At 42.0% G+C, this 62,423-nt stretch overlaps 3 protein-coding genes and 1 non-coding gene across 4 annotated transcripts; 1 reads left to right on the top strand and 3 right to left on the bottom strand.

Annotated features, from left to right (window-relative positions):
- Positions 1-1,773: 1,773 nt before the first annotated feature.
- LOC117305699 (thrombospondin type-1 domain-containing protein 7A-like) lies at positions 1,774-19,537 on the bottom strand. The gene is made up of 10 exons (XM_033790570.1): positions 19,502-19,537; positions 15,909-16,145; positions 14,383-14,630; positions 12,576-12,747; positions 10,636-10,754; positions 9,059-9,201; positions 8,177-8,277; positions 6,815-6,955; positions 4,879-5,121; positions 1,774-2,082 (listed from the first exon to the last, which is right to left on the bottom strand). Exons 2-10 carry the CDS (start codon positions 16,132-16,134, stop codon positions 1,901-1,903), a joined length of 1,575 nt encoding a protein of 524 aa, XP_033646461.1. The 5' UTR covers positions 16,135-16,145; positions 19,502-19,537; the 3' UTR covers positions 1,774-1,900.
- Positions 19,538-27,801: 8,264 nt separating this feature from the next.
- On the bottom strand, positions 27,802-56,811 carry LOC117305698 (thrombospondin type-1 domain-containing protein 7B-like; the record flags this gene model as incomplete). Its single annotated transcript, XM_033790569.1, has 15 exons — positions 56,720-56,811; positions 54,879-55,676; positions 44,273-44,387; positions 41,094-41,362; positions 40,011-40,146; positions 39,352-39,588; positions 38,467-38,727; positions 37,093-37,296; positions 36,233-36,454; positions 35,408-35,575; positions 34,164-34,343; positions 32,570-32,707; positions 29,795-29,995; positions 28,406-28,533; positions 27,802-27,954 (listed from the first exon to the last, which is right to left on the bottom strand). Coding segments are annotated over exons 2-15 (3,030 nt in total), but the record flags the coding sequence as incomplete, so codon positions are not given.
- Trnas-gcu lies at positions 45,833-45,905 on the bottom strand. Its single transcript has one exon. It is a non-coding gene; the product is annotated as a tRNA-Ser (tRNA).
- A 350-nt stretch (positions 56,812-57,161) lies between the features above and the next one.
- On the top strand, positions 57,162-60,659 carry LOC117305689 (BET1-like protein). Its single transcript, XM_033790549.1, has 4 exons — positions 57,162-57,221; positions 58,986-59,080; positions 59,575-59,631; positions 60,143-60,659. Exons 1-4 carry the CDS (start codon positions 57,194-57,196, stop codon positions 60,308-60,310), a joined length of 348 nt encoding a protein of 115 aa, XP_033646440.1. The 5' UTR covers positions 57,162-57,193; the 3' UTR covers positions 60,311-60,659.
- Positions 60,660-62,423: the final 1,764 nt, after the last annotated feature.

The following is a 62,423-nucleotide window of genomic DNA, read 5'->3' as shown; positions in this document are numbered from 1 at the left end:
GAGGTCAGTGGCTCAAACCTCGCTCTAGTAAATTATTCTTTGCTCAGCCCCACAATAAAAAATAATATATACAAATATTTGTAAATTGATTGATTGAGTTGAGAAGGTACACACAAACAAGAGGATAATAAAAGCACTGGGATATTCCAATTACGGGAAAGCTGTATTAAAGAAAACGGCCAGAACAAAGCACCCTTTTCCCTCGAGCAACTCACACCTGTTATCTCTATGTTATTCCTTTTCAAACCAGTTGACTGAGTTGGATCATGTACACCGCATTAGTGCTGCTGACTGCCACAGGCAGATTAACAGCTCATCCATATAGGGTGCGTTCCATTAGTTTACCCGGGTTCACCCCAGTCTGCCCCCGGTATGTTCGAATAGCTTTGACGTCATTCAAGGGGGGCACAACCGGGTCAGCCCCAGTGGCCTGCTTGTGGAGTGGGTCACTTGGGGCTTGCCCCAGGTACATGACGTCACTACGAGATCGGTGAGTGATCGCTCAATTATGTAGCTCTTGTCAGGGGCTCACCCAAGTGAGCACTGCAGGGTCTACCCTTAATGATCAAAGAAAGTCAAAGTAAACACTCCCACTCAGTGAAAAGGATGTATTTATACTGATCAAGTTTTTGTGGCCAAACTCAGACCTTCTAAAAACGGGCTTTCCTTGAATGTTATCCCGAGGTGCAATTTAACATCAACTGAAGTTGCATGATCTATACTTCTGACCTTTGGCCTTGAACTCCTCCAGTTGGGCTACTGACTGCCTCGAGCGTATATACTGCTCATCAAGTAAGTTTAACATGTTTAATGGCACAATTCATTGTAAACACACCAACTCAGTGAAAAGGATGTATACTTTCCAAATGTGGCCAAACTCAGAAATTCTAAATGGGGCTTTCCTGGACTGTTATCCCAGATGCACCAGACCCTTCCAATGAAATAAGCTAAGTACATTCACCATAGAGTTATATATAAGAACTAGAGGGCGCACTGGCCTATATACGCGCTCTGGCATGCGCGCAGGCGGCCATTTTCTAAGTTGACAAAACTGGGATCTCACAGCGTGTGTTTGTGTGGCCATTTTGTAAGTTGAACAAACAGCATCGCGTGAGCATTCAATAAAAAACAACTCAAATGTGTATTTCATATTGAACGCGCGTGCAGAATGACGCGCTTGTCATCTTGCGGTCCCGTGGCGTTTGTGCACGAAGCATCACTTGTGCGCCCTCTAGTTCTTATATATATAACTCGATGACATTCACGCATGTGGACAGACCCTATTAGTTGGCAAACGCCTTAGAGATGTGCACTAAGCAGACATGCAATCGTCTTTGCGTCACACAGCCGTTAGCAGCCTACAAAACAGTGCGAACATTGTTCCTTCATTTTGACAACCAAAATGTTAGTGCACATGCACTGTGGTGTGCAAATACATATTTCATGGGAAGGGTTTAATAAGACATCAACATGGAACACGTTGCCTTGGATCGGTCGAGTTGGTCTTTTAAAAGCGTTTGTAACAGTTTGTTATAAAATGCATATGGTTAGGAAGTTGATTTAAAAGTAAAATACAATGATTCACACAAACTTGCCTCGAAATTGCTTGGTTTTCCTTTTACTTAACGAACTAACACGGTCGGCCATTTATGGGAGTCAAAAATTTGGCTCCCATAAATGGCCGACCGTATTAGTCGATGATGTAAAAGGAAACCCATGCAATTTCGAGTGATACTTGTGTGGATAATTATATTCTACTTTTAAAATACCTTTCTAATCATATGCATTTCAAACACTTTTCAAAGACCAACTAGTCCGATCCAGGGCAACGTGCTCCTTTAAGGTGTTTGATCTACCTCTGATCTTTGACCTCAAGGGTCGAGGTTCAGCTCCTGCAGCATCAGCATTTGGTCACTACATCCTTGACCATCTTGCTAAGAGGGAAGTCCGAATCACTGATGGTTGGGATTGGATTGAAGCCCACTTCGCCCGCTCGACGTCTCCTGATGTAGAAGACACTGACGATGACAACGAGGAGGGCTATAACGACCGCACTGGCTACTACAACCCATTTCCATATATCTGAGAGAGAAAACAAACGAAATGGAAGATGAAATGGAAGTGTCGTGGCCGAGATGCAAGAGCATTGAATTCAAACTCGGGTCTTTCCATAATACTGCAATAACGACCGCACTGGCTACTACAACCCATTTCCATATATCTGAGAGAGAAAACAAACGAAATGGAAGATGAAATGGAAGTGTCGTGGCCGAGATGCAAGAGCATTGAATTCAAACTCGGGTCTTTCCATAATACTGCAATAACGACCGCACTGGCTACTACAACCCATTTCCATATATCTGAGAGAGAAAACAAACGAAATGGAAGATGAAATGGAAGTGTCGTGGCCGAGATGCAAGAGCATTGAATTCAAACTCGGGTCTTTCCATAATACTGCAATAACGACCGCACTGGCTACTACAACCCATTTCCATATATCTGAGAGAGAAAACAAACGAAATGGAAGATGAAATGGAATGTTTTGTGGCCGAGATGCAAGAGCATTGAATTCAAACTCGGTCTTTCCATAATACTGCAATAACGACCGCACTGGCTACTACAACCCATTTCCATATATCTGAGAGAGAAAACAAACGAAATGGAAGATGAAATGGAAGTGTCGTGGCCGAGAGGCAAGAGCATTGAATTCAAACTCGGGTCTTTCCATAATACTGCAATAAGGAGGGCACTGGCTACGTACAACCCATTTCCATATATCTGAGAGAGAAAACAAACGAAATGGAAGATGAAATGGAAGTGTCGTGGCCGAGAGGCAAGAGCATTGAATTCAAACTCGGGTCTTTCCATAATACTGCAATAACGACCGCACTGGCTACTACAACCCATTTCCATATATCTGAGAGAGAAAACAAACAAAATGGAAGATGAAATGGAAGTGTCGTGGCCGAGAGGCAAGAGCATTGAATTCAAACTCGGTCTTTCCATAATACTGCAATAACGACCGCACTGGCTACGTACAACCCATTTCCATATATCTGAGAGAGAAAACAAATGAAATGGAAGATGAAATGGAATGTTTTGTGGCCGAGAGGCAAGAGCATTGAATTCAAACTCGGGTCTTTCCATAATACTGCAATAACGACCGCACTGGCTACTACAACCCATTTCCATATATCTGAGAGAGAAAACAAACAAAATGGAAGATGAAATGGAAGTGTCGTGGCCGAGAGGTAAGAGCATTGAATTCAAACTCGGGTCTTTCCATAATACTGCAATAAGGAGGGCACTGGCTACTACAACCCATTTCCATATATCTGAGAGAGAAAACAAACGAAATGGAAGATGAAATGGAAGTGTCGTGGCCGAGAGGCAAGAGCATTGAATTCAAACTCGGGTCTTTCCATAATACTGCAATAACGACCGCACTGGCTACTACAACCCATTTCCATATATCTGAGAGAGAAAACAAACGAAATGGAAGATGAAATGGAATGTTTTGTGGCCGAGATGCAAGAGCATTGAATTCAAACTCGGGTCTTTCCATAATACTGCAATAACGACCGCACTGGCTACTACAACCCATTTCCATAAATCTGAGAGAGAAAACAAACGAAATGGAAGATGAAATAGAAGTGTCGTGGCCGAGAGGCAAGAGCATTGAATTCAAACTCGGTCTTTCCATAATACTGCAATAAGGAGGGCACTGGCTACGTACAACCCATTTCCATATATCTGAGAGAGAAAACAAACAAAATGGAAGATGAAATGGAATGTTTTGTGGCCGAGAGGCAAGAGCATTGAATTCAAACTCGGGTCTTTCTATAATACTGCAATAACGACCGCACTGGCTACTACAACCCATTTCCATAAATCTGAGAGTAATAAAAAACGCAATGGAAGATGAAATGGATGTACTCCCTAAACAGGCAGCCATTAATAATAATAATAATAATAACCGTATTTATAATGCGCTTTTTCCAAAGGATCCAAAGGATACAAAGTGCAGAGTATTTTTTAATGCAAGGTGCATGGGATGAAGTTTGAATTATGAATGTACAGTATGAGACCTATTTCTTGGCACCATTTAATGGTTTACAAGGTGCTGTGGGGCAATTTGCTGCCGATCCAGCCAGGAACACCGACGCGAACCCCTAATTGCATTAGAGCCAAACAGCAAGACATTAACATAGTGAAACCTGGGCACAACTTCATGGCTCTGTTTACTACCGAATTCTGCCATTCTCCGCTTACAGTGGAAGCTCTGTATTTCTGCACTAGCTGAGGATGTCTAAGCCTAACGCATTTCCCTGCTTACCCAGACAGAAGCAGGACGATTCCTGCCTTAGTAAGTGGCGATTCATTGCCTAGGTAGAGCCATGAAAAAGGGCCCTGCTGAGAATCAGAGCACAGACAACAAGATGACACTTATCCCTGTCAAGAGATTTTAAATTGATTTTTGGGGTTAAACAAAGAATTGACTACAGTGGGATTCGAACCAACGATCTCCGGATTAACCTGCCGGCTCTCTATCAACTGAGCTAGCCCTACATGTATATTGGCGGTGTCCCTATTTTGTCAATATCTTTGTTCGTGGTGCCAGTCAGAAGCCTTATAACCATGAACTGCCGTGTAGTGTAGCCAGGGATCACACCCAAATTACGATACAACCTGGGAAGCGGCAGACAGGGGATCACCTTTTTGTTTCAGATATCAATATAAACCACAAGGGGTTTCCCTTGTGGTTTATGTTGAGTTTTTAAATTGAGATATTACGTGGAAAAAAAATAAAAACTTGATTTTTATTTCTAGTTGTATTGTACAATTATAGAGAAAGAAACAAGAAAACTGCAGACTCACCAGACTTCCCCTCAAACTGTTCCACATCATTGCTGTTGTTCGGAACCAGACTCGTTGGACTGGCACCAGCCTCTTCATTGCCGTCAGGAATGAGGTTAGACTCGATGCAGACATTTGTAGCTTGGTCAAGCATGAAACCAGACTTGCAGCCACACTGACTGTAGCGGTTGCAGAAGGTATTTGGAAGTGGGCAGTGGTCATCTGTATCACATCCGGAGACTGGGAAGCAAGCTTGACCATTACCTGGTGGTTGGAATTATTAAAGGTAGTGGACACAATTGTTAATTGTCAAAGACTAGCCTTCACAGTTGGTATATCTCAACATAAATATGCATAAAATAACAAACCTGTGAAAATTTGAGCTCAATCGCTCATCGAACTTGCGAGATAATAATGAAAGAAAAAAACACCCTTGTCATACGAAGTTGTGTGCGTTTAGATGGTTGATTTCAAGACCTCAAGTTCTAAATCTGTGGTCTCTAAATCAAATTCATGGAAAATTACCTCTTTCTCGAAAACTATGGCACTTCAGAGGGAGCCGTTTCTCACAATGTTTTATACCATTAACCTGTTCCCATTACTCGTCACCAAGAAAGGTTTTATGCGAATAATTATTTTGAGTAATTGCCAATAGTGTCCACTGCCTTTAAGTGATTTATAATTCTGGAAATGAAAAAAATTGAGTAACAGACATCATAAGGACAATAAAACAAGCTAAATGGAGATGGCCTGGACACACTGCCAGAAGAAATGACCATAGATGGACGACAAGAATAATGGATTGGCAACCAAAGACAGGGAAAAGGAAAAGAGGTAGACGGAGAAGAAGATGGAGAGATGACAACATGGACCAGAAATGCAAAAAATAGAAATGAATGGCGTCTATTTTCTGGACTCAATGAGATAAGCCTAAAATGATGATGACGATGAAATAAAAAGTACTAAACTACCGTTTCAGACAGGCCCGCCAGAGCCGTGCCGAACCAAATAGATTAGGAGCAATTCTATCGGTCAACCCAAAAAACTTTTTGTTTCAGACAGGCGAACTTAAAGCCATTGGTAATGGTGAAAGACTTCTCTTGAAATATTATTCCATAAAATACTTTACTTTTTGAGAAAAAAATTAAAACAATATCAATTCTCAATATCGAGAATTACAGATTAATTTTAAACACATGTCATGACACGACGAAACGTGTAGAAACAAGGGTGGGTTTTCCCGTTATTTTCTCCCGACTCCGATGACCGATTGAGCCTAAATTTTCACAGGTTTGTTATTTTATATATAAGTTGTAATACACGAAGTGTGGGCCTTGGACAACACTGTTTACCGAAAGTGTCCAATGGCTTTAACCAAATATATATTGGTTTGGCTCATGATAAGATCCACGTCTGAAACCAAGATACCCCAGAGGTGCTCCGAACAACCGCAACAGTCGACCTTTTCGACTTCTAGCATACCCAGTCGCTCCTAACTGTTTCAGACGTCAAACTTTTCATGAAGTTAATTCAGAATTCGGTTCGGTTCGACTCTGAAGCTCCTGTCGCAAACGGGTGTCAGAAACAAGAAAGTAAGAGTCAATCATAGAGTTATATTAAAGAACTAGAGGGCACACTGGTGAAGCTTCTTGCACAAATGCGACGGGACTGAAGGAGACACACGCGCGTATGCATGTACGCACGTTGAATATGAAGTATACACGTTGGAGTTTGTGTTTATTGAACAGTTACGCGATGCTGTTTTGTCATCTAACAATACATTGCAGTATGGCAGCACAAACACACGCTGTGTGCTGCCTGTTTTGTCAACTTAGAAAATGCGCGTATGCCGGGGCGCGTATATAGGCCAGTGCGCCCTCTTGTTCTTATATATAACTCTATGGAGTTAATAGAGCATTGGTGTAACGGCATCTGGCTGGGTGGTCTAGTATCTCACCTTCATAACCGTCTTTGCAGTGACATTTCCCCTCCTGACAGATGGCTCCTGATGCTGTACATTGTGGCTCACAATCCAGGGACGAAGCTGGTCTTAAAGACTCGATGCATCCACCAGTTACATTCAGGATGCTTCCTTGATCTACAACAAATGAACACAAAATTATTTAATAGTTATATTAAAACTGACTGGGTAAATTATTTATTTTTATTAATTTCTTCTTTACCCTAGGGAAACCTCTCAGTAAAACACTGTTACATTAAAGACAATGGACACTATTGGTAATTGTCAAAGACCAGTTTTCTAACTTGGTGTATCTGAACATATGCATAAAATAGCACACCTGTGAAAATTTGAGCTTGATTGGTCGTCGGAGTTGCGAGATAACTATGAAAGAAAAAACACCCTTGTCACACAAAGCTGTGTGCTTTCAGATGCTTGGTTTCGAGACCTCAAAATTCTAAACTTGAGGTCTTGAAATCAAATTAGTGGAAAATTACTTCTTTCTCGAAAACTATGTCACTGCGGAGGGAGCTGTTTCTCACAACTTTTTATACTATCACCCTCTCCCCGTTACTGGTTAACAAGTAAGGTTTAACGCTAATAATTATTTTAAGTAATTACCAATAGTGTCCACTGCCTTTAAGAGGCATGCACAGCAACTACATACACATTAGAATTTTAAAAATGTACTAATATAAAAATATATTTATAATAACATATTGATTCAAAGCAATATTTTAAAGTTGAAATACTTTTTCTAAATGGCTACACAATTAATGGTTGGAAATTTAACATTGATTAATTTACACAGGGAAGACACATTTCATGTTTTTTGTCGTGACAATAAATATTTTTAATCTTTAATCTGACAAAGGTCATGGGTTTGAATCAGTTTATCTTTCACAACTTAAACAGCTTACCCCAGTAGACACTATTGGTAATTGTCAAAGACTAGCCTACACAGTTGGTGTATCTCAACATATGCATTAAATAACAAACCTGTGAAAATTTGAGCTCAATCGGTCATCAAAGTTGCGAGATAATAATGAAAGAAGAAAACACCTTGTCACACGAAGTTGTGTGCGTTTAGATGGTTGATTTCGAGACCCCAAGTTCTAAACCTGAGGTCTCAAAATCAAATTCGTGGAAACTTACTTCTTTCTCGAAAACTATGTCACTTTAGAGGGAGCCGATTCTCACAATATTTTATACCATCAACCTCTCCCCATTACTCGTTACCAAGTAAGGTTTGGTGCTAATAATTATTTTGAGTAATTACCAATAGTGTCCACTGCCTTTAAACCTGTACAAGTGCCAACCCTAAAAGGAAAGAAGTGGTTTTTCTCCCAACCCACTTACCTTGTATTTCACACCATATCTCCCTTGTTCTTATATTTCCACTGATGGTTCCTGTTCTCCATGTGTAGTTAGGGCATACAGCTTGCTCTTTCAGACACAATCTTAAAGGAACGTTACAGAATTGGTAAGAAACAAAAATTGTGAAGATCACAGATTTACATAAAACTTACATGATGATGATAGTTGAAAACATCCCTTGAAATATTTCGGTCTGAAATGTCATATTTGATGAGAAATAAATAATCTAACTTCGCGTTTGAAGTTTATTGCTCAGTGAGCATTTTATTTCTTTTTTTATTTTGGCTCCGCTGCAATGCAAAATTTGTAAGCGGTTTTCAATTATTCTCTCGTGAGCAAGATGGCCGATTGATCTCAAACTTCTACAGGTTTGTCAGTTTATGTGTATGGTGGATTACATTAAGTGCTTACACTGCTATCAACTGTTTTGTTAGCAAAAACCAATTCTGTAATGTTCCTTTTGCATTAAAAGGAAAGCAAGAGAATACATTTGAGAATTTGTTTAACCACTATCTCCATTTAGCTAAAGCTCCCAAAAATTTGCAAAAGCAATCTTATGAAGTTATCGCAAATAAGGCTGTGTCCAAATTGACAACTACGCCTGTAGCTGGAATGTCACTTAATTTTGTGTTAAAGTAGAATTGTCTGAAGCAACACCCTTACTTGCAAATTACTCCCGGCCCAATTTCATAACACTAGAGAGTTCTGATTGGCAATTACTTGGCTAAGCAAGAAATGACCGGAGTACCAGTCGCAGTCCTGGTCGCAGTCCTGGTAACTATACGGTGTTCTGGCTGTTACCAAGTTTTTGCTAAGCAAAATTTGTATGTGCTAAGCACCTTTTTGTGTTTACATGCTACGTACCTTTCTTGGATGAGATTTACTGGGCAGGGTTTTCCTCCGGGCATGGCTGGACTCGTTACTGATCTTGAGCTTATACTAAATGCAGCATCATCAAGTGAATAACAAGACTTGAAGCAAGAAGTCTCAGGACTCCAAGATGTGACCTGTAGTTTAGGATATGAAAAAAAAGACATAGTACTTAAACCTCCAACTGTTTGACCATTTATCTACATATATTTAACAGTAACAGTCTACCCTTTTAACAGGGAGGTTTAGCGGCACGTTCCATGAGCAACGTTAACGTGAGTCATAAATCGTGTCGTTAAAAGTTCAAAATTTTAGCATTCGTGAAGTTACCAGTTTTCACCTTAGATTTGTATGTGCGGGCAGACGTCATACGTGAGCATGCAACAAGCCCAAAGTGGTGCCGTCACTTGGTGCTTGCCAAATTGCTTGCCAAATTGCATATAGCTGGTTAAGCAGAAAAAACTTCTTACTACATTTGTTTAAAAATTTCTTATATAAGTAGTTTACCCTCCTACTGTATGACCATTGAAAATCATCCATTACAACTCAGTACACAATTAACCCTCCTACTATCTGACCAAAGATCACTTAATTGTTGCAATTTTTGTTAAAGCTAAGCCAAATTTCATATAGCTTGTTGAGCAGAAAATACTGCTTACAAATATGGGGCTCATGATTGGACATGTAGTTCTACTGTCTGAACTGTCTGACCATTATCATCCACATGTCTATATTCATCAGTACACAGTCAATCCTTCTACTGCCTGACCAAAGATAACTTGTTGCCATTTCCACTCAAGCTAAGCCTAATATCATAAAGCTGGTTGAGCAGAAAATACTTCATACTAAATTTGGGCTTGACTGGACAGAAGTAGTTTACCCTCCTACTAATATCCACTATTGCTTTGGATATGCCAGCCATCAGTATGATATCCAGTAGTGAATGTGTCAATCTACTAAGCACACAGTCAACCCTCCTACTGTTTGACCCTTCAACATTATCCAATGCGGAATTGAAAAACAAATGAAATAATGCAAGCCTTTCAATGATTGAGAAGTTACCGCTTTCTTAAAAACTATGTTACTTCAGAGAGAGCCGTTTCTCACGATGTTTTATACTATCAATAGCTTTCCATTGATTGTTAACAAGTAAGTTTAACTCTGCATTAAGCGGGTGAGCCATGGTTAATATTAGGGAGGTTTCGCATGCGAGCAGATATGGTTAGTGCGACGGATACGTCATCATTATGACGTCATACGCTACTCTATATCTTCTGTACGTGCAGACGACACTGATATCCCGTTTGCTATGTCCATGCAAGTAGGATACGGATAACTAAACGTATCCGTATGTATTTTCCTTTCGCATGCCATACCTCCCTATAGGAAGACAAAGGGGGTGGGGTGGGGGAGGGGTTCTTACCAAGCAGTCTCCTGGGCAGGGTTTATCACATCAATGAGATGTGTAGATATCTAGTAGTGTCTCATTAACACTAGATAGGATCTGATTCAATACACCTTGTCTGTTTGCATCAGGATAATCTAAGAACTACATGTAACTAAGAGCTTACCAAGCAGTCTCCTGGGCAGGGTTTATCACAACGATGAGATGTGTAGATATCTAGTAGTGTCTTATTAACACTAGATAGGATCTGATTCAATACACCTTGTCTGTTTGCATCAGGATAATCTAAGAACACAAACAATGATAACATTTAATACGAGAAAGAGAAGCCCCATGAACAGAATTTAAGGGGGGGGGGGGGGGTTGCAAGACTTCTGGGTGTGCAGGTCAAAAGGTCTTCTGGACAATTTTTAAACAAGCACGAAGATCTCAGACGAAAACAAATTATTTTAAAAACTAGCCTAGCCGGTGGTCTTAAAATATTTGTCGGCTGGCCATTTTGTAAAAATATACCCTGCAATAAGTCACACTGGCCTCGATAACGAGAACGAAAACAAGAACGAAAACGAGAATAATAATAATAAGACTTGTAATGCGCACATATCCACCCTGCTGGGTGTTCAAGGCGCAGTAAAACCAAAAACAAAACAAAAACAAAACACAACACAAAGAAAAACAGAAACAACAAAATTAGTCATTGAAAACCTGTGACATAAGATAAGTTTTGAGAAGAGACTTGAATTTTGCGGTACAAACACAAGATCGAAGATTAAGTGGTAGAGAGTTCCAGATGCGTGGCGCGGCTGAAGAAAAAGACCTGTCACCCCATGAGTGTCGAGACTTGGGTTCAATGAGGAGAAGCATGGCACTTGATCGAAGATTCCTTGATGGAGTGTAAACTTGAAGCAGTTCAGAAATATAGTGTGGAGCCTTGCCAATAAGAGCTTTGTGGACAATGAGCATCAGCTTGAAGATGATTCGTTGAGAGATAGGGAGCCAGTGTAGTTGTTTCAGAATGGGGGTGATAGCACAGGATTTTCTAGACAGTGTCACAATGCGGGCAGCAGTATTTTGGAGCCGTTGAAGTCGGGAAATCTGGTTGTTAGGAAGACTGTAGAGAAGAGCATTGACGTGAACAATGCTTGCCCTCGATTGGTGGAATAAGCCTGCGCGTACTCTGCCTGGAGCAATTCAATAGAATGCGTTCTCTTTGCGTCGTGATGGTTTTTGTTATCGCTGCAGTGTGACTGGCCTCTAATGCATGCTCAGAAGACCTTCTATGAGGTCATAGTTGAAATTTGTCGGCTGGCCATTTTGTAAAAATGTACCCTGCAATAAAAAAAAACTCCTTTTTCAAATGAGGCCTAAAGGTTCTGTCACACTGGCCTCTATAACGAGAACGTAAATGAGAATGTGAGCAATGCATGCCCTCGATGCTGGAATAAGCCTGCGCATATTCTGCGCAGAGCAATTCAACCAATAGAACGCATTCTCTTTGCGTCGTGATGGTTTTCATTATCGCTGCAGTTTGACTGGCCCTTGATGCCTGCTAAAGTAGACCTACTATGAGGTCAAAGTTTATACATAAATAAGGAATCACTGTGTGGTGAAGAGGGTTTCAACTAGTGGTTTAATCCTTACGAGGCCTGGTTCTTGATAATTTTACCTCGACTTCGTCTTGGTAAAACTTTCAAGAACCAGGCCTCGGCGGGTTTAAATCACTAGTTGAAAACCTCTTCAACACACTTTGATTCCCATTCGTAAATACTGTTTTGGTTAAAAGGCGTAATAAAGTAGGAAACTCTGTAAAACTTATCCGTTTCCGAGTGCTTGAGCTCTGTATGTTTCCACCTCTATGGTGTTCAGTACATGTACGACGTACACGGGTGTTTTCCGGTTCCGTTCGTGCCAGCGCATGTGCGTATAGTCTTGGTGCATATTCGCTGGTTTCCTTTCACACACAGCACGGCCGACTCACCGACAGCGCCTGCATCGCGCATAACAAGAAACGTCTTGCATCAAGCCTAGCATGGAGTCTCCGCTCACAACCGGTTATAAACAAAGATTTAAACACCCCCACGTGACGCGGTCATGAATGGTCATTACCTTGTAGGATGCAGTATTCATGGTCTACAGTGAGTCCATCATTCCGCTCGCACTCAACGAGGCGTGTCCGTTCTCCGATCCCACACCCTCGCTCCGTCTCAAACCGACACTCACTCCAGAAGCTTCGGTTCCAGGTGTAGGTGTGGCAAGGTACTGCATTGCATGGCTTGGTCTGGAGGTGAAGACAAAATATTATTATTGTTATATAATTTTGGAAATGAATCAAAGTGAACTTAAAGCCATTATACACTTTAGAAAAAAATAAATAAAAGTTCACAGATTTACAAATAACTTACAGGGTTTACAGATGGTGAATGACTTCTCTTGAAATATTATTCCATAAAATGCTTTACTTTTTGAGAAAACATTAAAACAGTTATTTATTCTCGATAGCGAGAATTTTGGATTTATTTCAAACACATGTCTTGACACAGCGAGACGTGCGGAAACAAGGGTGGGTTTTCCCGTTATTTTCTCCCGACTCCGATGACCGATTGAGCCAAAATTTTCACAGGTTGTTTATTTTATATATAAGTTGTGATACACAAAGTTTGGGCCCTTGGACAATACTGTTTTACCGAATGTGTAATGGCTTTAATTACTGTAAAAATAATGATAATATTGATGATCATCAGCATGGCCACGCAGTTAAGAGCACTGGATTCAAGCTGTGGTGTTTGATCAGCAGAGTGTGTGTGCGGATCCCGGTCGTGAAACTTGCTACATAAAATTGGAGAGGTAGTGCTTTCTGCTCTACCGGCCAGGCTTCGGATTGATGATACCCAAGCATACATCCGTATTGACCCCTTGCACGCATGTCACACGCGGCGGCTGATGCCACGCTCACCATGTTGGTGGTCAATAGGCTTACGTGTAAACGCCGTGTCACCTAAAAATGCGCACTTCACTGAATAACACGCGTTGACATTGACCACCAAAATGGCGCATCCAAGATGATGACGTCAGGTGAAATGGGTCAACCGACTGTAAAAGGGGGTTATCCTGTTTCAGCCCTAGGAATAGGTGGCAATGGCCTCTGGAAAAAACTAATTATAGCCCACACCTTGAAGTGGCCTTAAGGCCTTGTGTCTGGCGACTTGCTTGAAAAAAAAAAATCATTTTCGTTGGTCAAAGCGAACCTGTATCCCGTATCCTCCATAAATTGGTCAATAAACATGTAGGTCTCTTCTATAGGTGTCCAATACTTCAGAGGGAGTCATTTCCCACAATGTTTTTTACCAAGTCAGTTTTTAAGTGTTTTTAAGTGTTTTTATTTGTTTTTAGTAATTACCAAACGCGTACATTCCCTTAAAGCCATTATACACTTTCGGTAAACAGTATTGTCCAAGTCCCACACTTCGTGTAACACAACTTCTATATAAAATAACAAACCTGTGAAAATTTAGGCTCAATCGGTCATCGGAGTCGGAATAAAATAATGGGGAAACCCACCCTTGTATCCACGCGTTTCGCCGTGTCATACATGTGTTTAAAATAAATCCGTAATTCTTGCTATTGAGAATTGATATTGTTTTAATGATTTCTCAAAAAGTAAAGCATTTTATGGAATAATATTTCAAGAGAAGTCTTTCACCATTACCTTCTGTAAACCCTGTAAATTATTTGTAAATATGTGAACTTTTTTTTTCTTCTTCTGTACCGAAAGTGTCCAATGGCTTTTACTCCAGGACTTAAACTCGATGCTGTAGTCCGCTTGACCATGACATTGGTGCACGGTAATCAATGCTCTATTTGGCCACAAACTCGAACAAACACAAAAATATCACAAATAAATCTTCATTCCTACCTGCCTCTGGGTCCACTTCTCTGTGCACTCCACCAACTGACCCTCATTGACCCTCGACCTCTCCATGACCCCGTTCAAACCACAGGTCTCATTGCAGGCTGACCAATAAGAGTATCTCGTTGGTTCACAGATTGGTGGGCAGGGAATATTGCATATATCTGTTGTTGTAACATTCTGATTGGAGCAATGATGGGTGGCGACTGGGAAGCCGTTGTTGTTGATGCAGCTGGTTACGCGATGTTTCGTCCCTGCAAATTAATTCACATACCTAGATGTAAAATGTTTTATTTAAAAAGTAAAATTCCTATTAGCCAAAACATTACGGGAACTTTACCTTACCCAAATTCTACTTACATGTACCGGTTTTACTGTGAAACCATTTTTGTTATTAAAAAGTATTTACTAAATCGTTTGCAATACCCGCTGCCAAAACATAGGATTCGAACTGCCTCTAGCCACCGGGCAATCTCGGTGGTCTAGTTGGTATGACACTGCTCTAGAATTGCAAAGGTCGTAGGTTCGACTCCCACCCGAGAAAAATGCCTGTGATTTTTGTTCACAGGACTCGGGGAAGTACTTAGTATACAGTGCTTCATACATCAGTGTATATGGGTAAAAACCAAAAATTAATATTAAAAAGTAGTTGTCATATAACATTCACCCTTGAACCCACTTCCCAAAAGGCCAGTGATCCTGAGCTCACTTAAGCTACTGCTTGAGTCAAACAACCAAAATGCTGAAGAGCAGCGAGAAGAATACTGTTCTGGTTGATTAATGTCATTCAAAGTTGCTTTTATACAATTTCGCCCAATACTTCAATTATAAACGAGAACCTTTGAAATCTTGTTTATATTTGTGTTAGAGAGGTTCACATAGTCACAGCCAGCCATAGTCATACCCCATTCAGCCAATACTGTAACCGCAGCTGGTCACAGCTATAGCCGAAGCCAGTAACAGCTTCAATTGTATGACCGCAATAGACCTTATGCATTGACGTCATCCAGCGGCCATCTTAGTGGAAAAACGGTGACGAAACAATCGAAACACACAGATTTGTACGCGCGGCGCACAGGATTGGCCAATGAACAACCTCCTTTTGACCTCTAGGTGAGGGCGCCCTACTGAAATGACGTCATGTGCATAAGGTCTATTAGTCACAAGCTTAGGCCCTTTCGAGACCACGGCTTCGGCTTTGGATTCGGCTTCAAGCTCCGTTCTTTCGTCTGAACCCCTGACGTGTGGATCCGCGATAATAACAATTACAAAGGTAAACTGACATTGTCCGACTAGAGAAGAGGGATTAGAGAAATCCAAATGTATACCCCCAAAAACCTACCCCCCGAATTTTATAGCAAATTCACATCGAACTCGGAGACCACAATTTTGAAAGGAAAAAAAAACGGAATTCCGGTTTAAACCGGAAGATTCTCATGCCTGAAATAATTGCGGGGCCAAACTAGCCTGAGCCGAATCCAAATCCGAAGCCGTGGTTTCACAAAGGGCCTTAATCTCCTACTACCGTTTACCTGATCCACATTCCCCGCTAACAGCCTTGCATCGACTCCACTCCCCAGTCACCAGCCGGTAACCAGACCCTACACAATCGGAATCAGTACAGGGTGTGGTTTGAGTCAGATCCCTGCACTGTTCACCGGTAGGCGTCGGGTGGCGGATTACTGAGCGCACTTGGGATTTGGTGCTGTTCCGTTGACAGGGGGTGGGGCAGGGGGAGCTGTTCTGCCAATTGCTCATCACGCAATCACCTGTTGGAAAAACACAGTATTTTGTTGGATTTAATGACTTATATTTGCTCAAAATTTAAACAAGGTAAACCCTCAAACTTAAACAAAAAAAAACAAAACCAAAACCCAAACAACAAACTCCAAACCACAAACCCAAGCCCCAAAATCTAAAACCCAAACCCGCTAACAGAAAACCCCAAAACAATCTATGACTTAACCCAAACCAAAAATGAAACCCCAAACTCAAGACACAAGCCCAAAACAAAAACCCCAAAAGACAAAACCAAAACCAAAACCCTGAACCTCAAACCTACCTGGGCATGGTAAGACACAGTGTTTGCTTGGGTCAGGATGTGAAAATCTCTTGCAATTCATTTGCAAAACCAATCTACGACTCTAACCAAACCCAAAACCCAAACCCAAAACCCAAACCTAAACCCAAACCCAAAGCCCCAAACCTACCTGGACACGGTAAGACACAATGTATGATTGGGTCAGGATGTGGAAACCTCTTATTCCATTTCATTAGCAAAACCAATCTGACTCTAACCAAAAAACCAAAAACTCCAAACCCAAACCCCAAAACCCAAACTCCAAAACCCTAAAAGCCCCAAACCTACCTGGGCATGGGAAGACATAATGTCTGCTTGGGTCAGGATGTGGAAACCTCTTACTCCATTTCATTAGCAAAACCAATCAGTGACTCTAATCAAACCAAAACTCCAAAACCAAACCCAAACCCAAAACCCTAAACCCAAACTTGAACCCCCAACCCAAATCCCCAAACCCAAACTCCAAAACCCAAAACCCTAAAAGCCCCAAACCTACCTGGGCATGGGAAGACATAATGTCTGCTGGTGTCAGGATGTGAAAACCACTTAGCGCATTTCAACTTGAAGCTCTCCCCTGCCTTACAAGAGACTGTCCTTACCCCCAACCCCCAAACCTACCTGGACACGGTAAAGACACAATGTCTGCTTGGGTCAGGATGTGGAAACCTCTTACTCCATTTCATAAGCAAAACCAATCAGTGACTCTAATCAAACCAAAACTCCAAACCCAAACCCAAACCCAAAACCCTAAACCCAAACTTGAACCCCCAACCCAAACCCCCAAACCCAAACTCCAAAACCCAAAACCCTAAAAGCCCCAAACCTACCTGGGCATAGTAAAACACAATGTCTGCTTGTGTCAGGATGTGGAAACCGCTTAGCGCATTCCAACTCATAGCCCTCCCCAGACTTACAAGAGACTGTCCTAACCCCCAACCCAAACCCCCAAACCCAAACTCCAAAACCCAAACTCCAAAAGCCCCAAACCTACCTGGGCATGGTAAGACACAATGCCTGCTTGTGTCAGGATGTGGAAACCGCTTAGCACATTCCAACTCATAGCTCTCCCCTACCTTACAAGAGACCGTCCGAACCCCAAACCCAAGACCCCAAAACCCCAAACCTACCTGGAAACGGCAAGGCACAATGTCTGCCTGGGTCAGGATGTGGAAACCTCTTACTCCATTTCATTGACTCTAACCGAACCGAAACTCCAAACCAAAACCCAAACCCAAAACCCCAAACCTGACCCCCAAACTCAAAGCCCAAAACTCAAAACCCCAAACTCAAAGTCCAAAACCCTTAACCCGAACCCATACCCTAAACCCCAAACCTACCTGGGCATGGTAAGACACAATGCCTGCTTGTGTCAGGATGTGGAAACCGCTTAGCACATTCCAACTCATAGCTCTCCCCTGCCTTACAAGAGACTGTCCTAACCCCCAACCCCCAAACCTACCTGGGCATGGTAAGACACAATGCCTGCTTGTGTCAGGATGTGGAAACCGCTTAGCACATTCCAACTCATAGCTCTCCCCTGCCTTACAAGAGACTGTCCTAACCCCCAACCCCCAAACCTACCTGGGCATGGTAAGACACAATGCCTGCTTGTGTCAGGATGTGGAAACCGCTTAGCACATTCCAACTCATAGCTCTCCCCTGCCTTACAAGAGACTGTCCTAACCCCCAACCCCCAAACCTACCTGGGCATGGTAAGACACAATGCCTGCTTGTGTCAGGATGTGGAAACCGCTTAGCACATTCCAACTCATAGCTCTCCCCTGCCTTACAAGAGACTGTCCTAACCCCCAACCCCCAAACCTACCTGGGCATGGTAAGACACAATGCCTGCTTGTGTCAGGATGTGGAAACCGCTTAGCACATTCCAACTCATAGCTCTCCCCTGCCTTACAAGAGACTGTCCTAACCCCCAACCCCCAAACCTACCTGGGCATGGTAAGACACAATGCCTGCTTGTGTCAGGATGTGGAAACCGCTTAGCACATTCCAACTCATAGCTCTCCCCTGCCTTACAAGAGACTGTCCTAACCCCCAACCCCCAAACCTACCTGGGCATGGTAAGACACAATGCCTGCTTGTGTCAGGATGTGGAAACCGCTTAGCACATTCCAACTCATAGCTCTCCCCTGCCTTACAAGAGACTGTCCTAACCCCCAACCCCCAAACCTACCTGGGCATGGTAAGACACAATGCCTGCTTGTGTCAGGATGTGGAAACCGCTTAGCACATTCCAACTCATAGCTCTCCCCAGACTTACAAGAGACTGTCCTAACCCCCAACCCCCAAACCTACCTGGGCATGGTAAGACACAATGCCTGCTTGAGTCAGGATGTGGAAACCGCTTAGCACATTCCAACTCATAGCTCTCCCCTGCCTTACAAGAGACTGTCCTAACCCCCAACCCCCAAACCTACCTGGGCATGGTAAGACACAATGCCTGCTTGTGTCAGGATGTGGAAACCGCTTAGCACATTCCAACTCATAGCTCTCCCCTGCCTTACAAGAGACTGTCCTAACCCCCAACCCCCAAACCTACCTGGGCATGGTAAGACACAATGCCTGCTTGTGTCAGGATGTGGAAACCGCTTAGCACATTCCAACTCATAGCTCTCCCCAGACTTACAAGAGACTGTCCTAACCCCCAACCCCCAAACCTACCTGGGCATGGTAAGACACAATGCCTGCTTGTGTCAGGATGTGGAAACCGCTTAGCACATTCCAACTCATAGCTCTCCCCTGCCTTACAAGAGACTGTCCTAACCCCCAACCCCCAAACCTACCTGGGCATGGTAAGACACAATGCCTGCTTGTGTCAGGATGTGGAAACCGCTTAGCACATTCCAACTCATAGCTCTCCCCTGCCTTACAAGAGACTGTCCTAACCCCCAACCCCCAAACCTACCTGGGCATGGTAAGACACAATGCCTGCTTGTGTCAGGATGTGGAAACCGCTTAGCACATTCCAACTCATAGCTCTCCCCTGCCTTACAAGAGACTGTCCTAACCCCCAACCCCCAAACCTACCTGGGCATGGTAAGACACAATGCCTGCTTGTGTCAGGATGTGGAAACCGCTTAGCACATTCCAACTCATAGCTCTCCCCTGCCTTACAAGAGACTGTCCTAACCCCCAACCCCCAAACCTACCTGGGCATGGTAAGACACAATGCCTGCTTCTGTCAGGATGTGGAAACCGCTTAGCACATTCCAACTCATAGCTCTCCCCTGCCTTACAAGAGACTGTCCTAACCCCCAACCCCCAAACCTACCTGGGCATGGTAAGACACAATGCCTGCTTGTGTCAGGATGTGGAAACCGCTTAGCACATTCCAACTCATAGCTCTCCCCAGACTTACAAGAGACTGTCCTAACCCCCAACCCCCAAACCTACCTGGGCATGGTAAGACACAATGCCTGCTTGTGTCAGGATGTGGAAACCGCTTAGCACATTCCAACTCATAGCTCTCCCCTGCCTTACAAGAGACTGTCCTAACCCCCAACCCCCAAACCTACCTGGGCATGGTAAGACACAATGCCTGCTTGTGTCAGGATGTGGAAACCGCTTAGCACATTCCAACTCATAGCTCTCCCCTGCCTTACAAGAGACTGTCCTAACCCCCAACCCCCAAACCTACCTGGGCATGGTAAGACACAATGCCTGCTTGTGTCAGGATGTGGAAACCGCTTAGCACATTCCAACTCATAGCTCTCCCCAGACTTACAAGAGACTGTCCTAACCCCCAACCCCCAAACCTACCTGGGCATGGTAAGACACAATGCCTGCTTGTGTCAGGATGTGGAAACCGCTTAGCACATTCCAACTCATAGCTCTCCCCTGCCTTACAAGAGACTGTCCTAACCCCCAACCCCCAAACCTACCTGGGCATGGTAAGACACAATGCCTGCTTGTGTCAGGATGTGGAAACCGCTTAGCACATTCCAACTCATAGCTCTCCCCTGCCTTACAAGAGACTGTCCTAACCCCCAACCCCCAAACCTACCTGGGCATGGTAAGACACAATGCCTGCTTGTGTCAGGATGTGGAAACCGCTTAGCACATTCCAACTCATAGCTCTCCCCTGCCTTACAAGAGACTGTCCTAACCCCCAACCCCCAAACCTACCTGGGCATGGTAAGACACAATGCCTGCTTGTGTCAGGATGTGGAAACCGCTTAGCACATTCCAACTCATAGCTCTCCCCTGCCTTACAAGAGACTGTCCTAACCCCCAACCCCCAAACCTACCTGGGCATGGTAAGACACAATGCCTGCTTGTGTCAGGATGTGGAAACCGCTTAGCACATTCCAACTCATAGCTCTCCCCTGCCTTACAAGAGACTGTCCTAACCCCCAACCCCCAAACCTACCTGGGCATGGTAAGACACAATGCCTGCTTGTGTCAGGATGTGGAAACCGCTTAGCACATTCCAACTCATAGCTCTCCCCTGCCTTACAAGAGACTGTCCTAACCCCCAACCCCCAAACCTACCTGGGCATGGTAAGACACAATGCCTGCTTGTGTCAGGATGTGGAAACCGCTTAGCACATTCCAACTCATAGCTCTCCCCTGCCTTACAAGAGACTGTCCTAACCCCCAACCCCCAAACCTACCTGGGCATGGTAAGACACAATGCCTGCTTGTGTCAGGATGTGGAAACCGCTTAGCACATTCCAACTCATAGCTCTCCCCTGCCTTACAAGAGACTGTCCTAACCCCCAACCCCCAAACCTACCTGGGCATGGTAAGACACAATGCCTGCTTGTGTCAGGATGTGGAAACCGCTTAGCACATTCCAACTCATAGCTCTCCCCTGCCTTACAAGAGACTGTCCTAACCCCCAACCCCCAAACCTACCTGGGCATGGTAAGACACAATGCCTGCTTGTGTCAGGATGTGGAAACCGCTTAGCACATTCCAACTCATAGCTCTCCCCTGCCTTACAAGAGACTGTCCTAACCCCCAACCCCCAAACCTACCTGGGCATGGTAAGACACAATGCCTGCTTGTGTCAGGATGTGGAAACCGCTTAGCACATTCCAACTCATAGCTCTCCCCTGCCTTACAAGAGACTGTCCTAACCCCCAACCCCCAAACCTACCTGGGCATGGTAAGACACAATGCCTGCTTGTGTCAGGATGTGGAAACCGCTTAGCACATTCCAACTCATAGCTCTCCCCTGCCTTACAAGAGACTGTCCTAACCCCCAACCCCCAAACCTACCTGGGCATGGTAAGACACAATGCCTGCTTGTGTCAGGATGTGGAAACCGCTTAGCACATTCCAACTCATAGCTCTCCCCTGCCTTACAAGAGACTGTCCTAACCCCCAACCCCCAAACCTACCTGGGCATGGTAAGACACAATGCCTGCTTGTGTCAGGATGTGGAAACCGCTTAGCACATTCCAACTCATAGCTCTCCCCTGCCTTACAAGAGACTGTCCTAACCCCCAACCCCCAAACCTACCTGGGCATGGTAAGACACAATGCCTGCTTGTGTCAGGATGTGGAAACCGCTTAGCACATTCCAACTCATAGCTCTCCCCTGCCTTACAAGAGACTGTCCTAACCCCCAACCCCCAAACCTACCTGGGCATGGTAAGACACAATGCCTGCTTGTGTCAGGATGTGGAAACCGCTTAGCACATTCCAACTCATAGCTCTCCCCTGCCTTACAAGAGACTGTCCTAACCCCCAACCCCCAAACCTACCTGGGCATGGTAAGACACAATGCCTGCTTGTGTCAGGATGTGGAAACCGCTTAGCACATTCCAACTCATAGCTCTCCCCTGCCTTACAAGAGACTGTCCTAACCCCCAACCCCCAAACCTACCTGGGCATGGTAAGACACAATGCCTGCTTGTGTCAGGATGTGGAAACCGCTTAGCACATTCCAACTCATAGCTCTCCCCTGCCTTACAAGAGACTGTCCTAACCCCCAACCCCCAAACCTACCTGGGCATGGTAAGACACAATGCCTGCTTGTGTCAGGATGTGGAAACCGCTTAGCACATTCCAACTCATAGCTCTCCCCTGCCTTACAAGAGACTGTCCTAACCCCCAACCCCCAAACCTACCTGGGCATGGTAAGACACAATGCCTGCTTGTGTCAGGATGTGGAAACCGCTTAGCACATTCCAACTCATAGCTCTCCCCTGCCTTACAAGAGACTGTCCTAACCCCCAACCCCCAAACCTACCTGGGCATGGTAAGACACAATGCCTGCTTGTGTCAGGATGTGGAAACCGCTTAGCACATTCCAACTCATAGCTCTCCCCTGCCTTACAAGAGACTGTCCTAACCCCCAACCCCCAAACCTACCTGGGCATGGTAAGACACAATGCCTGCTTGTGTCAGGATGTGGAAACCGCTTAGCACATTCCAACTCATAGCTCTCCCCAGACTTACAAGAGACTGTCCTAACCCCCAACCCCCAAACCTACCTGGGCATGGTAAGACACAATGCCTGCTTGTGTCAGGATGTGGAAACCGCTTAGCACATTCCAACTCATAGCTCTCCCCTGCCTTACAAGAGACTGTCCTAACCCCCAACCCCCAAACCTACCTGGGCATGGTAAGACACAATGCCTGCTTGTGTCAGGATGTGGAAACCGCTTAGCACATTCCAACTCATAGCTCTCCCCTGACTTACAAGAGACTGTCCTAACCCCCAACCCCCAAACCTACCTGGGCATGGTAAGACACAATGCCTGCTTGTGTCAGGATGTGGAAACCGCTTAGCACATTCCAACTCATAGCTCTCCCCTGCCTTACAAGAGACTGTCCTAACCCCCAACCCCCAAACCTACCTGGGCATGGTAAGACACAATGCCTGCTTGTGTCAGGATGTGGAAACCGCTTAGCACATTCCAACTCATAGCTCTCCCCTGACTTACAAGAGACTGTCCTAACCCCCAACCCCCAAACCTACCTGGGCATGGTAAGACACAATGCCTGCTTGTGTCAGGATGTGGAAACCGCTTAGCACATTCCAACTCATAGCTCTCCCCTGCCTTACAAGAGACTGTCCTAACCCCCAACCCCCAAACCTACCTGGGCATGGTAAGACACAATGCCTGCTTGTGTCAGGATGTGGAAACCGCTTAGCACATTCCAACTCATAGCTCTCCCCTGCCTTACAAGAGACTGTCCTAACCCCCAACCCCCAAACCTACCTGGGCATGGTAAGACACAATGCCTGCTTGTGTCAGGATGTGGAAACCGCTTAGCACATTCCAACTCATAGCTCTCCCCTGCCTTACAAGAGACTGTCCTAACCCCCAACCCCCAAACCTACCTGGGCATGGTAAGACACAATGCCTGCTTGTGTCAGGATGTGGAAACCGCTTAGCACATTCCAACTCATAGCTCTCCCCTGCCTTACAAGAGACTGTCCTAACCCCCAACCCCCAAACCTACCTGGGCATGGTAAGACACAATGCCTGCTTGTGTCAGGATGTGGAAACCGCTTAGCACATTCCAACTCATAGCTCTCCCCTGCCTTACAAGAGACTGTCCTAACCCCCAACCCCCAAACCTACCTGGGCATGGTAAGACACAATGCCTGCTTGTGTCAGGATGTGGAAACCGCTTAGCACATTCCAACTCATAGCTCTCCCCTGCCTTACAAGAGACTGTCCTAACCCCCAACCCCCAAACCTACCTGGGCATGGTAAGACACAATGCCTGCTTGTGTCAGGATGTGGAAACCGCTTAGCACATTCCAACTCATAGCTCTCCCCTGCCTTACAAGAGACTGTCCTAACCCCCAACCCCCAAACCTACCTGGGCATGGTAAGACACAATGCCTGCTTGTGTCAGGATGTGGAAACCGCTTAGCACATTCCAACTCATAGCTCTCCCCTGCCTTACAAGAGACTGTCCTAACCCCCAACCCCCAAACCTACCTGGGCATGGTAAGACACAATGCCTGCTTGTGTCAGGATGTGGAAACCGCTTAGCACATTCCAACTCGAAGCTCTCCCCAGACTTACAAGAGACTGTCCTAACCCCCAACCCCCAAACCTACCTGGGCATGGTAAGACACAATGCCTGCTTGTGTCAGGATGTGGAAACCGCTTCGCACATTCCAACTCATAGCTCTCCCCTGCCTTACAAGAGACTGTCCTAACCCCCAACCCCCAAACCTACCTGGGCATGGTAAGACACAATGCCTGCTTGTGTCAGGATGTGGAAACCGCTTAGCACATTCCAACTCATAGCTCTCCCCTGCCTTACAAGAGACTGTCCTAACCCCCAACCCCCAAACCTACCTGGGCATGGTAAGACACAATGCCTGCTTGTGTCAGGATGTGGAAACCGCTTAGCACATTCCAACTCATAGCTCTCCCCTGCCTTACAAGAGACTGTCCTAACCCCCAACCCCCAAACCTACCTGGGCATGGTAAGACACAATGCCTGCTTGTGTCAGGATGTGGAAACCGCTTAGCACATTCCAACTCGAAGCTCTCCCCAGACTTACAAGAGACTGTCCTAACCCCCAACCCCCAAACCTACCTGGGCATGGTAAGACACAATGCCTGCTTGTGTCAGGATGTGGAAACCGCTTAGCACATTCCAACTCATAGCTCTCCCCTGCCTTACAAGAGACTGTCCTAACCCCCAACCCCCAAACCTACCTGGGCATGGTAAGACACAATGCCTGCTTGTGTCAGGATGTGGAAACCGCTTAGCACATTCCAACTCATAGCTCTCCCCTGCCTTACAAGAGACTGTCCTAACCTCCAACCCCCAAACCTACCTGGGCATGGTAAGACACAATGCCTGCTTGTGTCAGGATGTGGAAACCGCTTAGCACATTCCAACTCATAGCTCTCCCCTGCCTTACAAGAGACTGTCCTAACCCCCAACCCCCAAACCTACCTGGGCATGGTAAGACACAATGCCTGCTTGTGTCAGGATGTGGAAACCGCTTAGCACATTCCAACTCGAAGCTCTCCCCTGCCTTACAAGAGACTGTCCTAACCCCCAACCCCCAAACCTACCTGGGCATGGTAAGACACAATGCCTGCTTGTGTCAGGATGTGGAAACCGCTTAGCACATTCCAACTCATAGCTCTCCCCTGCCTTACAAGAGACTGTCCTAACCCCCAACCCCCAAACCTACCTGGGCATGGTAAGACACAATGCCTGCTTGTGTCAGGATGTGGAAACCGCTTAGCACATTCCAACTCATAGCTCTCCCCTGCCTTACAAGAGACTGTCCTAACCCCCAACCCCCAAACCTACCTGGGCATGGTAAGACACAATGCCTGCTTGTGTCAGGATGTGGAAACCGCTTAGCACATTCCAACTCATAGCTCTCCCCTGCCTTACAAGAGACTGTCCTAACCCCCAACCCCCAAACCTACCTGGGCATGGTAAGACACAATGCCTGCTTGTGTCAGGATGTGGAAACCGCTTAGCACATTCCAACTCATAGCTCTCCCCTGCCTTACAAGAGACTGTCCTAACCCCCAACCCCCAAACCTACCTGGGCATGGTAAGACACAATGCCTGCTTGTGTCAGGATGTGGAAACCGCTTAGCACATTCCAACTCATAGCTCTCCCCTGCCTTACAAGAGACTGTCCTAACCCCCAACCCCCAAACCTACCTGGGCATGGTAAGACACAATGCCTGCTTGTGTCAGGATGTGGAAACCGCTTAGCACATTCCAACTCATAGCTCTCCCCTGCCTTACAAGAGACTGTCCTAACCCCCAACCCCCAAACCTACCTGGGCATGGTAAGACACAATGCCTGCTTGTGTCAGGATGTGGAAACCGCTTAGCACATTCCAACTCATAGCTCTCCCCTGCCTTACAAGAGACTGTCCTAACCCCCAACCCCCAAACCTACCTGGGCATGGTAAGACACAATGCCTGCTTGTGTCAGGTTGTGGAAACCGCTTAGCACATTCCAACTCATAGCTCTCCCCTGCCTTACAAGAGACTGTCCTAACCCCCAACCCCCAAACCTACCTGGGCATGGTAAGACACAATGCCTGCTTGTGTCAGGATGTGGAAACCGCTTAGCACATTCCAACTCATAGCTCTCCCCTGCCTTACAAGAGACTGTCCTAACCCCCAACCCCCAAACCTACCTGGGCATGGTAAGACACAATGCCTGCTTGTGTCAGGATGTGGAAACCGCTTAGCACATTCCAACTCATAGCTCTCCCCTGCCTTACAAGAGACTGTCCTAACCCCCAACCCCCAAACCTACCTGGGCATGGTAAGACACAATGCCTGCTTGTGTCAGGATGTGGAAACCGCTTAGCACATTCCAACTCATAGCTCTCCCCTGCCTTACAAGAGACTGTCCTAACCCCCAACCCCCAAACCTACCTGGGCATGGTAAGACACAATGCCTGCTTGTGTCAGGATGTGGAAACCGCTTAGCACATTCCAACTCATAGCTCTCCCCTGCCTTACAAGAGACTGTCCTAACCCCCAACCCCCAAACCTACCTGGGCATGGTAAGACACAATGCCTGCTTGTGTCAGGATGTGGAAACCGCTTAGCACATTCCAACTCATAGCTCTCCCCAGACTTACAAGAGACTGTCCTAACCCCCAACCCCCAAACCTACCTGGGCATGGTAAGACACAATGCCTGCTTGTGTCAGGATGTGGAAACCGCTTAGCACATTCCAACTCATAGCTCTCCCCAGACTTACAAGAGACTGTCCTAACCCCCAACCCCCAAACCTACCTGGGCATGGTAAGACACAATGCCTGCTTGTGTCAGGATGTGGAAACCGCTTAGCACATTCCAACTCATAGCTCTCCCCTGCCTTACAAGAGACTGTCCTAACCCCCAACCCCCAAACCTACCTGGGCATGGTAAGACACAATGCCTGCTTGTGTCAGGATGTGGAAACCGCTTAGCACATTCCAACTCATAGCTCTCCCCTGCCTTACAAGAGACTGTCCTAACCCCCAACCCCCAAACCTACCTGGGCATGGTAAGACACAATGCCTGCTTGTGTCAGGATGTGGAAACCGCTTAGCACATTCCAACTCATAGCTCTCCCCTGCCTTACAAGAGACTGTCCTAACCCCCAACCCCCAAACCTACCTGGGCATGGTAAGACACAATGCCTGCTTGTGTCAGGATGTGGAAACCGCTTAGCACATTCCAACTCATAGCTCTCCCCAGACTTACAAGAGACTGTCCTAACCCCCAACCCCCAAACCTACCTGGGCATGGTAAGACACAATGCCTGCTTGTGTCAGGATGTGGAAACCGCTTAGCACATTCCAACTCATAGCTCTCCCCTGCCTTACAAGAGACTGTCCTAACCCCCAACCCCCAAACCTACCTGGGCATGGTAAGACACAATGCCTGCTTGTGTCAGGATGTGGAAACCGCTTAGCACATTCCAACTCATAGCTCTCCCCAGACTTACAAGAGACCGTCCGGACTTGTGCACTGTGACCGCAGTTGCTTCGTGGGTCAATAACCTCACAGGGGCCCCACTAAAAATCAAAGAACAAAAATACAGACAGTCAGAATCCACAGGAAAGCTCCATTTAGTAAAGAGGATAAAAAAAAACCAGAGGCTATAATAAAAACATCCTTTTTGTCTGGCAACTCACACCTGTTATCTCCATGTAATTCCTGTCCAACCAGGGCACATCGTATAAGCCAGTGGTGCTGCTGACTGCCCAAGGCTTCAAGCCTAAAGCTTTTCAGAAGGCATTTTAAAGACACAAATTTGCGCAACAAGGGTTTCTTCTTTTTTCATTATTTTCTTGCAACTGCAAAGTCCAATTTTTCACAGATTTATTGTGGTATGCATACATGTATGTTGGTACATGTACAACAAAAAGTGAGAAAACTGATCTCTGACAATTAACAACGGCGACCAGTTCCTTTACATGGTCTCGGGTAACAAAATCAATATAATATTCAAAATTTGCATATTACCTCTGAAACCTCCCACTCTAGTTTGTCACACATCATCTCTATGCAAATCATGCTGTCAATCAAAGGTGGGCAGCTCCGCCCACCATTGGCACTCTGCTGTAGAATATCCCTCATCCTGGTCTTCAATCCTGTCATGAATATTCATTAAGTTAAACTAGTGATCACATAAGCATATGAATATTCATCAAGTACATATACACACAAGTGGCAGTGCGATATTTTACCAATATTGAATGCAGAGTGCATTGTCGCAGAATCAAATATGGATAAGTATTTGATAATAATATTAATACTACGAAGCATTTATAAATCGCTCTACGGAGAACAGAGCACTTTACATGAGACTATGACAAAAAGAAAAACAAACAAACTAGGATGGGTTGGGAAACAGAAATGTCTTGAGGAGGCTTTTGCACACAGGTAACCAGGGTTCTCCACAGGGTTAATTTTTTTCGGGGCGCTAAACCAATCCAGCACTAACGTCAAATTGCGCAAATCATTCCTGCATTGTTTTCAAATTGGGCAAATAATTCATGCACGATCTTCATATTGCGCAAATTATTCCATATCTATCGGCATATTGCGCACACTTCCGTCTAGTTCTAGGAACAGAAAGCCAGGTCTGATCAGCTGATGAGCGGAGTCGTTGCCTGTATTAATCATCAGTCTTAGAGTTATGGGAATGTAAAAGTTCAACCAGATATGATGGAGATTGGGTGTGAAGGATCTTGTAGACCTGAGTGACAATTTTGAAGGTTATGCGTTCTCTAACTGGGAGCCGATGCAGTGATGCTTCCTTGACATTCCATCAGTATTTTTTAAAGTAAAATTTACCTCTTCCATCAGAACTTATTTTCATGTATCAATATAAACCACAAGGGAAACTGACTGAGTAAATTTTAAAATGATTTTGGGGGTTAAACAAAGAATTGACTAGAGTGGGGTTCGAACCAACGACCTCCAGATTAACGTGCCGGCGCTCTACCAACTGAGCTATCTAGCCCTACATGTATATTGGTGGTGTCCCTATTTTGTCAATATCTTTGTTCGGGGGTGCCAGTCAGAAGCCATACAACCGTTAACTGCCGTGTAGCCAGGGATCACACCCAAATTAGGATATAATTAACCTGGGAAGCGGCAGCCAGGGGATCACCTTAAGCGGATACTCTTTTTTTTCGGTACGATTTTTGAGCATTCCGCAGGCTTGTGTACATTGCAGTGAAAAACGCATTAGAACGGGGTTTGATAAACATTAGGCTGTGCAATATTATACAATATCGAATGAACATGATGAATATCAAAGAATACAATAACTGCCACTATGCTCAAAAATTAATTATTTGACAGGTACTGTCCAATATGGATAATCATCGGATGCTACAAGCATACCTCTTCCGCAGGCTTGTGTACAAGGTGACCATGCCATCCACTCTGACACAATGCAGTCTACGACACAAGGAACATCACATGCTGCTTGGGTGCTGGGTGGAGTAGCAGCAGATGATTCACAGAAATGTAGAGGGACGAAGGTTGAATCACTCCGCTGGCACAGGATGCTCCGATGCTCACTACCTTCTCCACATTCATCACCTGTAGTATCAGTTGTAAGGATTGAATAATAATAATAATAATAACCCGTTTTTATATAGCGCTTTTCACACCCGGAGGGCGTCCCAAAGCGCTTCACATTATTACCCCTGGTCACTGGGCCTTATAATCACTCCTTAAACCATCTCAGCTCCCTGGTGGGGAGTATACAGCCTTGTGCAACATTAATATGCGCTACTCGGCTAAATCAATCACAAGAACCATCTCTGCCCTCACAGGTACCCATTTACCCCTGGGTGGAGAGAAGCAATTATAGTTAAGTGTCTTGCTCAGGGACACAAGTGTCACGACCAGGATTCGAACCCACACTCTGCTGAACAGAAACACCAGAGCTTGAGTTTGGTGTTCTTATCCACTCGGCCACGACACCCTACGTTAAAGTTAAAGGAACATTCCACAGACTTGGTTTTTACTGACAAAACAGTTGCTGTCAGTGTAAGCACTTAATGTAATCCACCATATACCTAATTCAAAATAATCATTCTCACTTTCAAGGCACTCCAAGGTTCAGCCCTACTCTATATTCAAAACCTGTTGACTCCCCGTACTACAAGACCGGGTCTTAGATTCACCAACAACATGCTCCTTGTTCCCCGGTCTCGTCTAGCCAGCTACGGGGACAGGGGGTTTTCCATTACAGCACCCAGGCTCTGGAATTCACTCCCTGAAAACCTCAGGAAAATCCATGACATTTCCATCTTTCAGCAGCAACTCAAGACACACCTGTTCACACTTGCTTTCCCCAACACTTGAGAATTTTAAATGTTTTTTTTGACCAGATTTAGTGCGCCTTATAAATGCTGTGTTATTATTATTATTATTATAAACTGACAAACTTTTAGAAGTTCAAGATTGATCGGCCATCTGGGTCACGAGAGAATAGTAAAAAACCGATTACAAGTTTTGCATTTCATCGATGCCAAAATAAAAATGAATAAAATGCTCACTGAGCAATAAACTCCAAACGCCAAGTTAGATTATTTATTTCTCATCATATATGAAATATTTCAAGGGATGTTTTCTACTATCATCATCATAAGACCATGTAAGTTTTATGTAAATCTGTGATCTTCACGATTTTTGTAAGGATTGAAAAGTTAACTATATTTTTTTTTAACCTCCTCTTACTGTGAAGACCAGCAGAGTATACTGTGCGAAACGTTGAGACCACACTGGCTCTTTTCAGAGCCAACACTCCCACTCAAGAGATTTACACATGGTTGTACCCGCAAGAACAGACACCTACATGTACCACTAAGTTTCAATGAGTAATCAATGGTATCACATAACTGAGTGACTTAAACCCACCTTCATTAAGCAGACAGCTCTGTCATGCTCCTTCTTGCCAGTCATACATGTACATGAAGCTTGGATCATCACAAGGCTCGTAGTTCATCAAGCAGTGTGAGTATTATGAGTTTCAATGAGTAATCGTTGGTAATACATACATTGTAACTGAGTGACTTAAACCCACCTTCATTAAGCAGACAGCTCTGCCATGCTCCTTCTTGCCAGTCATACATGAAGCTTGGATCATCACAAGGCTCATAGTTCAGCAAGAAGTGTGAGTATTATGAGTTTCAATGAGTACCGTTGGTATTACATAACTGAGTGACTTAAACCCACCTTCATTAAGCAGACAGCTCTGCCATGCTCCTACTTGCCAGTCATACATGAAGCTTGGATCATCACAAGGCTCATACATGTAGTTCAGCAAGCAGTGTGAGTATTATGAGTTTCAATGAGTAACCGTTGGTATTACATAACTGAGTGACTTAAACCCACCTTCATTAAGCAGACAGCTCTACCATGCTCCTTCTTGCCAGTAATCCATGAAGCTTGGATCCTCACAAGGCTCATAGTTCAGCAAGCAGTGTGAGTATTATGAGTTTCAATGAGTAATCGTTGGTATTACATAACTGAGTGACTTAAACCCACCTTCATTAAGCAGACAGCTCTACCATGCTCCTTCTTGCCAGTCATACATGTACATGAAGCTTTGATCATCACAAGGCTCGTAGTTCATCAAGCAGTGTGAGTATTATGAGTTTCAATGAGTAATCGTTGGTAATACATAACTGAGTGACTTAAACCCACCTTCATTAAGCAGACAGCTCTGCCATGCTCCTACTTGCCAGTCATACATAAAGCTTGGATCATCACAAGGCTCGTAGTTCAGCAAGCAGTGTGAGTATTATGAGTTCCAATGAGTAACCGTTGGTATTACATAACTGAGTGACTTAAACCCACCTTCATTAAGCAGACAGCTCTGCCATGCTCCTACTTGCCAGTCATACATGAAGCTTGGATCATCACAAGGCTCGTAGTTCATCAAACAGTGTGAGTATTATGAGTTTCAATGAGTAATCGTTGGTATTACATAACTGGGTGACTTAAACCCACCTTCATTAAGCAGACAGCTCTGCCATGCTCCTTCTTGCCAGTCATACATAAAGCTTGGATCATCACAAGGCTCGTAGTTCATCAAGCAGTGTGAGTATTATGAGTTTCAATGAGTAATCGTTGGTATTACATAACTGAGTGACTTAAACCCACCTTCATTAAGCAGACAGCTCTGCCATGCTCCTACTTGCCAGTCATACATGAAGCTGGGATCATCACAAGGCTCATAGTTCATCAAGTCACTGCTGGTGATGTGAGGGCACAACTCCTCTGCATTATCCGTGACTGGATCTGCAATCAATGAAGCCCATTTCAAACTTGGGTTGAAAAACAAAATTATAAGAGAGGGACTCGAATCTGTGTCCTCTGGTAAAATCTGGCATTAAAGACACTGGACGCCTTTTATAATTGTCAAAGACCACTATTCTCACTTGGTTTCAACATATGCATAAAAACATAAAATAACAACCCTGTGAAAATTTGAACTCAAATGGTCGTCAAAGTTGCGAAAAAATAATGAGAGAAAAAATGACCTTGTCGCACAAAGTTTTGTGCTTTCAGATGCTTGATTTCATGACCCCAAATTCTAATTCTGAGGTCTCAAAATCAAATGGAAAATTACGACTTTCTCAAAAAACTATGTTACTTCAGAGGGAGCCGTTTCTCACAATGTTTTATACTATCCACCTCTCCCCACTACTTGTTACCAAGTAAGGTTTTATGCTAATAATTATTTTGAGTAATTACCAATAGTGTCCACTGCCTTTAACAATGCACTGGACAACTTTGGTAATTGTAAAAGACCAGTATTCAGACCAGTTTAAAACACCCTTGTTGCAAACATTGTGTGCTTTCAGATGCATAAAAAAAAATTCAGGCCTGAAGTCTTTAACTTTTACTTTTAATGGTCACGAACCATGACAAAATTTAAAACGTTTCTTATAAAACACATAAGAATTGGTCATGTGATATATTGTCGGGATACCGACAAAAACTAATTTTGAGCACTTAATTTCACTGCTACTAATAATTGGCGGACTTTTTCGAGCAATGGCTCAAATGAAAGCTTGTAACTTTCTCGAGCCCCATCAAAATACCTATTGAATTTTAAATCAAAACTTTGGGGTCAAATCGGCCAAAAATCTGACATACATGTAGCATCTTTAAGTACTTTTCAATAGTCTCCAGCCGTCCGTTTAACCAAACTCCGGCTAACTTAGGATTAACCTTAGGACTTAGGACGAGTTAAGTTTCGTATTCAATAGAGGTATTAGTAAGACGCACTGAACCCATCCTAATTTAGGATGAGTTACTCGTCCTAAAGCCCAGTTCATACTTCCTGCGAATGCGAATGCGATACAAATGTTGACGTCACAAATTCGCAACAAAAAATTTGCAGCAGTTCAACTCTGCTCAACTCACTTGCGAATATCACTGCAAAAGGAGGGTTGTGACGTCAAATTCACGTCAAGTTCGCTTTGCATTCGCATGAAGTATGAACCGTATTTCACTCAAGAACTGCATCTCTTTGGAACTCCTTGCCTGGTGCATGTTTCCCTTCATCCTATGATCTTCCATCTTTTAAGAGGAATGTCAATTCCTACCTTCAGCGTCACTGAGTTTCTGCATGTCTATGTTGTCTTCCTTGTAGCCCTTAACCTAGAGTGGCTTTTAGCCTCGTTTTAAAAAAAAATTAAAAAAAATCCCAGGGTTTCGAGAAATCGGCTGCAGTGCCTTTAAAACTTACCAATACTTATAATGGCCCTTGATTGCATCCTACAGTAACCAGTATGAGCCGTTAGTCCACAGCTGCGGATACATGGACCAAAGACAGACCACTCAGAGAGTAAGCAGTCACCAGCACAGGGTAGGATACACTGCTGATGGGATGGGGGTGGGGTAGACAGAACCTCACGGACACACACACCTGTGTGGAATAAAGCAAAACAAAAATTTAGCTGCCAAAATTTTTGAATAAAGGAAGGTTATTTTTTAAATGGCAGCCCCTCACATTTTTTGTAGGCTATTTTAATAAATGTGGTTTTCAAAACATTTTTTTTTTTAATTGTTTTTTTTTAATTTAGTTTTCAAAATTTACTTGCACAAATTTATTTTCCAATTTTTTGTTTTCCAATTTTATTTTTCCCGTCTAAGATGGTTTTAAAAAAAAAGGATGCAACTTCCAAAAAAGGAAGTGAGCGGGGACCTTACACATGTTTTTATTGCATGATTTTCTTAAATAAATGTTTAAAAAAAAAGAATTTTTACAATTTTTCAAATGAGTGCAAAACGTTGAGGGCAGCATAATCAGCAAGAAATATTGCAAAGGGCAGCCGTCGATTATTGCCACAAAGAACGGGGTAAACCCATAGAGTTATATATAAGAACTAGAGGGCACACTGGCCTAGATACGCGCCCCGGCATGCGCGCAGGCGGCCATTTTCTAAGTTGAACAAACAGGCATTGCTTAGCGTGTGTTTGTGCGGCCATTTTGTAAGTTGAACAAAAAAGCATCGCTTCAGCTTTCAATAAACACAAACTCCAACATATTCTTCATATTCAATGCGCGTGCAGAATGGCGCACGTATCTCCTTGCGGTCCCGTCGCGTTTGTGCAAGCAGCATCACCAGTGCGCCCTCTAGTTCTTATATATTACTCTATGGGTAAACCCCTTCTCTTAATGTTAAGTTAACTAGAGCAGGATTTGAACCACTGACCTCTGGTTTAAAGTGTCGGCTGTCCACTTTTTAGCCTGATGTTGGCGGTCTCCCCTTTTTAAACAGAGTACCTTTGATAACCGCATTTTTTTAGCTTTCGAGAAAGACTCTGCTAGGGTCGAAACTTGAGGCCATAAACTATTTTGTTGCATTTATACCATCGGTCCATTTGGTTGGTAAGTTGTTTGTAACAGCTAACTCTATTTTCTCACCATTAAAAAGAAATCAAACTCTTCTCTTGAAGAATAGCATAGCACGTAAATCTTCACATTACCTGGTTCAACAGTTGTTCCGTCACTCCTCCCACAATGCACCTCCCTAGTCTGTAGTCCTTTACCGCAATCTATACCCACTACCTCGCACTCACTCCAGTTCCCAGCATTCCATTGGTAGCTGTAGCAGGGGGGCAGATTGTCACATGTCTCCATTTTGAAAAGTACACCTACGGGTAACGAATTGGAGGTGAAAAGTGTCAAAGGGGATCTGAAAAAATATCCCCACGGTCTCACCCCCACCTACACAAACCAATGACGCAACCGTCATAACGGCTTCCTCAGTCACCCCAATTATATCCACCCACCACACACCCTACGGTCACAGTAACCCAACTGGCAGAGATATATATTAAACTGACATGGGCCCTACCCATACACCTCTCAAACATTTATGTTTTGCAAACCTGGTTGTTTTTTCTTTCACCATTTTCTCGTAACTTCGACGACCAATTGAGCCCAAATTTTCACTGGATTGTTATTTTATGGTTATGATGGGATACACCAAGTGAGAAGACTAGTCTTTGACATTTACCAAACATGTACCTTCCCTTTAAAGCCATTATTCACTTTCGGTACAGAGTTGTTTAATTTTTTATTATCAATTCTCGATAGCGAGAATTATGGATTTACTGTAAACACGTCATGACACGGCAAAATGTGCGGAAACAAGGGTGGGTTTCCCCGTTATTTTCTCCCGACTTGGATGACAGATTGAGCCTAAATTTTCACAGGTGTGTTATTTTATATATATGTTGTGATACACGAAGTGTGGGCCTTGTACAATACTGTTTACCGAAAGTGTCCAATGGCTTTAAGTCACTTACCATCTTCATTTGCTTCACCCGGGCACGAAGCGCCACCGTTTGCCGAGAGTTGGACGATTCTCTGAGAGCGTATCCTGTGTCCGTTGTCACCACATGTCTGACTACAGTCTGAGAGGGCACTCCAGGGAGATAGCTTACAGTCTGCTGGGCAAGGGACCTCACAAGGACGGGATCCAGACGGCTTGGAAGAAGGATCGCAGAACGTCTCGTCTTGGGCTACGCCTTAAAAAAAAAAGAATCAATCTAGGGTTGAATAAAGAAAAATTTATTTGAGCCAGAAATTAACCTGCCACCTCCACATTAACTGCCCTCACAGGTACCCATTTTACCCCTGGGTGGAGAGAAGCATGATAATTTGTTTGTTACCATTACACAGATGTGTTTTAGACACTCTATACTTAGAATTTTCTTTGGTATTGTGAAGAAAATCCACTGGCAATTCACTCAGGTGGGACTTGAACCCCCAACCTTTGAAATAACGTGACAGCGCTTTACGAGCTAAGCTATCTAGCCCATAAATCGATGGTCTCTTTATTTTGTCAATATCTTTGTTTGAGGTGCCTTGCTCAAAAGGCAAAAGTGTCATGACTAGGATTTGATCCCGCACTCTGCTCCGGCCAAAACCAGAGTTTGGGCCGATAAAAAAAGGGCCAGTCACACTGCAGCGATGAAGAAAATGATCACAATGCACAGAGAACGTATTCTATTGGTTGAACTGCTCAGCGCAGAATACGCGCACGCTTATTCAACCAATCGAGGGCGTGCATTGTTAACATGATAATTTTGTTTTTGTTATCTCTGCAGTGTGACTGGCTCTTTATACCGCTCGGCCACAACTCCTCACATCAATTTAGGCATACCTGAATCTTTCTCACATGAAATCTCTCTGTATTGGACGCCAGAGTCTCGGTCACAATTTCCAGCAGCCGTTCCGTTCACTGAGCATTCCCCCCATGCTTCTACCTGCCAGGTGTAGGTCTGGCATGAGAGGTGAAGATTACAGGGTCTGTATTGGGTTAGCTCGGTCTCAGGGAGGCATGAGTCATCTTCAAGATCGGAATAGGCTGAAAGGGGGGAATGTTGAAGACAATTTTTCTGTCAGTAACATATAATAATAACAGTGCCCATTTATAATGTACATGTCTGTCTAAAAGACACTCCTGACGCAGGAGAGGTGAAGGTTACACAATCTGTATTGGGTTAGCTCGGTCTCAAGGAGGCACGAGTCCTCTTCAAGATCGCAATAGGCTGATGGGGAAGGAGGTTGAAGGAGAACTTTAATAATAATGCTATATTCAAGACCTGCTTGAATGAAAATGTCAAGTTGTGAACCTTGCTGAATTTCATTCAAAATGTTTTCAATCAATAAGGAAATTGAGTCATATGACTATAAATAGATTTTAATTGTGTAAAAACAATCATTTTGAATACCCTTATCATGGGTAAGTGTCATGCTTAAAGCCATTGGACACTTTCTGAACAGAAAAAAAATAAAAAAAATCACAGATTCACAAATAAGATACAGGGTTTACAGAAGGTAATGGTTGAAAGACTTCCCTTGAAATATTGTTCCATGCAATGCTTTACTTTTTGAGAAAATATTAAAACAATTATCAATTCTCGATATCGAGAATTAAGGATTTTAAACACAGTCATGACAAGGCGAAACTTGAAACAAGGATGGGGTTTCCCGTTATTTTTTCTCGACTCCAATGACCGATTGAGCCTAAATTTTCACAGGTTTGTTATTTTATAATATAAGTTAAGATACACGAAGTGTGGGCCTTTGGACAATACTGTTTACTGAACGTGTCCAATGGCTTTAAAACAACAAGTGTCAAGACGAGGGCCCAATTTCATGGCTCTGCTTACCGCCGAATTCTGCGCTTACCGCCGAATTCTTTGCTTACGATTGTGATTCCCCACTTACGTGCAAGTGTCAAATTTCTGCGCAAGCCTTGTAAGCCTTGAATGCCTAGTAACGTGGAGTACGCACGCACAGAAGCCTAAATTCGCCGCTAACCCATGAATTACGCTTGCTGTAAGCACAGAATTCCCTGCTTCAGTAAGCGCCGATTCTGTGCTTACGGTAAGCAGAGCCATGAAATTGGGCCCAGGACATGAACCCACACTCTGCTGATCAGAAACACCAGAACTTGAGTCTTGTTATCAACAAACAGACCTTGTGTTCTTATACGCTCTGCCACGTCACGCCACTAAGTTATTAAAATTACCAAGAATTTGTCTGCTCCTCATCTGCATTCCTCCTTTTTTGCCGCACGTCTTGGAACATGAACCCCAATCTGACCACTCTGAGATGACGCAATCCGTCGGGCAGGGAATCTTACAGGTCTCCTGCCATGGTGGCTCTTCACCCGGACAAAACTCGTCATCTAGCAGCTCATCGAGGGCGCTCATACAGTAGAGGACACGCGCATGGACACCAGAACCGCAGTCTGTTATGCCACGGTTTAAACTACAGCTGGTCCATCTGGCTGTGGAGTTAAAGGTATATGTTTGGTAATCAATCTTAAAACGAATGGCGATAAAAATTTAATTGGTTAAGAAGCTTACAGCAGCTTTCGATAGTTTAAAGGAACACGTTGCCTGGGATCGGTCAAGTTGGTCTTTGAAAAGCGTTTGTAACCGTTTGTTATAAAATGCATATGGTTGGAAAGATGATGTAAAAGTAGATTACAGTGATCTACACAAACATGCCTCGAAATTGCGTGGTTTTCCTTTTACCTCATCGACTAACGCGGTCGGCCATTTATGGGAGTCAATAATGTTTGACTCCCATAATTGGCCGACCGTGTTAATTCCCAAAATAAAAGGAAAACCACGCAATTTCGAGGCAAATGTATGTGGATCATTGTATTCTACTTTTAAAACATCTTTCCAACCATATGCATTTTATAACGAACGGTTACAAACGCTTTTTATAGACCAACTCGTCCGATCCGATCCAAGGCAACGTGTTCCTTTAAGGCATTTTAAGAACTATTTGAACCCATCCTTAAAGTTAGGACGAGTTACTTGTCCTAACTTGAGATCGGATTAATCCTAGTTTTTCGTAAAGTCGGCTGCAGGCAGTTTATGTAAAATAAATTTATTCTTACATGTGTGCCACCAAGAACACTCCACAAACTCGCACTCTTTAGCTTCAGCCAACGGTCCACACTCCCCCCCTTCAAACGCCGGAGCCACGAGGACGTCTCTAGTACGTATCTGGACACCCTCTTCACAGCTCTTAGAACAAGGAGACCAGTTTTGCCATTGACCCAGCTGGCAGTCAACGGGGCAGTTTACCCAGCAGGCTCTCTTCATCGGTGGCTGGTGGAGGGAGGAGTTGACGGCTGAGGAAAGAAAGGAAATTTTTTATCTGTGAGATGCAGATTATGTTTATTTGTATCTGCAAACTATTTTGTGGGCAGACTTAAGGGCAGATCCCACTGCAGCGATAACGAAAACGATAACGATCACGTTGCAAAGAAAACGCATTGTATTGGTCAAATTGCTCAACGCAGAATACGCGCACACTCATTCAACCAATGGATTGCGTTCTCTTTGCGTCGTTATCATTATCGTTATCGTTATCGCTGCAGTGGGACCGAGCCTTTACGATGGACATTCCAGATCATTGAATTTCCCTCAATTTTCTTTTGCCAACAGCAGGCTAGCCGAGCTGAAAATCTTATTAAAAAAAATAGGCAGAAATTACACAATGAAACCTCCTTGCAATAGCTCTGCTCTTGTTTTCTTTAAGGGAGGTACTTACGTGAAGTGATGCAAGACTCCTCACTGACCGGGATATAACTTTCATCTCCTTCCTCAATACAATACACTTGACGTCTCTGTCTTCCAGCTCCACAAAGACCCTCGTTGTCATGTGTTAACTGACATCGCTGCCAATCCTGGAGGATAAGGGAAAAAAAATAGTAGAAAATAATAGTGGCTGCTTACATAGCGCTCAGGTCCGTCACGCAGTGACGCTCATGGCGCTTGAACATTATTACCCCTGGTCACTGGGCCTTAAATCATTCCTTAAACCATCTCGGCTCCCTGTGGAGTATACAGCCTGTGCCCCAAAATATGTAGCGCAATCAAGGCTAATCAATCACAAGAACCAACTCTGCCCTCACACTTTGTACCCATAATTTTACCCCTGGGTGGAGAGAAGCAATTATAGTGAAGTGTCTTGCTCAGAAGGATTGGAAAACTCGAAACGGGTAATCAATAGAGTCCAGGGTCCAATTTCATAACGCTGCTCAGCGGCCAATTTGTGGTGCTTACTGTGCGATTTCCATTTCATAGCGCTGCTAAAACGTAAGCACACAAAAAGTCTTGCTAACCTTCTGTTGCTAACTGCACAAAAATAAATGACGTCACAATGCAAATTCATGGTGAACGCGCGATATGGCCGCCTAAATTTTCTGCTAACCTGCATAATACACTTGCACCTTAGCAATTTTTTTCTGCTACACATGGCAGACAGTGAGAGTACGAAAAAAAATGTGAAATCCTTAACATTGGGAGCTGCAATGTTTCATGAAAATGACGAATTTGTAAAGAACACATGACGACCAAAACCCACCGCAGAAAAAACATATGCTGCCATGGAATGTGAATCTGTTGAAATTAGTGGTTTCTTGCAGGTAACATTTGAGTAATGAGCTTTGAAAATTTTCCGCCCCAGAAATGTACATTTACCCTGATATCCAGGACGTCACTGTAGAACAATATGAAAGTGTGAGGCCGCCAGGGCTACCCAAGCACCAACAACAAGTGATCTGAGGCATTGTGTGGAGATGGATTTATACAGAAATTATCATTTATGGTTTGCAAAGAACAAACCTCTTACCTCAGCAACCCACTCAAATCTTGGGCACTCCGGCAAAACCTCTCCCTCGCACTCCCGCTGTTCCATCAGGCTCGGACACGGTAACCCACCGTTCTCTGGCAGTCTCTGAATCTCCCTAGTGCGGGTCTGCAGACCGGTTCTAACTGGTCCAGACCGGTGCTGACAGGTTTCTGAGCAGAGTCCCCATGCAGACCATGAAGAGGTCCTACAGTCACATGGTAAGGAGCAGCCAGCAACGGCTTGAGGCTGCGAGTCCTTCTTCCGAGGATCTGTGTTTAGGAAAAGTTGATAATGATATTAAAGGGACACGTTGCCTTTTATGGTGTTTGTCACACCAGAGCTGCCAGCATTTGCATCCTGCAAACAGGAAGATTGTACAACAATCAGGAAGATTTTACTTTCAACAGGAAATGGAGTTTGAATCAGGAAGATTTTGAAATTATTTTTTTTTCATTTAAAAACACAGAAAGATTGATTTAATTTCAGGGCACTCGCAGAATCAGGGAGATTTTAAAATTAAATTTTGTTCATTTTTAAAAGAACATGGAAAGAATTTTTTATTTTCAGTGAACTTTCCGCTGAATCAAGAATTTTTTTACATTTGTTCATAAAAACATGGAAAGAATTATTTATTTTCAGGGAACTTTCTGCAGAATCAGGGAGATTTTCAAATTTGTTCACTTAAAAACATTGAAAGAATTATTTATTTTCAGTGAATTTTCCGCTGAGTCAGGAAGTTTTCCAAAGTTGTTCTTAAAAACATGGAAAGATTGATTTATTTTCAGGGAACTTTCTGTAGAATCAGGGAGAGTTTGGAGCTGACTGCAGATATGGTATGTGGCTGTCTTGAAATGAAAGGATTCAGCACTTTTTTATTGACAGTTTCTGGACAATTCATTGATGACAGATTTATACAAAATCAGCAGGACTCCAAGAAACCTTGAAGGATTACTTTTAGTCTAATTTACAAGAAATGGTGCTTGAAATCGATGACACGCTGGGCTGGAGTGAGTTTAAAAGACACTTTTCTGGTAGGTCACAAGGGGACATAAATAGAGGGATTACAGGTGGTGTCGGGGGGAATGATTGGTCAACTACCCATTCTTACGCCTAGGCTGGGAATAAAACACCTTGAAGTGTGTTGGTTAGTGGTAGCTAAGAAGTTTTCCTTTGCAATCTTGAGACAGGCGTTGGTGAAGAAAAACCCCAGATTGAAAGGGGCCCCTAAGTGTTTATTGTTAACTGGAGTAGATGGTGGAAGTAGTAGCATTTCTTTTGCAAGCCATTCATTTATTGGGCAAAGTAGGGGGTTGCCTGATTCAGTGACATGGAGTCTGGCATTACTCCCTCCCCCCCCCCCCCCCCAAGACCCAAGTTATCAGGAATAATTTAATTTGTGAAATAGAACACCTTGTACTGAAGTGGGTTGGTTAATGATAACTAAAATGTTTTTGTTTTCTTTTGCAATCTTAAGACTAGCATTGATGTAGAAAAGTCTAGATTGAAAGGGGCCCCTAAGTGTTTATTGTTAACTGGAGTAGATGGTGGAAGTAGTAGCATTTCTTTTGCAAGTCACTCATTTGATGGGTAAAGTACGGGTTGTATGATTCAGTGCTGGAGTCTATCACTAGCCCCCCCCCCCCCACCTAAGACCCATGTAGTTAGGAATAACTTTTTCTCGCTCCAGAGTATAAAATCTGTGAATTTGACTAAGTTTCAAAGCGTATACACTACCCATACTAATAATATAAATCTCAATATTCAAATGGGAAAATTGTCATGTTGATCTTTCTTTTACAAAGTTCTTTCTCGTTTTGACTCATGGTCTTACAAAATAAGTTCTGTAATGTTTTGATTTCAATCAATCACTGCAGTCTAGTGGAATTGTACGAGCAATGTCAGCCTTGTGGTTTACTTTACTTCTGATCTGTCATCGTCATTATAAGGAAAACAAAAATCCATCGTCTTCGTAGACGGAAACTCAACACAAAAATTTATTGGGCTCATTATGGTGGTTGCAGACCTACCAAGTCTCACGCATTAGGCGTGAGACTCACGCATTTGGGCTCTGTCTCACGCTCACACGCACAGCAACCATTTTCTCACGCATTGGGGCTAGACCGGGAAAAAAAATAAAAATTAACGACCGTGCATTGCCAAATCACGCTCGTGTGTCAGAAAAAAACACAATCTACAATGCTTGTACAATCATCAGATTGCACACAGTTTATTAGAATCATCAACTTGGGCTGCCTTACAAACAGGAGCGCAAATTTGCAGATTGCGCACGCTTTTGCTCTACCAGCCGGTTCAGCTAAAATTCGGCAGAGCGCAAAATGCTTATTGCACACAAGTTTTTCCCGATTCGTTTAGCAAATTAGTTAAATGCGCTCCAATAGCAAAGACACAACAGGCAGAAAAAGCGATCAGAGGATTTTGGACATCGTTTTTAGTTGATTTTTTTTTATTTTGGGGGGAAATAATCTGACACAATCGTACCTCCGCATTAACCATCAACATCTCTTGTGTACCTCATATGAGTTTTATTTATTCTGAAGAGGTTTTTGATGCATTGTGGAACACTTTTTTGTCCACAATTAAATTTCTGCATTTAAAAAAAAAAAAAAAAAAAAGTTGGGCGGCGATTTTGAAAGGCCTTCTAAAACTGACATTTTTTTCAGGGGGGGGGGGGGGGGGATGGTGGTGGTGAGCTTTGAACAATCTCACGCATAGCTGGCCTCTGGACTTGGCATCTCTGTGGTTGTATGCCTGATGATCCCATGTAACTTTGGTGGTGAGTTTTATCATACATTGGCATTGGATTTCTGTACGGATCTTAAAGGAACATTACAGAATTGGTTTTTGCAAAGATAATAATGAAAGAAAAAAACAACCGTGTCACACGAAGTTACATGTATACGTGCTTTCAGATGCTTGATTTCGAGACCTCAAATTCTAAATCCGAGGTCTCGAAATCAAATTCGTGTAAAATTACTTCTTTCTCGAAAACTACTCATTTCAGAGGGAGCCGTTTCTCACAATGTTTTATTCTATCAACCTCTCCCCATTACTCGTTACCAGGTAAGATTTTATGGCAATAATTATTTTGAGTAAAATTACCAATAGCGTCCACTGCCTTTAAAAAAGGTCAATAAAAAGTTCAAAGCTGATTGTTTCACCTTGATTATCCAGACACTGATTGCTATCCACTATTTCCCCCTGGCTGCTCACACAGGATATGGAGCGTAACCTTCGTCCAATACCACAACCTCTACTACCAGTCTGCTGGGAAACCTACACAGGAAATAAAATTGAGTTTGTTATTAGCAAAGCATGGAGGTCAAAGCAAATCCACAAGAATTCCTCATGATTTTAAAGCCATTGGACCCTTTCGATAAACAGTATTGTCCAAGGCCCACACTTCGTGTATCACAACTTCTTTATCAAATAACAAACCTGTGAAAATTTGGGCTTAATCGGTCATTGGAGTCAGGAGAAAATAACGGGAAAACCCACCCTTGTATCCGCGCGTTTCGCCGTGTCGTGACATGTGTTTAAAATAAATCTGTAATTCTCGTTAGCGAGAATTGATATTGTTTTATTGTTTTCTCAAAAAGTAAAGCATTTCATGGAATAATATTTCAAGAGAAGTATTTCACCACTACCTTCTGTAAACCCTGTAAGTTATTTGTAAATCTGTGAACTTTTGTTGTTGTTCCTGTACCGAAAGGGTCCAATGGCTTTAAAGGAAGGGTTTCATTTTGGGGATATGGAGCGTAATTTCGTCCAATACCACAACCTCTCTACTGCTTGCCTGCTGGGAAACCCACACAGGAAAAAATACAGTTCAACTTGAGTTACATGAATAATCATTGTTAAAGGCAGTGGACACTTATTTAATTACTCAAAACAATTATTGGCATAACACCTTACTTGGTATGGGTAATAGGGAGCTGTTCTTAGTATTATAAGTTATCACACAAGCGCGAGTAGAATAATGTATTTATCTTCAAGCAAACCTGACGCGTGACATAGAACACAAAAGACGCATGGTAGTGATATTAGCCGTGCAATAGGTTTTTATCGCCACTCCATTCTGCGAATCTGATTGGAGGATTAGCGCGTACTTGAAAATAAAAAACATTGTGAGCAATGTGACCTTCTGTCATGTATAGAGGAATGAATTACTAATTAAAATAGATGCAAGAATGAAAAAACACATTGACAAATAAAATTTGAACAAATAGAATAGTCAGCTTTATTTTGAGTGTTTGGTTGATTCACTCTTAAAATGAACCCCAATCAATCCTCAGATAGAAGTACAGTACAGTCAGATTTTGATAGCATAAAACATTTTATGCAACAGTGTTTTGGAAAAAAGATATCAGGTTTCGATCTTTCCACCAAAAACTTTTGAGAATAAAATCTGAGAAGCATGAAATAAAGTCTCTCATTATAGCCTATAGAGTTAAACCAACGGTTCTTTTCAGAACCACCCCAACTCATTTAGAGACAGTCATTACATGGTGTTACCGCAAACTCTTCTATATCTTATTTCCACCTTGATGCAAAGTTTCAAATCCTACTTAGCCTTTAGATTGTTCCAGATACAGATAACTCTTCCTCAGTGCGTGGACAATTGCTCTAGATTATCGGCGATCCCAAAAGCATGCCCCACTTTTGAAATGAAATTTGCACAGATCTGCATACTTTATGATTTTGGGGGTTGAACAAAGAATTGACTAGAGTGGGATTCGAACCAACGACCTCCGGATTAGCGTGCCGGCGCTCTACCAACTGAGCTATCTAGCCCTACATTTGTATATTGGCGGTGTCCCTATTTCGTAAAATCTTTGTTCGGGGGTGCCAGTCAGAAGCCATACAACCGTTAACTGCCGTGTAGCCAGGGATCACACGCAAATTACGATACAACCTGGGAAACGGCAGCCAGGGGATCACCTTAAGGGGATGCGACTTTTTGTTTCAGATATCAATATAAACCACAAGGGAAACTGACTGGGTAAATTTTGAAATGATTTTTGGGGTTGAACAAAGAATTGACTAATTTATGTATGATAAAAACAATCATGGGTTCTCCATCAGCAAAAACTCTGCTAGGGTTGAAAGGTCACGCAATTTTTTTTTTGCATTTATACCATCGGTCCATTTGGTTGGTAAGTTGTTTGCAACAGCTAATTCTATTTTCTCATAAAATAAAAAAACGGTTCTAAAAAACCAAAGGCATTTTTACTGTGCTTTTAAACATCCTTCAAGGCTATCTGTCCAATTATTGGCTGGCATTGAAAATGAAACAATGTGGTTCGGGCCAAGTCCAGTTATTTTTAGAAATTCATTGTTGTACACTTGGGATGTAATTAACCACAACAGAGGATTTGCGAATCAGAAAAAAAATGTTTGAAGAGCTCACTGATTGAATGTGTAATACAAGTTGGGCTAATGTCCAATAAAAACAAATAGTTTCTCGGGTTTTTATTGCTCGTTTTGTCAATTTTCTTTTTGTTTTGCTGAATGATTAGATGGCTTTTTTCAACCCTAATTTAATTTCATTTTGTAGGCCTAATGTTTATCAACGTTAGACTTGTGTTAATCAACCTTGTGCTGCGAGGACAGCCTTTTCATTATATTTTATTGTATTGTATTGTATCAAATTTTATTCCCCAAAACGGAACCCCAAAAAACCCCTCACCCTGGGGAAGGGTTACAACAATAAAAATACAAAAAAAATCTAATTAGATCCATCTATTTCATGACATATCATTTTATTCACCAGCAATCATTAAACAAAATTAAAATAAAGGATCTACAAGATCCAACATAAGAAAAGTTTTATGGAGTTTTTTAAAAGTATTTTAGAGACAGTGGACACCTTTGGTAATTGTCAAAGACCAGTCGTCTCACTTGGTGTATCTCAACATGCATAAAATAACAAAGCTGTGAAAGTTTGAGCTTGATTGGTCCTCGGAGTTGCGAGATAACTATGAAAGAAAAAAACACCACTGTCACACAAAGTTGTGTGCTTTCTGATGCTTGATTTCGAGACCTCAAATTGTACTCTGAGGTCTCGAAATCAAATTTGCGGAATATTACTTCTATCTCAAAAACTACAATGTATGTCACTTCAGAGGGAGCCGTTTCTCACAATGTTTTACACTATCCACCTCTCCCCATTACTCGTAACCAAGTAAGGTTTTATGCTGATGATTATTTTGAGTAATAACCAATAGTGTCCACTGCCTTTTAGAAAAACACAAAAGTTTACAGATCGAGATGTAGGAACAACCACAAGTGAGTGCATAAAATGTTTTGACCCTAGCGTCTTTCTCAAAGGCTACAAATGGCAACACAACACAACCCACTTTTACAGATACAGGTGTATCCAAAGAAATGAAAAGAGAGAGAGAGGGGGAGAGCCGGAAAGGAAGCACACAGAAAAAGCAAGGATATAATGAAAAAGGAGACAAAAAAGGGGTAGAGGGAAGAAACACCATTAGCAAGGAATGGAAACACACAGGACAACGGTGGGAAGAATGCGAAAAAGTTAGAACATAAATGAAACAGATCGGGGGGGGGGGGGGTTGGAAAAAGGAGAAGGCAAACAAGACAACAAGTCTTCAGTCGTTTCCTTCTATTGGATGCTCAGACAATGGGGTTTGAATGGTCTGGAGACGCCTTATCCACAGGTCCACCCAAGACTCTCAGACTAACATTCTCTCTTTGGTTATACAAGGTAGACTTTTTTTATCAAAGCCCTATAAAATCATGTCAGAACAAAACCTTACATCCAACTTTAAACAGTCTCTCTGTTGTTAATGTTATAGACATTTTATCATGCTGTCTCCATCTTGGTCATGTTCCTTGTATCAAATAAAAATAATGAATGCTAATAATCATTTTACAAATAAGAACCAGACTATTGTTTTCTTCCAGCCTCGGTTTGGTTACATTGATATCAACTGGCAAAATTCAAGATGGCTGCACCATGATAAAGGTCTATAGTGCCTCATCAATGCCGTACAACATCATGTCAGAAAAGCCTACATCCAACTTTAGATCTCATCTGTAGATTTCTAATCCACAGTTTCTCCCTACCCAGCCAAACAGTATAATAATATTGATAATAATAATAATGATAATAATAATAATAATGCATTTATAATGCCCCGTCTATCTAGTGTACATGACCCTATTCCGAGGCTGTGCAGAATAAAAAACAATACATATAAAACAAAAAAGAAATGTAGATAAAAAAAAAAAATACAATGAATAATCTACTGTCAAGACATGTAACGAGCTAAGTGTATAAGGATTTAAATAAATGAGTTTTCAGCAAGTTTTTTAACAATGGAAGTCTCTGTGGTTGTAGTGCCTTATCAATGCCCTATAAAATCATGTCAGAAAAAAAAAACACCTTTAAATCCAACTTTAAATCTCAAAATATTTGACTTCGACAAGGGATTTTAAATCTCTGTTTCGTCCCCTGATTGGGTTTGGACAAAAGTCGTCTTAAAAACAAAATTACCCCAATGAGTAAATCCAATTTTTAAATCTCAAGATATTTGACTTCAAGGGACTTTTAATCTGAACTGTTTCTTCGATCCCCATAACAGGTTTGGACAAAAGTCGTCTTTAAAACAAATTTACCCGCAATGAGTAAATCCAATTTTTAAATCTCAAGATATCTGACTTCAAGGGACTTTTAATCTGCACTGTTTCTTCGATCCCCTGAACAGGTTTGGACAAAAGTCGTCTTTAAAACAAAATTACCCGCAATGAGTAAATCCAATTTTTTAATCTCAAGATATCTGACTTCAAGGGACTTTTAATCTGCACTGTTTCTTCCATCCCCTGAACAGGTTTGGACAAAAGTCGTCTTTAAAACAAAATTACCCGCAATGAGTAAATCCAATTTTTAAATCTCAAGATATCTGACTTCAAGGGACTTTTAATCTGCACTGTTTCTTCGATCCCCATAACAGGTTTGGACAAAAGTCGTCTTTAAAACAAATTTACCCGCAATGAGTAAATCCAATTTTTAAATCTCAAGATATCTGACTTCAAGGGACTTTTAATCTGCACTGTTTCTTCGATCCCCTGAACAGGTTTGGACAAAAGTCGTCTTTAAAACAAAATTACCTGCAATGAGTAAATCCAATTTTTTAATCTCAAGATATCTGACTTCAAGGGACTTTTAATCTGCACTGTTTCTTCCATCCCCTGAACAGGTTTGGACAAAAGTCGTCTTTAAAACAAAATTACCCGCAATGAGTAAATCCAATTTTTAAATCTCAAGATATCTGACTTCAAGGGACTTTTAATCTGCACTGTTTCTTCGATCCCCATAACAGGTTTGGACAAAAGTCGTCTTTAAAACAAATTTACCCGCAATGAGTAAATCCAATTTTTAAATCTCAAGATATCTGACTTCAAGGGACTTTTAATCTGCACTGTTTCTTCGATCCCCTGAACAGGTTTGGACAAAAGTCGTCTTTAAAACAAAATTACCCGCAATGAGTAAATCCAATTTTTTAATCTCAAGATATCTGACTTCAAGGGACTTTTAATCTGCACTGTTTCTTCCATCCCCTGAACAGGTTTGGACAAAAGTCGTCTTTAAAACAAAATTACCCGCAATGAGTAAATCCAATTTTTAAATCTCAAGATATCTGACTTCAAGGGACTTTTAATCTGCACTGTTTCTTCGATCCCCTGAACAGGTTTGGACAAAAGTCGTCTTTAAAACAAAATTACCCGCAATGAGTAAATCCAATTTTTAAATCTCAAGATATTTGACTTCAAGGGACTTTTAATCTGCACTGTTCCTTAATTCCCTGAACAGGTTTGGACTAAAGTGGTCTTTATAACAAATGTACTCACAATGAGTAAATCCAATCTGATGTAAACGATCCAACCATTGAATTACCAGTTTGAGTCAGAAAAAACGCTTACATCCAACTTTCAATCTCATCTGTAGGCATGGTAGGTAACTTATTCACAGTTTCTCCCTATTCAGACGCACAGTCTCTCTTTAGTTAAAGTCCCTTATCAATGCTCGGTAAATTTAATCATGTCAGAAAAATAGCTGACACCCAACTTTCAATCTCATCTGTAGGTGCCTTGTTCACAGTTTCTCCCTAATCAGACAAACAGTATTGTGGTTATAAAATGCCCTCCAAAAAAATGTCAGAAAAAAACCTTAGACCCAACTCAGGTTATAGTGCCTCATCAATGCCCTATAAAATCATGTCAGAAAAACCAAACTTTAAATCCAACTTTAATTCTCAAGATGTTTGACTTCAATAAATCTCTGTTCCTTCCCCTGATTGGGTTTGGACAAAAGTCGTCTTTAAAACAAAATTACCCGCAATAAGTAAATCCAATCTGATGTGAACTATCCAACCATTGAATAACCAGTTTTGAGTTTCCATCTAGCGCTGGTCTCCAATTGTTCACCCTTGTTTGTCCTGTTTTGGGCTTGAGACATTCCGGACAGGATTACAGTGGGGTTTTGGGTTGGGGATTAAAGCCTTCCTTGATGCATGGATTGACACAACATTGGATTAAAGGGAAGGTAAAGTTCGGTAATTGTCAAACACCAGTATTCTTACTTGGTGTATCCAAATATAAGGATAAAATAACAAGCCTGTGAAAATTTGGGCTCATCAATTGGTCATCAAGTTACGAGAAAATGATGAAAGAAAAACACCCTTGTTGGGCGAATTTTTCAGATAGGAATAAAAGACTTCTAGCAAGAAATATTATTTTAGTGAGAAATTACCACTTTCTCAAAAAATATGTTACTTCAGAGGGAGTCGTTTCCCACAATGTTTTACACTATCAACAGCTCTCCAATGCTCGTTACCAAGTCAGTTTTTAAGTTAATATTTGATTTGAGTAATTACCAAACGCGTACATTCCCTTTAAGGCCTTACTTGGTGCATGGATTGACACAACATTGGATTGCTGTGATTACAGCTTGATTGTGTTGGATGTGCAGTGAGTGACGAGCTGGTGTTATAGGCTAGAGAGCTTAAAAGCAAAGATAACAACTCAATGTTGTTCTTTTTTCATCCATACATAATGGTGTTTCCAAGGTTGTTGGGGCAGCTTAGCTCCCCGTGGTTACAACAAGTTCTTAAGGGGAAGAATGTCATGAAGGGGATGCATCTTAAGGCAAGCTCAGGGCTCGAAATTGAGGGGAAGAACCCACAAGACTGCAGCCGTCGATTTCACAAAACTCTTCCTAACTTAAGACTAAGTTAGGACTTAAGACGAGTCCCAACCCTGCACTGTAGCATGCAGACCTTAAGATTAATCCCAAGTTAGGAAGAGTTACTGAGATAAGACGAGTCCTACCTCTTTGTGAAATCGACGGCAGGACTTGTAACTCCAGGATCTTTAAAGGAACACGTTGCCTTGGATCGGACGAGTTGGTCTATATAAAGCGTTTGTAACCATTTAAAAAAAATGCATATGGTTGGAAAGATGTTTTAAAAGTAGAATAAAATGATCCACACAAGTTTTCCTCGAAATTGCATGGTTTTCCTTTTACTTTGCGAAATATAAAATTTCAAAGACCAACTCGACCGATCCAAGGCAACGTGTTCCTTTAACTGGACACGAGTAGCTCAGAATCTTGACTAGACCAAGTTGTTGTACAAAAATACATCGCCTCACAGTTCTTGCCAAAACAGTCAATCATCTTTACTTTTTAAATTTTGAATTGAACAAACACTTAGACTAGATTTTTGTTTGTTTATAACTGTTGAAACGATATTTGGATTGAAAGGCATTGTGAGACTCGAGACTCTGACTTGTAGCTCACAAATTTTACTAGACCCAGATTCTGTACAAAACCAGAATTATAATTCATAGTTTACCATCTAAACTTTTTTTATTTGAACGTATACACTTAGACCATGGAGGTGCTAAGACTAAAGAAAATCATTCTGTTTTGTGTGTGATTGAAATTGAGGGGAAGAACCCTAAAGACTCACTTGAGGACTTACTTGTAGCTCAGAATCTTTTACTGGACTCACGAGTAGCTGAGAATCTTGACTAGACAGAGATTTTATACAAGACCAGAAAATGAGAACACAGTTTAGAATCTAAACTGCTCATCAAAAAGTTAGGAAACTTTTTTTAACCAAGTATGCAGAGAGTTGAAGTTTTCCTCTTTTAAATGATACCAAATTTGCACTGATTGAGGAACACTTCAGCTTTGCATTGATTTGATAATATAATAAATAGTAATAAATAATAAAGATATACTTGGTTAAACAAAGTTTCCCTAACTTTGTGTGAGCAAGGGGCCGATTTCACAAAGAGTTAGGACTAGCTTAGGACTGGTCCTATAGGAGATATCAAAAGCGTATGGGTAGTCCTAAGAATATAGGACGAGTAACTTGTGCTAAGTCGAGATAAGACTAGTCTTAACTCTTTGTGAAATCCAACCCTGTTTATACCGGTACTTGACCAAAATTTTATGTAAAGACACAAATCAAAATTTAGAATCTTGCCGACACTAAAAACCACTGGCCTCGAGCCAGCGGTCCAGTACATAATTTGAACCCTGATCATGGTTTCCATGGTTGATTTAATGGTGATGCCATAATTTAGAACTGAATGTCACAATAGTACAATGCGTGACCCCTAACCTTGTTTCACCATTAGGCCCACAGAGTCAATTGTTTTCAAACTCATTGTTTTTATGATTGCTTGGTGGTGAATGTGGTTAGCTTAAAGGGTCTATGTAACTTTTGTAGGACAAAAAACACATTGTCCACAGATTTACACTAAACTTACACAGTTTGAAGCTAATGATAGTAGAAAGCTTCCCTGAAAATATTACTTATTGAGGTGCTGTAGTTTTTGGGAAATGAGTAAAACAATGTCATGAAAATAATTTTCGTCTCATGAGACGAATATTATTTTTTAATCATTTACAAACGTACTTTCATGACACTGTTTTACTCATTTGTCAAAAACTACAGCACCGAGCAGTAATTAATATTTGAAGAGAAGCTTTCCACTATCATTTTCTTCAAACCCTGTAAGTTTAATGTATCCTGGACATTTAGAAAAATTACCCAAAGCCTTTAAATGACCGCCTGGCTAACAAAGGTATTGCCTCTTCTCCTGTAACAGGATGAGAGATTGAGAGCTAATCGTCCTATCATATTTGGATGTCCTGTAGGATCAATCTATTGTTTTAAAAAGTATGAGTCACCTTTAGTCAAAGACCTGGGCCCAATTTCATAAAGCCTGGAAGCAGAAAAAAATTGCTTAGCATGAAATTTCTTCCTTGATAAAAACAGGATTACCAACCAAATTTCAATTTGTTTCATTATTGCTTGTTACTAGTATTCAGCTGTTGTTTGCTTAAAGGCAGTGGACACTATTGGTAATTACTCAAAATAATTATTGGCATAAAACCTTACTTGGTGACGAGTAATGGGGATAGGTTGATGGTAGGGCCTATAAAACATTGTGAGAAACGGCTCCCTCTGAAGTGCCATATTTTTAGAGAAAGACGTAATTTTCAAAGAATTTGATTTTGAGACCTCAGATTTAGAATTTGAGGTCTCAAAATCAGGTTTCTGAAAGCATACAAGTTTGTGTGACAAGGGTGTTTTTTCTTTCATATAAGTTATCTTGCAACTTCGATGACCAATTCATCTCAAACTTTCACAGGTTTGTTATTTTATGCATATTTTTAAGATACACCAAGTGAGAAGACTGGTCTTTTACAATTACCAATAGTGTCCAGTTTCTTTAAAGTAGAAATCCCCCCTAGTGTATCAAGTTGTATGCATCACAGTGATGAGTCATGGATGCAACACAACTTGAGTCATCTGCAATGTGCTGTTCAAAATGTGACATTTGGATGACCAACCTCATTACTCTTGAAAACCAAACGAGGACACAACATTACACACACAAAATTACCTGGGAGCCCCTCTCCACTTTTCATGACTCATTATAGGGCACATTTCATTTCATTTAAATTATTTTGTTTTTAAAAATTCTGGTTGCGAAGCAAGGGACTTTCAGAAAAGCGAACTTTTAAACCACTGTATGAAACAAACCACTTTGTGCTTACTTTTCTAGGGCCCACTTGCTATTGTTTGTTTTATTCAAGACCGTTAATTTGTTATTTGTTTTTCTTTCGGAATTTGGATTCCTTCGTTACAGTACTTATTTTTGAATTTGGTTAACTTCCTTAAGGAAGTTAAACTATACTGTTTTTATAATGTTTAATATTCCTTCGTTACAGTATTTTAAAAAATTTTGTTAACTTCCTTATACTATAGATAAGGAAGTTAAATTATACTGTTTTAAAAAAAAAAATACAATTAACATTTATATTGATGACAATTTACAAAATAACAGTTAAATACAATTGGCATCGTGGCTGCTCATCAGGTTTTTTAGATCATGCCTATAACTTTCTTAATTCTCCAGGGGAGCGTACCCATGTACAACCCCAATATGCTTAAATTAGCGCTTAAAAGGGGATTAGTAATTATGAACTTAAAGCTTTTTTAATTTTTTAAACAAAACACTGTTTTGTCTGTCTGCAGCACTCCCCAATCAGGGTCCCGGTTAAGAGAAGCAATTTTGTGAAAGCTTTTAATCTTAACACTGAAACTTGTCAGTGTCTGCAAATACTCCACTCCCCAATAATCAGGGCTCCAATAGGCCTATACACCTAGGTGAAGAGAAGCATTTATGTAATCTTTAAAAACAAAACATTACAACTTGTACCTGTCTGCAGCTACTCCACTCCCCGATCTTCCATGTGTAAGTCGTCAGGTGAACCTCAAACTCACACCCGTCGAGCTCTGTGCACGGTTCGCTCTCCGACAGCTCCCCACACTCCTGCCCACCGTTCCTCGCAGTCGTCAACACCCGTCTCGTTCTGTACCTTGTCGCTGGGGAACATGTTGAGCTGCATTGCGTCCACGCTGACCAAGTGGTCATCACACAATCCTCCGAACAGTGGTCGCACTGTTGGAAAGTCGACCCCAAAGAGGGTAAAGAGTCACAAAAATACATCGGAACTTGTTTATTATCAGGGATATAGACACAGGTAATGTTTTGTAGAAATGATCCGCACGATGTTGAAGTTCTTCGCTCGCAAGCGCTCCAGCCATCATGTATTCTCATGAATAGATCTCGTTGGGGTGTGGCTTGAGGCGTGGCTTTGGTTCCACCCCCACTCTTTCCACCATCTGTCTTGCTGATCGGTGGTTTCTTGTCTTCATTCTTGTTTGTGTTTGTCCCAGATTTGTTTGGGAATTTGGGGAGGGTGTCTTTTGAACCACCCCTCACTACTTCAGCCAGAAGTAAAAGTAGCAGGGCAAATTGTAAATAATGCATCATGTTGACCTTAGTTTTTATAAATATTGTCCAGCAAAAGTGCAGAACAAGTCTTTGGCAGCAATGGTAGGAATACCCTGTTTGTTGATGTCACCAGACTAGTGCAGCACACTTATACTGCAGACCGACTCTACACACGGCCATTGCGACGAGCATTTTCATGCACTTTCCTTCGTTTTAAAGCTGCAGAGATTAAAAAGAAAGAGCTTCATTAAATATTATTAATAAAATAACCACAAATAATTATAGCACATAATGCAGTAGCTTCTTTCTATTTTATGCGCAACACAAACAAAGAAATGAAAAATAAAAATAGAGGAATTAATCAAAATTTATAAATATAAAAAAAAACAAAAAAAACAGGCCTATAATTTACATGGAGGCAATAGCCTCTGTGCTCTGTGCCCTTGTATTGTTGGTTCATGCATGGATGTGTCCATATAAAATGATAGACTTTAAAGTTTTTCAGAATGAAAATGGCCTTGCCCTCCTCCTCCCAAAGATGAAAATGGCCTTGCCCTCCTCCCAAAGATGAAAATGGCCTTGCCCTCCTCCCAAAGATAAAATTCCAGGCTCTTAAAAAGGTTTATAAGTAGGAGGCCCTAACCTCAAAACTCAAGTCAAAGCTCACATTGCAAGAATTACTATGTGAACTTATACTCCTAGAACTATTTCGGTTTCGTCCGGCTATCGTCACGGGAGACGATAGCCGGACGAAACTGAATATAGTTCTTGGAGTAGTGAGCTAGTTTAACCTAGCTAGCCCTGGTATAGGATGTCAGTCAGTGCCACTGTATGCAAAGGTGGAGTCCAACCTGGGCTATGTGTTAACTGAGGGTTTTGACTAGGGTTTTGACTTGAAGTTTTGAAATTGTAATGCCTGTGGCCCAGCTAGTTCTTCGTTTTCTAATTTATGCAAAAATCTGTCAATGATGGAGCAAAAAGAGTAGACCCATAACTGGGGCACTGTACACTTTTTGAACATCTTCGGTCATTCGACAAAAGCTGTCAAAATCATCCCAGACTGGCACTCCTGAACGATATTCAACCCTCTGGTCTGCTCTGGGGAGAAAAGTTCAACACAGCAGCAGAAGGCTGAATTCACCACTCACTCTGTAGTCTGTTTCAACGAGGTTTTTAAGAATAACTTTCCTTATTTTGTGACTCACACCCGAAGAAACACAAAGCTAAACAAACAAGAACACAGAGTTGAGGAGCAGACTTACCTTTTTAGAACAGAGGTTAAATACACTGCCATGCTTGTTTAGTTGCACTCACTCGTCAAATGTCATGAAAATGTCGTCTGCAAGAAAGTGGCATTGTGTGTGAATGACGAGCCACTTGTAAACAAAGCACTGGTACTCGGAAAATCATATCAAATTCATATTCAATGAAGGGAACCAGCTAGACACAGACCCTTGCGGGTTGCTCCACTTTTAATTAAGGTGTAATCAATTGAGGGACTTTAGGAAATTATAATGTAAAAACTTTGAACTATAAAAAAAATTCATGTTAAAGATAAAATTTTAGAAGACATTGGATGGTTTAAGGAATATATGTGGCACACATATCTGTTTTTTTCCTCAGTTGAATTTGACGGAAGTATCTAGTTAAAATTAAATTAGAGTTTCCCCTTTTGGTGTAATGTAGTTGTCTGACTGGGAAAAACACCACGTCGTCAGCACCACAGTCAACTAAAAATGGATTTGGGTGGAAGGACACGAAACGGTAATTTTTTACTCATTTTTAGCGATTTTGTGTTTGTAAAGGTTTGTTTGTATTGAGTTAGAACTGCAGTTCATTTTTGATAACAGCACTAAGTTCAAAGGTGAAATCTTGAACATCTTAAAACTTGTCCTCTTTGACTTGGTCTTTAGTTTAACTTTCAGGTTTTAAAATAAATTAAGCGTACAAAATGATATTGACCAGTTGCGCTATTACTTTTTTTTATAAAATAAACAGTGTGATTTTGTGTCACATTACAGTAATCATACACAGTCTTCTGTCTGTAAATAAAAAACATAACTTTTTAAACTTATAATATATTAAAACTTTTCATATAAAAGGAACGTTACACTTACAGAATTGGTAATAAACAAAAATTGTGAAGATCACACTCAAGATTTAGACCTACCTACATTTAAACAGTCTAATGGCCCGGTCCCACTGCAGCGATAATGAGAACAAGAACGATAACGACTCAAAGAGACTGCAGTCCGCATTGGTTGAATGAGTGTGTGCGTATTCTGCGTGGAGCAATTCAACCAATACTAGAATGCGTTCTCTTTGCGTCTTGATCGTTATCGTTATCGCTGCAGTGTGACTCGGCCTTTAGAAGTTTAATCTAACTAATGATGATGATGATACTCATCAAACATACTGAATAGTAGAAAACATGCCTTGAAATATTTCTGTTCATAAGTGCTTACACTGCCAGCAACTGTTAACGCAACTATAATAATATAAATTTATAATGTGCACTTTTCCAGAAAACCGATCAAGGCGCTTACACAAAATGAAAACACTATACAATAGAAAATGAAGAATAAACAAAACATAATGAAACCCAATGAAAGTCTAAGTGAACAAGTGTGTTTTAAGTTCCCTCTTAAAGTTGTTGAGTGATGTTGTTTGGCGAAGTGAGACTGGGAGCTTATTCCATAGGGCAGGAGCAGCTTTGGCGAAAGCACGGTCTCCGTAACGAATTGTTCTTGAACTATCACTTGAGTATGCTTCATAACCCTCAAGCTCCGCTGTCGGCAGGAGGGTTACGTTATTATCGCAACTACTGTTTTGCTAGCAAAACCAATTCTGGAATGTTCCTTCATTTAGAGGAACATTACTGTGACATAATTGCTTTTGCTTACAAAACAGTTGCTGGCAGTTTTAAGGACTTTCCACCATATTCATAAACTGACAAACCTGTAGAAGTTTGAGGTCAATTGGCCATCTTGGTCGCGAAAAAATAGTGAAAAAGTGATTACACATTTTGCATAGTTGCGATAGTTAGTTGCGATAACGTAACCCTCCTCCCAATGGCGGAACAAACCTCATAGTTCTATGAGGTGTAGACCATTATATGTTAAAAAAAGGAGGAAGTCTCATATAATTCAGACTTCGAGTCCCACATACCTTGCAGCAAAATACTGAATGTTGAAAGCGTTTCGATCATCACTGAGTGACGGATATGCGCTATGAGAAGCCACTTTATGGGTGCGTTCGTTAAGCTTCCCTGGGTCGACCCCGGTCTGCGCCAGTACGTTCGAATAGCTTTGACGGGCTCACCTGGGTCAGCCCCCAGTGCCCTGCTTGTGGAGTGGGCTGCTTGGGGTTGACCTGAGGTGCATGCCGTCACCACAAGAGGGCGAGTGTGTTCGTTTGGTTAGCTCTTGTCAGGGGCTCACCCGCGTGGGCACCGCGGTGTAGACCCAGTGAAGCTGATTGAACGTACCCATAGTATTATTATTATTCCTTTGTTGTTTGTTGTTGCAGGGCGAGGCGGGGCCTCAGGAACAGAGGATATGTTAGAAGCAGAAAACAACCGACTCCAAGATGGACTCTCTTCAAAAGTCTCAACTCTGAAATCGGTAAAAAATATTTCAGACCTACTGCTAGGACTATGTGGAGATTCAGTCTTCTCACTTGGTGTATCTCATCATATGCATTTAACATAACAAACCTGTGATAAACTTGAGCTCGATTAGTCGTCGAAGTTGCGAGATAACAATGAAAAAAAACCGACCTGTTCACACAAAGTTGTGTGCTTTCAGATATTTCATGACCTCAAGTTCTAAATATGAGGTCTCGAAATCGCATTCATCGAAAATTACTTCTTTCTCGAAAACTACATCACTTCAGAGGGAGTCGTTTCTCACAATGTTTTATACCATCAATCTCTCCCCATAATTCGTCACCAAGAAAGGCTTTATGTTAATAATTATTTTGAGTAATTACCAATAGTGTCCACTGCCTTTAAGTGGCCGTCCAGCCAGCCGCCGCATTGTGATATTGGGCGATCTCTCATAACAATAAATGTTAACAAAGCTGATACATCTTTTCTCGTATTTTTTTTTATGTGCAGCTAGCGTTAGACATAGAGGGAGAAACGAGGGACCAGAACAGATACCTAGAGGGAATGGTGAGTGCATAGGAAACTATTTACTTTTAAATTACTAATTTTATGGTTGTGTACTTTTCCAAAATGTTTCCTTTTTAATACGCAAATGCAAGATTATAGGGCCTAGTCGGGGTATATTGGCAATGTTGAAGGCCAGTGTCCTCACTCTGTCTTTAAGTGCAAATCATACATACATACATACGTATAAGCATTTATATGAGGCCCCTTTCTCCTAAGGTTACAAAGCGCCTACAGAAGATGTCGCAGAAGTTGTGTGCTTTCAGACGCCTTAAATTCAAGACCTCAGTTGAGGTCTCAAATTCAAGTCAGATATTTTAGTGAGGAACTATTTCTTTCTCAAAAACTACGTTCAGAGGGAGCCGTTTCTCACAATGTTTTATACTATCAACAGCTCTCCATTGCTTGTTACCAAAGAAGAATTTATGCGAACAGTTATTTTGAGTAATTACCAAAAGTGACAAGTGCCTTTAATAAGAGTAAATCCAAAAACAGTTTTCTGTTGTTTTTCCAGGATGGAGATTTTGACAGCTCGGCTGGTCTTCTCGGAGGGACAATCAAACGCTTCGATGGAATGCTCTCCTCTGGTCGTCATAATCGTCGGCTTATGTGTTACCTGATCGCAATCATCGTCGCAATATTCATCCTTGCCTATTTCCTAATGACGAGAGTCACTAGATAATGAATAATTCTTGATGACTGTTTACATGAATAATTCATAATGACTTGTACATGTAGGACTTGAACAGGAGTCACTAGATCATGAATAATACATGATGAATAATGAATAATTCATTATGACTTGTAGGCCTTGAACTTCGCTCTGGGAGGGGCACAGCAATTGATACGGGGCACTTTTATGAGGAAAATGTAAAGGGCACCTCAGCAAAAGTATAGGGCACCACGGCCAATGCTGTGGGTGCCCTGGGTGATTTCGAGGCCTGGACTTAACTTCGCTCTTTTAAGGGGCAAGGACAACCTTTGCAGCAGGCACCACTTTGGGTGCTGCACAGCATATTCTGTCTGTTAAAGCCATTGGACCCTTTCGGTAAACAGTGTTGTCCAAGGCCCACACTTCGTGTATCACAACTTCTACATCAAATAACAAACCTGTGAAAATTTGGGCTTAATCGGTCATCGGAGTCGGGAGAAAACAACGGAAAAACCACTCTTGTTTTTGCGCGTTTCGCCGTGTCATGACATGTGTTTAAAATAAATCCGTGATTCTCGTTAACGAGAATTTATATTGTTTTGCTGTTTTTTGAAAAAGTAAAGCATTTCATGGAATAATATTTCAAGAGAAGTCTTTCACCATTGCCTTCTGTAAACCCTGTAAGTTATTTGTAAATCTGTGAACTTTTATTTTTTTTTCTGAACCGAAAGGGTCCAATGGCTTTAAGGGGCAAGAACAACCTTTGCAGCAGGCACCACTTTGGGTGCTGTGGTTATTTCGAGGCCTTAATTTGTATGATTGCACTTGGTTCAATGTATATGTGGTTTGCGGTAACACCATGTGTGTATCTACTTGCCAGGTAGAGTTGTTCTTAGAGAACTGTCTTGCTTTATTCTACTGCCGCTGAGTAGATAATGTAATTTATAGGGAAAAGTATCAAGAAAGTGAAGAAAAGGTGGTGTAATGTGCTTGAATAGAGGGTGTAGTTGCTGAAAAAAAAACACGGAAAAAAGGGCGTTGGCAGGTTTATCTAATGTTTTTGTTCAAATCCCGCTTTGGTAAACTTGGTTAATAATTTAAAACGCATCACGTCAGTCTCCCTTGTTATTTATTACTTGATATTTGATGTAAAAGCCGTTTCCCAGGTTCTACCACAAATTTGGGTGTAATCCCTGGCTTTAGGGAACACAGGTTGCATGGCTTCTGACCGGCACCCCCGAATAAAGATGTTAACATTACAGGGGGAAGCCAACAAAGGGCTAGATATAGCTCAGTTGGGAGAGCGCCCGTATAAACCCAAGGTCATTGGTTCCAATCCTGATCTAGTAAATGTTCCTTTGTTTAAACCAAAATTTGTTGTCATTATTATGTAACAATTTCCCGTACAAACTTTATGTTCCATTAATTGTACATTAAAAGTATTGCAGTTATGTGTAATATCAACCATTTATGTAGAAACAAATGTATATTTTATTCCAAACTTTTATAAAAAGCAACGCATTAAATGTGGACAAGTAAGAAACATTTCTGACTATTGCTGTGTGTTATTACTAGACTGGTTCTATGTCTTTATCCGCAAGCCTGGACCAATATCAGTTGATCACTGGCCCAAATTGGAGCTAAAAAAGCTACCAAGGCACGTAAAAGACCCAACCGCTTATTATGTCCCATTCAAAGGACGAAGCTATGATTAAGTGTCTTGCGAAAGGACACAAGTGTCATGGCTGATAACTGCTGATTCCACAAAGCATTCGTTTTAAAAACTAAATTGACTTTGTTCTTCTTGTCTTGCTGTATGGTTTGCAGTTCTAAAAAAAACTGCCCTGCTTTGAAACTATATTGTACTAAAACTGGGCGGAAGGTTTAAAAATCGGCTTCTAGCTTTAAGAGGATTGTTATTTACTTCACTTCCGCGGAAGGAGTTTTTTTTTTTAATTGATCTCAATCTTCAGACTAGCTTGCTCTAGTCATCGTCAAGAGACTAATAATGAAAGTCACATGTTTCGGCTGATTGAGTCTAGAATGCCAGAATGACACAAATCTTCACTCAAACATCATGTACAATTATTCTGAAATTTATTTATCATCATGCCATAAAAATCATACACATCTTCGCTCAAAC

Source organism: Asterias rubens, unplaced genomic scaffold (genome assembly GCF_902459465.1).
Source record: "Asterias rubens unplaced genomic scaffold, eAstRub1.3, whole genome shotgun sequence".
NCBI classification, from domain to species: Eukaryota; Metazoa; Echinodermata; class Asteroidea; order Forcipulatida; family Asteriidae; genus Asterias; species Asterias rubens.
This window is presented reverse-complemented; position numbering and strand designations above follow the sequence as displayed.

Coding starts and splice junctions, on each gene's coding strand:
- LOC117305689 (XM_033790549.1), top strand. CDS start 57,194: ATGGATTTGGGTGGAAGGACACGAAACG. Junction 59,081..59,574: donor AAGTCTCAACTCTGAAATCG/GTAAAAAATATT, acceptor TTTTATGTGCAG/CTAGCGTTAGACATAGAGGG. Junction 59,632..60,142: donor ACAGATACCTAGAGGGAATG/GTGAGTGCATAG, acceptor TTGTTTTTCCAG/GATGGAGATTTTGACAGCTC.
- LOC117305699 (XM_033790570.1), bottom strand. CDS start 16,134: ATGAGCAATTGGCAGAACAGCTCCCCCTGCCCCACCCCCTGTCAACGG. Junction 12,748..14,382: donor AGAAGTGGACCCAGAGGCAG/GTAGGAATGAAG, acceptor CTTCACCTCCAG/ACCAAGCCATGCAATGCAGT. Junction 5,122..6,814: donor CTGCAAAGACGGTTATGAAG/GTGAGATACTAG, acceptor TCCAACCACCAG/GTAATGGTCAAGCTTGCTTC.